This window comes from Pongo abelii, chromosome 2 (assembly GCF_028885655.2).
Source record: "Pongo abelii isolate AG06213 chromosome 2, NHGRI_mPonAbe1-v2.0_pri, whole genome shotgun sequence".
NCBI lineage: Eukaryota > Metazoa > Chordata > Mammalia > Primates > Hominidae > Pongo > Pongo abelii.
This window is the reverse complement of record NC_085928.1, coordinates 107,843,968-107,915,674: the sequence shown is the minus strand read 5'-3', so window position 1 is coordinate 107,915,674 and position 71,707 is coordinate 107,843,968. Positions and strand designations below refer to the sequence as shown.

Sequence of the window (71,707 nt, the reverse complement as noted above, 5' to 3'; positions counted from 1 at the left end):
CCACTGCACTACAGCCTGGGCAATATAGCAAGACTCCATCTCAAAAAAATAAAATAGCCATTAAGAGCTGTATGTGATCAAATACAAAATCCACCATCCATGTAAGAAGCACTTGTTTTTTATGTTGTTGTTGTTTGCTTTTTTTTTTTTTTTTTTTGAGATGGAGTTTCACTCTTGTTGCCCAGGCTGGAGTGCAATGGCCTGATCTGAGCTCACCACAACCTCTGCCTCCTGGGTTCAAGCAATTCTTCTGCCTCAGCCTCCTGAGTAGCTCGGATTACAGGCACCCACCACCACGCCTGGCTAATTTTGTATTTTCAGCAGAGACAGGGTTTCTGAATGTTGGTTAGGCTGGTCTCAAACTCCTGACCTCAGGTGATCTGCCTGCCTTGGCCTCCCAAAGTGCTGGGATTACAGGCATGAGCCACCCCACCAGCTTAAGAAGCACTTTTAAATGAGATTGTCCAGGTCATGAAAACCAAGTGAGACCCCAGCTTGCCTCCCAAGTCTAACTCCTGGGAGTCTGCCTGTTCATCTATCTGTCTGCTGGGGCCAAATTGCCTTGACTTGGTTGGTAGGAAATTAGGAAGTGACTACCTCCTCACCATCAGCAGCTTACTGATCACACTAAAATGGCACTTCATTTAGATTACTGGGCTTGTCTTATCTCAGGGGAGGGGAGATGGGAGCAGGAGCCCTACCTTGGAAATCTCTGTCTACCCCATTGTGCTAAGCACAGATAGCTGATCAGTAAATATTTGTTGAATTTAATTGAAAAAAATTAAGATTTTGGTGTAAAAGAATTCTAAATTATAGCTACGTCTAAAAGTCTAAATCAGGGCTCGGCGCGGTGGCTCATGCCTGTAATCCCAGCACCTTGAGAGGCCAAGGCAGGCAGATTGCCTGAGGTCAGGAGTTCAAGACCAGCCTGGCCAACATGGTGAAACCCCTTCTCTACTAAAAATACAAAATTAGCCGGGCATGGTGGCACACACCTGTAATCCCAGCTATCTAGGAGGCTGAGGCAGGAGAATTGCTTGAACCTGGGAAGCAGAGGTTGTGGTGAGCCAAGATCGCACCATTGCACTCCAGCCTGAACATCAAGAGTGAAACTCCATCTCAAAAAAAAAAAAAGTTTAAATCAGATTTTCCATAGTCTAACATGGTTCCCAGTAAGTACATCAAAATTATCTTGTCTTATATGTGTTAAATATTCTTTTTTTTTTTTTTTTTTTTTGTGAGACAGAGTCTCACTCTGTCGCCCAGGCTGGAGTGCAGTGGCGGGATCTCGGCTCACTGCAAGCTCTGCCTCCCGGGTTCACGCCATTCTCCTGCCTCAGCCTCCCGAGTAGCTGGGACTACAGGCGTCTGCCACCACACCCGGCTAATTTTTTGTATTTTTAGTAGAGATGGGGTTTCACCGTGTTAGCCAGGATGGTCTCGATCTCCTGACCTCGTGATCCGCCCACCTCGGCCTCCTAAAGTGCTGGGATTACAGGCGTGAGCCACCGCGCCCAGCTATATATGGTAAATACTCTTAACAAGTCGCCTGGAATTCAGCCCAGAATATCAGTGGTGGTTTGGGTTACATGTTTCAAATTTGTCTTTTTTCCCTTCTTTGCTGGGGGAAGAGGGTATTCTTTGTTTTATTTCTAGGATCAGGTTTGAGGAAACAAGTTGTTTTCCTGTGGCACTTCTCAAGGACCTTGCCCTTGCCCCACCCCCATTTTAGAAAATAGGGCTGAGATTTAATACGTGTCTGTCACAGATGTGGCTGGTGGAGAAAGACTAAGCCAAAAGAAAACCAGCACAGGTAAACACTGCACTAGAGGCTGGAGAAGCTGAGGTTTCTGGAAGACCAGATTTCTGGACTTCTTAGTCCAAGGGAATAAAGGATAGGGGGAAGAGTTGGTGAAAGACAAACACACACACACGCCCACACACACACACACAAAGCAGTTTACAATACAGTGAGACCGGGCAAGGTGGCTCATGCCTGTAATCCCAGCACTTTGGGAGGCTGAGGCAGACAGATTGCCTGAGGTTGGGAGTTTGAAACCAGCCTGGCCAACATGGTAAAACCCCGTCTCTACTAAAAACACAAAATTAGCCGGGCATGGTGGCGCATGCCTGTAATCCCAGCTACTCAGGGAACTGAGGCAGGAGAATCGCTTGAACCTGGGAGGCGGAGGTTGCGGTGAGCCGAGATCGCGCCATTGCACTCTAGCCTGGGCAACAAGAGTGAAACTCCATCTAAAAAAATATATATATACGTATATAGATACATATGTATCTATATACGTATATACATACATATATAGATACATATGTATCTATATACGTATATACATACATATATATGTCTATATATGTATATAGATACACATATATATGTGTGTATATATGTGTATATATATACGTATATATGTATATATATGTGTATATATACACATATATATGTATATATACGTGTATATATATACGTATATATGTATATATGTGTATATATGTGTGTATATATATATACACGTATATATGTGTATATATATATACGTATATATATATATGCAGTGAAGACAAGATAAAATCTGGGGACAGTGGTTGCCAGGACAGGGCTCTCAGAACAGCTGGAAGCTGGAGTAGGGAGGATGGTCTCAGCAAGGACTTCCCAGAGCAAATGAAATTTGGGCTGAGTCTCAAAGAAGCCAGTCCAAGTGCTCTGTAAGAAGGACCAGCCAGGTCATAGAAAATGAAATACAAACACCCAATAACCACAGGACACAATGCAAATCCAGGCAACAATGAAATACTACTTTTCACATACTGTATTAGCAAAACTTAAGATGCTTGCTGCAGCCAGAGCTGGTAAGTACTTGGGAGATGAGCTCTCAATACCAATTCAAGGGGGAGGGAGGAGGGGCAGAGAGGAGATTGGTGCAGGCTTCTTCGAAAATAATTTGGAAGCATCCACCCTTTAACCAAGCAATTCCAGTACTAGAAATTTACAAGAGGAATATGCTCTCAAGCGTTCACCAAGACATATGTACAAGGAAGTTCACCACAAAATGTGGAAACATGTCATGTCTATTCATTGATAAAATAATGTATAGTATGTCTACATAGGAAGAAATATGATATGGCCCCCATGGTGCACAGAAAAAAACGAAGTCCTCTCTTAAGCCCTTCTCCATTCCTCTTACACCATTTATGTAACAATATGGCTCTAAAATGACTTGCTTGAGCACGTCTTCCCCACTGAAATTTCAGATTTTTGAATGTGGGAATCTGTCCTTTTATGTCCCACACAGAGACCTTTGGCAAATACAGAATAAGTTTCCAGTTGCAATTTGTAAGTTTGCCAGTGAAAACAGAAAGCCATTAACTTGTTAATGAAGTGTGGCCAGGACACACTGGGTAGATAATGCTTCCGCAGGAGTATAGCTCAGGTGTTAACAGAAGCTAAGCTTGATGAAATTAGAGGCCCCGACATTCCTCAGCTGGAGGGTACATACATATACAGAATTCCCCCACCCCCTCTGCTCTCTCTCATCTTCTGGCCTGCCTGGATGTTCAAGGGAACAATGACAGAGGTAAGACCTAAGTGCCCTATGATAAAAGGAGGCTTTTACCTTGAAATACTGTCATTGTAGTGCATACATGGCATTCTTTTGTTAACTCTTTGGTTGGAATTTAGTTCTACGTGTTCTCAACCATTAAAACAAGGTCGAATTGGCTTTTGATAGCTAAAATTGATCCCATTCTCCAAGTTTATTTTCTTCCTTGAATTTTAGGCAGACACAGGAAGTCTGTCCTTTGATTATGATGTATTTCATTCCACCATTCTTGTTTGGATGGTTTTAAGCCAAATGCTTACTTGTGTGACTTTTAAACACAATTCTGCCCCAGTTTTTAATACACAATGCCTCAAGGGCAGTACCAAGAAATGGCCAACACCAAGAGCATTGTTTTTCACTTTCTGCTCTCAGTGCCTTTCGTAAGGGATGAGATGGGCTGCCTGTGATTGGGGAACCCCCGTCGCACAGCACTTCCCAATCCTAGGCCTGACCTTTTGACACAAAGCACTCATTGGCCTGGAGGCTGGCCAGCAGCCCAGTTTCAACAGTGACCAAGCAGAGGTGACCAGTGGCCATCCTAGGGTAGTCATTTAATTTCCCCACCTGGAGGCAGCAACAACTTTTTGCAGTTAGTACAATTAGAATCAACAATTACTGTTCTTTCTCTCCAGCCTCACAGTGGGGTCACTTCTCACAACTGTTTCTCCAGAGCCAAACTCCAGTCTACAGGCAGCCCAGTAGTAGACATCAAATACCTGTTAAATAGCCCTTACATCTCCAGACCAACGTCAAATATCTAACCTCTCTTAAACACCACAGCCCTTCCCTTCTCCTTCTCCCCACCCCCCATCCCAAAACCTGGTCCAGGCTCTGACTACCCTGGATCCACTTGGCTTCCTCTGCAGTCAGTATTGCAGAATGGGGATCTCTTCAGGGGGTTCTGGTCCTTAGAGAAGGGATTTTGTGTGGCTGAAAAGCTGGCGTCCTGGGGTTCTGTCCCATCAATGCCAACATTGCCAGACTGGAGACCTCAGTTACTTCCTCTGAAAATGCAGTGATTTCCAGGGGTCCTATTTAAGCTCTAAAAATTCCACAAGAGCTTTAGATAAGGAAATAGCAACGCAGGGGTGTGTTCTGTTGCCAGTTCTGCCACAGGCCTGCCCAGTCTCTGAAGACAAGACATTCAAATCCCCAAATAGAACTAGTTGTCTTGTCCATAAAGTGAGACTAATATTGTGGGCGCTACTTATCTACTTAGCACCTTGGACTGGTGAGGACTGTGATGCACAAGATACCTTACAAATGTACCGCACTGAGTAACATCTTTAAACCTCCTTGCAGCTCCAGGGCTAGCCTTCTCCTTTGCGGAGCCCTCCCCCACCTCCGGCCTCCTAGAGCTTCAGGCCATGTTCCCCTGTCCCCTGTGGATCTCAGCATGCTACCTGAACCGTTTCACCTGAAAAGGCCACACAGGGAGGAGGCGAAACGCAGCAGGAATGAAATAGTCAACTGCTGTGGATTTGGAAATGTTGCTGCATCCCACCATTGACTGGATGGGGCCTCACTCCCCCAATACAAATTATTTTACCTTTGCTTCTCCCAAGATCATGTGTAAGGCCGGGCGCGGTAGCTCATGCCTGTAATCCCAGCGCTTTGGGAGGCCGAGGCGGGTGGATCACGAGGTCAGGAGTTTGAGACCAGCCTGACCAACATGGTGAAACCCCGTCTCTACTAAAAATACAAAAATTAGCCGGGCGTTGTGGGGGGCGCCTGTAATCCCAGCTACTCAGGAGGTTGAGGCAGGAGAATCACTTGAACCCAGGAGGTGGAGGTTGCAGTGAGCCAAGATCGTGCCATTGCACTCCAGCCTGGGTAACAGAGCAAGACTCTGTCTCAAAAAAAAAAAAAAAGATCAGTGTAGAAGTAAATAACACCTCTTCCCAGCACCTATGGATCCATGGCATTCACACAGGTAGGCACTGACGCTGAAATGGCCTCGGATGCTACCAATTCTTTCTGCCGAGGCCTAAATCCAATAAACAGAGATGGATGGAAACAACTATCTAATAAAAGTTTCGCATTTGTGTGCCTGGCAATATTAAGTAACCGTCAGGCTTTCCTTTAGAAATTGGAATTAAATGCGATTTAGAAACTATTAACGACTTTGGGCGTATTTAATAACACATGAAATACCCCTGAGGATTGAAATGTTAGGTGAGGCGACTCCGGCCCATAGACGCGCCTCTCCATCTGGGGCGTCTGGTGCTTAGTGGAACCATTCAATAAACACGTTTACCCCTGTAAGGGGCACATCAGAGTCCGGGGGTAATTCTCGGTGTCGTGGGGCCAGGACGGCGAGGGGCTGGAAGAGGCCGCCCTGTGGACGCTGGGAGGCTGAGATAAATTCCCGTGATTAGGGGCTGAAATGGCCTCCCATGCCGGACTGCCGTGGTTCTAGAACTTTTTTCTGGAACAGGCCGGCACTCCCACTGGAGAGCCCCAGCGGCTGCACCCCTGGCCGCCCCTCCCGTCTCCCGGGCACCTGGGCCGGCTCCGGCGTCCTTTCAGGAATTCAGGTCCGCCTGGAATTTGCACTTCAAGTCTGGAGCCCCCAAAGAACCCCTCCTGACCCTGAACTTCTATCTCAGTTTCAAGCTTCCTAGTCTTCCACACACACATACACACACACACACACACACACACACACACACACACACCCCTAGCTCCTCAGGCGGAGAGCACCCCTTTCTTGGCCACCCGGGTATCCCCCGGGGGATTACGGGGCTCAAAACACCCTTTTGGAAAAACAAAGGTGGAAGCAAATTTCAGGAAGTAAAACTTCCTGAAATAAAATAAAATATCGAATGCCTTGAGACCCATACATTTTCAGGTTTTCCTAATTAAAGCAATTACCTTCCACCACCCCTCCAACCTGGAATCACCAACTTGATTAGAGAAACTGATTTTTCTTTTTTCTTTTTTTTTTTCCCAAAAGAGTACATCTGATCATTTTAGCCTGCAACTAATGATAGAGATATTAGGGCTAGTTAACCAGTTTTACAAGACTCCTCTCCCAGCATGTGGGCCATTGTCCTGTTGGTGGGCGTCCCGCCCACCTGAAAGGTCTCCCCGCCCCGACTGGGGTTTGTTGCTGAAGGAGAATCCCCGGAAAGGCTGAGTCTCCAGCTCAAGGTCAAAACGTTCAAGGCCGAAAGCCCTCCAGTTTCCCCTGGACACCTTGCTCCTGCTTCTGCTACGACCTTCTGGGGAACGCGAATTTCTCATTTTCTTCTTAAATTGCCATTTTCGCTTTAGGAGATGAATGTTTTCCTTTGGCTGTTTTGGCAATGACTCTGAATTAAAGCGATGCTAACGCCTGTTCCCCCTAATTGTTAAAAGCTGTGGACTGCAGAAAGATGGCCCGCTTCTCTTACAGGTATGAGCTAATCTTGAATGTGAACTTTTTTTGATTGCTAGAGATTGCCAGCATAGGAAATAATGTTCTACACCTGTCATTTGATTTTTCTCTTGCTCAAGCCGTAAAAGAGCTGCCAACGGCGCTGCTGTTTTTCCTGAAAGACCTGGAATTTCACATGGTTACTTCTAACTTTGCCATTGGCTTTTAACATTTTCGTGTTAATGTTAATTTTCATTTTATGTTAATGACTCTGCCTATGAAATAGTGTTTCTTTATTCTTGTATAAACAAAGGTCAATACTACAACCAAATTTAAAATCTTCCGAAAAGATTAAAGGTATAAGCAGATTTAATACTTGCAAAACCATTAAGATAATAGCAAAAAAAAAAAACCCCACATTTTTTACCTAAAAACCTTTTAAATGATTGGTTAAAATAGTTTGGCCGAGCGCAGTGGCTCACGCCTGTAATCTTAGCACTTTGGGAGGCTGAGGCGGGTGGATCACCTGAGGTCAGGAGTTTGAGACCAGCCTGGCCAACATGGCAAAACCCCGTCTTACTAAAAATACAAAAACTAGCCGGGCATGGTGGCGGGCACCTGTAATCCCAGCTACTCTGGAGGCTGAGGCAGGAGAATTGCTTGAACCGGGGAGGTGGAGGTTGCAGTGAGCCAAGATTGCACCATTGCACTCCAGCCAGGGTGAAAAAGCGAAACTCCGTCTCAAAAATAAATAAATAAATACAGTAGTTTGTAAAATGTGATTCATCAGTAACATGGGATGCAGCTATTTTTTAATCCTTATATGAAAACTGTATGCAGGGGAAAAAATATGTGAAATAGAAGATAAAAGACATATACCTACTTAAAATTAGGTACCTATGTGAGGACAGGGCCTAAGAAATAGTAATATATATTAAAAAGACTTGGATATTGGTGACTTTTTTTCAACATTTTTCTTTGTTACATGAATTAGCCATTAAAAAAAGAAAGATGGTGCTCTACAATTTCTTTTCAGTGGTCTGTGGTCTTGTCCTTGTGATGAGAGGACCCAGGTGTTAACTTGTAAGGTTTTATTTCCTTTGTTTTGCTAACTCATGTCTGACTTCCTCTTCCTAGTGTGATTTGGATCATGGCCATTTCTAAAGCCTTTGAACTGGGATTAGTTGCCGGTGAGAGACCTTTTGTTCTTTTGATCACTCACAATTTTTATGTGGCCTAAAATACAGACTCCATGAATTGATTTTGTCGTTAAGGGCTGGGCCATCAGGAATTTGCTCGTCCATCTCGGGGAGACCTGGCCTTCAGAGATGACAGCATTTGGCCCCAGGAGGAGCCTGCAATTCGGCCTCGGTCTTCCCAGCATGTGCCGCCCATGGGGATACAGCACAGTAAGAACTGCCTGGCTTCGATGCTTCTGCCCTGGCCCTTCATGTGTCTCCTGAGTATCTTTCCAACACTCTTTCACCTAAAAGGGCACCTGGTTCTGGAACTGGGCAGGTGCTGGACTGCTTTTGGTTTTGGAAGTGAGACAGGGATTGTGTATTTTACTTCCCTAGAGCGCAGTTTTCCTCACCTGAGTCCACTTCACGCTGGGGAACCCCAGAACCACCACTGGCCTATGCATGAAAATGACTTCTCTGCTCAAAGGCGCAGAGTCTTACTCTGATACAACACATTGGTGTTGTATTAACCTTCGCTTACAGGAATTGCCCTTGCACTTTTCCATCCCTACACCCTCAGTCATCTGTTCTTACCTTTCAGGTAAGGAGCTAAACAGAACCTGCTGCCTGAATGGGGGAACCTGCATGCTGGGGTCCTTTTGTGCCTGCCCGCCCTCCTTCTACGGACGGAACTGTGAGCACGATGTGCGCAAAGAGTAAGCCATTCAGAGGGGCGGGGAGCCGTGGAGAGGAGAGAGAAAGGGAAGTGGAAATTTCAGACCCAAGGCTATCGCCTTACCTGTTCATTCTCAGGAACTGTGGGTCCGTGCCCCATGACACCTGGCTGCCCAAGAAGTGTTCCCTGTGTAAATGCTGGCACGGTCAGCTCCGCTGCTTTCCTCAGGCATTTCTACCCGGCTGTGGTAAGCGGAGGTTCTCCTCTTTCTTTTGCCCTTTGAAGTTACGTAGTTGCCTTGGGGGGTGCTTAGTTAGCAGGCTCTCCTTGTACCTCTTGGCTTGCTAGAGGCTGGCAGCCAAAGTGCTGCTTATAAAAGCATCGCAGACTCTTGATGAGATAGTTGCCTTGGCCTCTTTGATATTTATTTCCTCGGGAACCTGGCTAGTCCTGCTGCCTTTCAGATGGAGATGTATTTCAAGTCTATTTGACATTTTATGGTCCGAACTTCTATTGAGGAAAATAAACAAGTCTTGGTCTCTTGTTTAACCAAGAGATGTTCTCTGGTGTTCCTTTCCTTTGGGTAGGGGGACCCAAACCAGGATGGGCAGCTCATTTAGAGCCCACCCCGATGACAAATTCTATCAGAGGCTTGGCCCCTTGCTAGTCCTTTAGAAACTTCCAGGGTCCTAAAAGTCCCTGGTAACCCCCTCCCCATACCTTACCATGACTGGTCACAGAACCCTTTCACCTTCTTGATTTTTACTGATTTGAGGAATACAATGAAAAGAAGGGTGGCACCTGGAGAGAAAAAGAGGTGACAGTCCTCTCTCCACCCTAGCCTGAGCCAGGTTTCTAGGGCCCCCCAAATTCAGAGACCTATTATAGTTCTGGGCCTTGGAGATGTTCGAAATTGAAAATATTCAAGTCCAGGAAGTAAATGAAAGCAAACATTTCACTGAGAGCAGGAAGGAATTCCCGAATCCAGACAGGGATTGTGTCTTTGCCATTTGCATCCTGGGTGTCAGGCTCAGGATAGGTGTTTGATAAGTGTGGGTTGGGTGATTGGATGTGTAGGGAACATGTTCTCTTCCCGGAACATGGGGCCCAATCAGAACCTAACCAGGTTCTGCTCATCCCTGCAAGTGAAGGCATCACCACTGGGCTAGGTTCCAGGTGTGAGTGTCCTGAGAAGAGCAGCTTCACAGTAGGCGTATAGATATGCCACATTTGTGGGCAGCAGGATGAACTGCCAGAGAGGTTTGCTTTAATGACCAAGCATCCCTACCTTCCAGATGGCCTTGTGATGGATGAGCACCTCGTGGCGTCCAGGACTCCAGAACTACCACCGTCTGCACGTACTACCACTTTTATGCTAGCTGGCATCTGCCTTTCTATACAAAGCTACTATTAATTGACATTGACCTATTTCCAGAAATACAATTTTAGACATCATGCAAATTTCATGACCAGTAAAAGCTGTTGCTACAATGTCCTAACTGAAAGATGATCATTTGTTAGTTGCCTTAAAATAATGAATACATTTCCAAAATGGTCTCTAACATTTCCTTACAGAACTAACTACTTCTTACCTCTTTGCCCTGCCCTCTCCCAAAAAACTACTTCTTTTTTCAAAAGAAAGTCAGCCGTATCTCCATTGTGCCCAAGTCCAGTGTCAGTGTTTCTGGTTTTTTTTTTTTTTTTTTTTTGAGATGGAGTCTCACTCTGTCACCCAGGCTGGACTGCAATGACACAATCTCGGTTCACTGCAACCTCCGCATCCGGGGTTCAAGACATTCTCCTGCCTCAGCCTCCCAAGTAGCCGGGATTACAGGCATGTGTCACCATGCCCGGCTAATTTTTTTGTATTTTTAGTAGAGACAGGGTTTCACCATATTGGCCAGCCTGGTCTCGAACTCCTGACCTTGTGATCCACTCGCCTCGGCCTCTCAAAGTGCTGAGATTACACACGTGAGCAACTGTGCAAGGCCTGGTGTTTCTTGATACATGTAATTCTACCAAGGTCTTCTTAATATGTTCTTTTAAATGATTGAATTATATCTTCAGATTATTAAAGACTAATTCTAATGTGGACCTTAGAATACAGTTTTGAGTAGAGTTGATCAAAATCAATTAAAATAGTCTCTTTAAAAGGAAAGAAAACATCTTTAAGGGGAGGAACCAGAGTGCTGAAGGAATGGAAGTCCATCTGTGTGTGTGCAGGGAGACTGGGTAGGAAAGAGGAAGCAAATAGAAGAGAGAGGTTGGAAAACAAAATGGGTTACTTGATTGGTGATTAGGTGGTGGTAGAGAAGCAAGTAAAAAGGCTAAATGGAAGGGCAAGTTTCCATCATCTATAGAAAGCTATATAAGACAAGGACTCCCCTTTTTTTCCAAAGGCATTGTAAAAAGAATGAAGTCTCCTTAGAAAAAAAATTATACCTCAATGTCCCCAACAAGATTGCTTAATAAATTGTTTCCTCCAAGCTATGCAATTGTTTTAACTGTTGTAGAAGAGAAAATGTTCACAATATATTTAGTTGTAAACCAAGTGATCAAACTACATATTGTAAAGCCCATTTTTAAAAGACATTGTATATATGTGTATGCACAGTAAAAATGGAAACTATATTGACCTAAATGTGAACTGGTTATTTCTAGGTGGTGAGGTGCTTTATGGTGGTAGGTTTTTGCTCTCAATGCCCTTTTTGCATTTTCCAAAGTACCATGGTGAGGATGTGTTATATCTGTTTTCCAGGGTCCTAAAAGTCCCTGGCAACTCCCTCCCCATACCCTATCATGACTGGTCACAGAACCCTTTCACCTTATTGATTTTTACTGATTTCATATGGAATATGGCAACTACATCTCGCTCAAAACTGAGGAAACCAGAAAAGCCGAGTCCCAGGTGAGTGCTCAGTTCTGTTTCTAGCTTTGACGTGTGTGTTCTTCTGTAAAGAACAAGATTTCCTTCTATTATTTAAGTACCATAATTTGTGTTTTTCCAAATTAATTCCCTGCGGATGCAAACTGCCAAATAGGTGACATTTTTTACAATGCCCGATGGAAAGAAAGTAAAATAGAATAAGCAGGAAGCAGTGAGGTGTACCAGAAAGCACAAAATCAGGAGGTAGACAGGCTGAGTTTGGAAGGTGGTCTGGCCACTTACTGACAGTGGGACCCAGCTTCCTAATCTGAATCTGGATTAGTGCCTACATCACAGTATTAGAACTAAGTGACATAAAATAGTTAAATAGTTAAAACATTTATACAAAATAGGTTCTCAATAAATGTCACATTTTCTTCTCTTTTTACCTGCGTATTTACCACAGAGAGTTTAAAAACATTTTTGGGGCCAGAAATAGAATTTATTTTTTTCTGAGACAGGGTTTCATGCTGTCCCCCAGGCTGGACTGCAGTGGTGCATTCATAGCAGTCTTGACTGCCTGTGCAGTCTTGACTGCAGCCTTGACTGCCTGAGCTCAAGCGCTCCTGCCACCTCAGTCTCCCACACCACCACGCCCAGCTAATTTTGCTTATTTTTTATAGAGATGGGTCCTTGATTTAAGCCACATCATCTGTGCTTATGCTTTTCTTTATATCAACTTATTTTTATTGTGGTAAAATATACATAACATATTTACCATTTTAATCATTTGTAAGTTCAGTAGCATTTAAGTACATTTGCATTGTTGTGCAACAGTCACCACCATCTATTTCCAAAACTTTTTCATCATCCCAAGCTGCAGCTCTACCTATTAAACATTAACTACCCCTTTGCCCTTCCCCAGGCCCCCAGTAACCACACTTACTTTGTCTCTGAATTTGGCTGTTCTGGATACCTCCAGTAGGGGGAGTTATACGCTATTTGTCTTTTTGTGTCTGGCTTATTTCACTTCCAAGGTTCATCCATGTTGTAGCATGTGTCAAACTTTTTTTTTTTTTTTTTGAGACAGGGTCTCGCTCTGTCACCCAGGCTGGAGTGCAGTGGCGCAATCTTGGCTCACTGCAAGCTCCGCCTCCCGGGTTCAGGCCATTCTCCTGCCTCAGCCTCCCGAGTAGCTGGGACTACAGGCGCCCGCCACCATGCCCGGCTAACTTTTTGGGTTTTTGTTGTTGTTTTAGTAGAGACGGGGTTTCACCGTGTTGGCCAGGATGGTCTCGATCTCCTGACCTTGTGATCCGCCCACCTCGGCCTCCCAAAGTGCTGGGATTACAGGCGTGAGCCACCATGCCCAGCCAATGGGTGCTGTTTTAAAGCCCTGACATCAGAGAATGGTTTACTTATCAGAGCTCAGCCTCCACTATGGAATATTACATCACCTTTAAAAAATCATCTTTAGAAAGGATTTTTAATGCTCTGGAGAAATACTTAAGATACTATGTCAGGTGTTAAAGGGAGAAGACAGTATGGTCTCAGCTAGAATTCTTAAAAGGTAAGAAACATAAAAATATTAAAGCAGTCAGTTCTGAATAGGATAATTATGGGTAATTTAAAACTTTTTTTAAAACTACAATAGCATGTTAAATAAAAGAAAATTAGAGGCCAGGCATGGTGGCTCACGCCTGTAATCCCAGCACTTTGGGAAAAGGCCGAGGTGGATGGATCACTTGAGGTCAGGAGTTTTGAGACCAGCCTGGCCAACATGATGAAACCCCATCTCCACTAAAAAAAACACAAAAATTAGCTGAGTGTGGTGGTGTGCACCTATAATCCCAGCTACTGGGGAGGCTGAGGCAGGAGAATCGCTTGAACCTGGGAGGCAGTGGTTGCAGTGAGCCAAGATCCCACCCCTGTACTCCAGCCTGGGTGACAGTGAGACTTCATCTCAAAAAAAAAAAAGAAAATTAGAGGAAACACAACACTGGCAGAAGCAGTTGCTTTAGAACGTGTCTGAGATGAGGTTCCCGAAGAGACTCATATCCCAGAGGGGTTTCTTGAGGAGTGCCCTGGGTGCAGCCCTTGCCACCAGGGAGAGGCAACACTGATGCTGCAGTCAGCAGACACCTCACCTGCATTGCTGCATGTGATGGGGAGCTCTGGAGCCATGGGGAGTTCTGGAACTGGGGTGGCCCTTCAGAGTTGTCCCCAGTTGAAGCAAGAAGCCAGGTCTTTCTACCCGCCCCTCCCCGCATCAATGGTCATGGAGCACAACCTGCCCCCGGGAGGGCGCGTGGCCTTGGGTAAGTGGACTCCTTTGAGTTAAGGACAGTTCACACTTAACACCCCCAGCCTCTGGGGGAAGGTGGGTCTCATCACAGTCCACCGCTCGTGCTGCTGGTTCCATTTCCTCCAGGATTCTGAATGATCAGTTTTCCTGGGTGAACTTTAACAGAGGAGGATTGGTGGGGCAGACTATAGTCCCCTCTCCTGCAGCTGATCTCAGAGCACAACAGAGAACTGAGGTTCATCTCCCTCCTGTACCCATTCTGCCTCCCATTGCCCTGAGCTAGCACCTCTGCTGTTGTATGCGGCTTACCTGGTGGGGGTGACCAAACCTTCATCCCTAGGGGGTCTAAATCCCTGATTCCCATGCCCTTCTCAAGCTCAAATTGGACAGGGAGTACCAAAATATACCCCTGTGGATCACCTGAGCTGAACCTTTGTACACCCACAGCATTAGAGTCTTCCCTGGGAGGAAGCACCTCCTTGGCCTCAGCAGTTCCTGTCAGTCAAGGGTGAGTCCCAGAGAGAGACACTAAGCCAGGAGCAGCCAACATGCTCTAATCCACCCCCAATGAGTGCCCCCATGACCTTCTCACGTGTGTACTGCCTGGCCTGTGCTGCTTCAATAACTGAATATTTGGCTTCTCTGATCACAACTTCTATGCTCCACAATTATCCTTCTACCTCACAGCTAACTCCTGAGCAACACAGGGGTTAGGGGAACTGACCCCTCGCTTAGTTGAAAATCCATGTATAACTATGGATTCCCCCAAAACTTAACTACTAATAGCCTACTGTTGACCAGAAGCCTTACCGATAACAGTCAATTAACACGTATTTTGTATGTCATGTGTATTATATGTTGTATTCTTGAAATAAAGCGTTGTATTCTTGAAACTAAAGAAAAGAAAAGATTATTAAGAAAATCATAAGGAAGAGAAAATATATTTACTATTCATACAGTGGAAGTGGGTCATCATAAAGGTCTTCATCCTCATCGTCTCCATGTTAAGTAGGCCAAGGAGGAGAAGGAAGAGGAGGGGTTGGCCTTGCTGTCTCAGGGGTGGTGGAGATGAAAGAAAATTCATGTATAAGTGGATTCATGCCATTCAAACCTATGTTGCTCAAGGGTCAACTGTGTATTATTTTATGAAACTATGTGCCATTTCACAGGTCACCTTAGGACTTAGCTGTTGCAATAATCATGCAACAGTTAATGTTTAACTGCTTCTTTCTTCGCTTAGACATTAATCAGGAGCCATGCACTACTCCCATTTGTCAACATTCTCTGATAGGGCTCCTCTCTGGCCTCAGCAAAGTCTTAAAACAACCAAAAAAAACAACAAGAAAAAAAGGTTGCGTGGGGAGAACCCAGGGAGTCTGACTATTCACACTTTTCTGCAAGAACATCTCCCATCTGTAGTGACCCCAGAGCATGGGTGACAGTCCATGTCTGTCCCCTCTATAAATGGAGGACCAGGGACACGGTCACTCCAAATTCTACCAGCCAGTGGGGAGTTTCCAGGTGCCTTGTATGAGCAAACAGGAAGAATGCAGTTACCTGTGAGCTCACTGTTTTGTCTTGGAGCTATCATTTTGTAAAAGCTTCACTTTTAAACATTTCTACAGCTGACAAAACCAGTTGGCTATACATTGATTCTACCAACATTGGAGAGTAGTCAACTGTACAGATTTTGTCAGCTATGCACATGCACTCCTTAATTAAAAAGAATAAAAAGAGACTACCAAATTTCATTAAAGGAGCCAACAGGAGGAATAGAGGGGAGGCCCTGGGGAAGGCAGCACTAGAGCCAAGGGCAGGGCTTGGCAGCTCAGGGATGAGCCCTCTATGACTCTTTGCTAAGGAAAGGAAAGAGCTGAGGGTCAGCCCTGATGAGCACCTGAGGACCAGATAGAGGAAGGAGGAACAACCCGTGAGAAGACTTGAAGGTGAAGGAAGCTTTACTGACCTGGTGAGTGTGGCTGAGAAGTCAGGAGCTAAAGGATTTGAACCCCCATTTAATCAGAGGCAGCCCACAACACACAATGGGAAAGCATCCTGGGTTGCCCCTGGCACCCCAGGGCTGACCACCTCACAGGCTGTTCAAGGAGCACGGCAAAGACAGCCCACATTTTAAAAGCTGGCATGGATGTCAATAGGCCTTACGAAGTGGTTATGAGCCTTAAAATGTAGTGCTGAGATTGCAGCTCCAACTCGGATGGACAGAGCAGCAAGCGGAGGCTCACATTGTGAGTTTTAGCTCCAGAATGAGTGCAAAAACAAACCGGCAATCCCGAGAGGACCCACAGACCCTCTCAAGGAAGTGGACTGCTCCTGCAGGACCTGGGAGACACCCCAAATACTGTGCTGGTATCCATGGCTGAGAGACCCATAGATGGTTCACATTACAAGACTCTGCAGACAACCCCCAGTATCAGCCGGAGCCTGGTAGTCTTGCTGGGTGGCTAGATCCAGAAGAGAGATAACAATCACTGCAGCTTGGCTCTCAGAAAGCCACATCCATAGGAAAAGGGGGAGAGTACTACATCAAGGGAACACCCCGTGGGACAAAAGGATCTGAACAACAGCCTTCAGCCCTAGACCTTCCCTCTGACAGAGGCTATCCAAATGAGAAGGAACCAGTAAACCAACTCTGGTAATATGACAAAACAGGCTCTTTAACAACCCTAAAAAATCACACTGGCTTACCAGCAATGGATCCAAACAAAAAGAAATCCCTTATTTACCTGAAAAAGAATTCAGGATATTTGTTATCAAACTAATCAGGGAGGCATCAGAAAAAGGTGAAGCCCAATGCAAGAAAATCCAAAAAGGATACAAGAAGTAAAGGGAGAAATATTCAAGAAAAGAGATAGCATAAAGAAAAAACAATCAAAACTTCAGGAAACATTAGATATAGAAATGCAAAATGCTCTAGGAAGTCTCAGCAATAGAATTGAACAAGTAGAAGAAAGAAATTCAGAGTTCAAAGACAAGGTCTTCAAATTAACCCAATCCAACACAGACAAAAAAAAAATAAGAAAATATGAACAAAGCCTCCAAGAAGTCTGAGATTATGTTAAATGACCAAACCTAAGAATAATCGGTGTTCCTGAGGAAGAAGAGAAATCTAAAAGTTTGGAAAACATATTTGGGGGGAATAATCGAGGAAACTTCCCGGCCTCGCTAGAGACTTGGACATCCAAATACAAGAAGCACAAGGAACACCTGGGAAATTCATCACAAAAAGCTCCTCGCCTAGACACATTATCATTAGGTTATCCAAAGTTAAGACTAAGGAAAGAATCTGAAGAGCTGTCAGACAGAAGCACCAGGTAACCTATAAAGGAAAACCTATCAGATTAACAGCAGATTTCTCAGAAGAAACCCTGCAAGCTAGAAAAGATTGGGGCCCTTTCTTCAGCCTTTTCAAACAAAACAATTATCAGCCAAGCATTTTGATCCAGCAAAACTAAGCATCATATATGAAGGAAGGATATAGTCTTTTTCAGACAAACAAACACTGTGAGAATTTGCCACTACCAAGTCACCACTACAAGAACTGCCGAAAAAGAGCTCTAAATCTTGAAACAAATCCTAGAAACACATCAAAACAAAACCTCTATAAAGCATAAATCACACAAGACCTATAAAACAAATATACAATTTATAAAGCAAAAACAAAAACAAAAAAAACCAAGGCACACAGGCAACAAATAGCACAATGAACGAAATGGTACCTCACATCTCAATACTAACATTGAATGTAATTGGCCTAAATGCTCCTCTTAAAAGATACAGAACTGGAGAATGGATTAAAAAAATCACCCACCAACTATCTGCTGCCTTCAGGAGACTCACCTAGCACATAAGGACTCACATAAAGGGATGGAAAAAGGCATTTCGTGCAAATGGACACCAAAAGCGAGCAGGGGTAGCTATTCTTCTATCAGACAAAACAAACTTTAAAGCAACAGCAGTTAAAACAAAGAGAGTCTACATAATGGTAAAAGGCCTTGTCCAACAGGAAAATATCACAATCCTAAACATATATGCACCTAACACTGGAGGTCCCCAATTTATAAAACAATTACTAAAAGACCTAGGAAATGAGATAGACAGCAACACACTAATAGCAGGGGACTTCAGTACTCCACTGACAGCACTAGACAGGTCATCAAGACAGAAACTCAACAAAGAAACAATGGATTTAAACTATACTTTGGAACAAATGGACTTAGCAGGTATACACAGAACGTTTCATCCAACAACTGCAGAATACACATTCAACAGCGCATGGAACTTTCTCCAAGACAGACCATATGATAGGCCACAAAATGAGTCTCAATACATTTAAGAAAATTGAAATTAAATCAAGTACTCCCTCAGACCACAGTGGAATAAAATGGGAAATAACTCCAAAAGGAAACTTCAAAACCATGGAAATACATGGAAATTAAATAACCTGCTCCTGAATGATCATTGGGTCAAAAACGAAAGCAAGATGGAAATTTAAAAATTCTTTGAACTGGGCTGGGCACGGTGGCTCACGCCTGTAATCCCAACACTTTGGGAAGCCGAGGCAGGCAGATCACAAGGTCAGGAGATCGAGACCATCCTGGCTAACACAGTGAAACCCCATCTCTACTAAAAATACAAAAACTTAGCCGGGCTTGGTGGCGGGTGCCTGTAGTCCCAGCTAGTCGGGAGGCTGAGGCAGGAGAATGGGGTGCACCCTGGAGGTGGGGCTTGCAGTGAGCCGAGATTGCACCACTGCACTCCAGCCTGGGCAACAGAGCGAAACTCCGTCTCAAAAAAAAGAAAAAAAAAATTCTTTGAACTGAACAACAATAATGATACAACCTATCAAAACCTCTGGGATATAGCAAAGGCCATGCTAAGAGGAAAGTTCACAGCCCTAAATGCCAGTATCAAAAAGACTGAAAGACCACAAACTGACATCTAAAGTCACACCTCAAGGAACTAGAGAAATAAGAACAAACCAAACCCAAACCCAGCAGAAGAAACGAAATAACCAAGATCAGAGCAGAACTAAATGAAATTGAAACAACAACAACAACAAAATACAAAAGATAAATGAAACAAAAAGCTGTTTTTTGAAAAGATAAATAAAATTGATAAATTGTTAGCAAAATTAACCAAAAAAAGAAGAGAGAAAATTCAAATAACCTCATTAAGAAATGAAAAGGGAGATATTACAACTGACACCACTGAAATGCAAAAGATCATTCAAGGCTACTATGAACACCTTTACACACATAAATTAGAAAACCTCGGAGAGATGGATAAATTCCTGGAAAAATACAACCCTCCTGGCTTAAATCATGAAGAATTTGATACCCTGAACAGCCCAATAACATGCAGCAAGATTGAAATGGTAATTTTAAAATTACCAACAATAAAAAGTCCAGGACCAGATGGATTCACAGCAGAATTCTACCAGACATTTAAAGAAGAATTGGTACTAATCCTTTTGATACTATTCCACAAGATAGAGAAAGAAGGAGCCCTCCCTAATTTATTCTATGAAGCCATCATCACCCTAATCCCAAAACCAGGAAAGGACATAATCAAAAAAGAAAACTACAGACCGATATCCCTGATGAACATAGATGCTAACATCCTTAACAAAATACTAGCTAACCGAATCCAACAACATGTCAAAAAGATAATCTACCATGATCAAGTGGGTTTCATACCAGGGATGCAGGGGTGGTTTAACATATGCAAGTCAATAAATGTGATACACGACATAAACAGAATTTTTAAAAATCAATGATCACCTCAATATATGCAGAAAAAGCATTAGACAAAACCCAGCATCTCTTTATGATTAAAACTCTCGGCCAGGCGCGGTGGCTCACGCCAATAATCCAGCACTTTGGGAGGCTGAGGCGGGCGGATCACCTGACATCAGGAGTTCGAGACCAGCCTCAACGTGGAAAAACCCCGTCTCTATTAAAAATACAAAATTAGCCAGGCATGGTGGTGGCATGCCTGTAATCCCAGCTACTCGGGAGGCTGAGGCAGGAGAATTGCTTGAACCTGGGAGGCGGAGGTTGCGGTGAGCCAAGATCACACCACTGCACTCCAGCCTGGGCAATAAGAGCGAAACTCTGTCTCAAAAAATAAAAAAAACTCTCAGCAAAATTGGCCTACAAGGGACATACCTCAATGTAATAGAAGACATCTATGACAAACCCACAGCCAACATAATACTGAATGGGGAAAAGTTGAAAGCATTCCTTCTGAGAACTGGAACAAGACAAGGATGCCCACTCTCACTACTCCTTTTCAACATAGTACTGGAAGCCTAGCCAGAGCAATATGACAAGGGAAAGAAATAAACGGCATCCAAATCAGCAAAGAAGAAATCAAACTGTCACTGTTTGCTGACAATATGATCATTTACCTCAAAAACCCTAAAGAGTCCTCCGGAAAGCTCCTAGAACTGATAAAAGAATTCAGCAAAGTTTCTGGATACAAGATTAATGTATATAAATCAGTAGCTCTTCTATACAACAACAGCGACCAAGCAGAGAAACAAATCAAGAACTCAACCCCTTTTACAATAGCTGCAAAAAATATATAAAATACCTAGGAATGTACCTAACAAAGGAGTCAAAAGATCTCTACAAGGGAAACTACAAAACACTGCTGAAAGAAATCATAGACAACACAAACAAATGGAAACACATCCCATGCTCATGGATGGGTAGAATCAATATTGTAAAAATGACCACACTGCCAAAAGCAATCTACAAATTCAATGCAATCCCCATCAAAATACTACCATCATTCTTCACAGAATTAGAAAAAGCAATTCTAAAATTCATATGGAACCAAAAAAGAGCCCTCATAGCCAAAGCAAGACTAAGCAAAAAGAACAAATCTGGAGGCATCACACTACCTGATTTCAAACTATACTACAAGGCCATACTCACCAAAACAGCGTGATACTGGTATAAAAATAGGCATACAGACCAATGGACTAGAATAGAGAACCCAGAAATAAACCCAAATACTGACAGCCAACTGATCTTCGACAAAGCAAACAAAAACATGAAATGAGGAAAGGACACCCTATTCAACACATGGCACTGGGATAATTGGCAAGCCACATGTAGGAGAATGAAACTGGATCCTCGTCTCTCACCTTATACAAAAATCAACTAAAGATGGATCAAAGATTTAAATCTAAGACCTGAAACTGTAAAAATTCTAGAAGATAACATTGTAAAAACCCTTCTAGACACTGGCTTAGGCAAGAATTTCATGACCAAGAACCCAAAAGCAAATGCAATAAAAACAAAGATAAATAGCTGGGACTTAATTAAACTAAAGAGCTTTTGCATGACAAAAGGAACAGTCAGCAGAGTAAACAGACAACCCACAGAGTGGGAGAAAATCTTCACAATCTGTACATCTGACAAAGGACTAATATCCAGAATCTACAAAGAATTAAAACAAATCAGTAAGAAAAAAACAAACAATCCCATCAAAAAGTGGGCTAAGGACATGAATAGACAATTCTCAAAAGAAGATATACAAATGGCCAACAAACGTGAAAAAAATGTTCAACATCACTAATGATCAGGAAAATGCAAATCAAAACCACAATGTGACACCACCTTACTCCTGCAAGAATGGCCATAATCAAAAAATCAAAAAACAGTAGATGTTGGCATGGATGCAGTGATCAGGGAACACTTCCACAGTGCTGGTGGGAATGTAAACTAGCACAGCCATTATGGAAAACAGTGTGGAGATTCCCTAAAGAACTAAAAGTAGAACTACCATTTGATCCAGCAATCCCACTACTGGGTATCTATCCAGAGGAAAAGAAGTCATTATATGAAAAAGATACTTGCACATGCATGTTTATAGCAGCACAATTTGCAATTGCAAAATTGTGGAACCAATCCAAATACCCATCAATTGACGACTGGATAAAGAAACTGTGGTATATATATATATAATTATATATGTATATATATACACACACATATATATACTTATATGTGCATATGCATATATAATTATATACATATATGCATATATAATTATATATGCATATATGTATATGTAATTACATATATACATATGTATACATATATACACATATATATACACCATATATACATATACACATATATATGTATATATATATAATGGAATACTACTCAGACATAAAAAGGAACGAATTAACAGCATTTGCAGCGACCTGGATGAGACTGGAGACTATTATTTTAAGCGAAGTAACTCAGGAATGGAAAAACAAATATCGTATGTTCTCACTGATAAGTGGGAGCTAAGCTGTGAGGACACAAAGGCGTAAGAATGATACAGTGGACTTTGGGGACTTGGAGAGAAGGGTGGGAAGGGGGTGAGGGATAAAAGACTACGAGTAGGGTGCAAGATATACTGCTCAGGTGATGGGTGCACCATAATCTCACAAATCACCACTAAAGAACTTACTCCTGTAACCAAATACCACCTGTACCCCAATAACCTATGGAAATTTTTTTGAAAAATGTAATGCCCACCTTGGCACAGGTATAATACAAGCATCCTCATCTGGGAGGGAGAAACACAGTATGGGGCTCCCACATGTCCCTCCTACTTTTCCTACCTCCCGGACCCCTGCCCCTGCCATAGGAGAAGGTCCACTCTGTGAGCCCCCACTGAATCCCCTCATGTACCTTTAGTCTCTTGTAGGTTCCATTGTGCTCCATCACACTGATATGTTTTCAAGTCTGTCAGCCCGACTGGTCTGTATGCATCCTCGGTACCTGTGTGTTGGCTGCGAGAATCCTAGGGCCATTTCATAGAAGCTCGATATGTGGAGGAAGGAAAGATAAAAGGAAGAGAGGGAGAGAGGGAAGGCAGAAGAGGGGAGATGGGCAAGAAGAGGGTCTTTCTCATTAACATTGACAAGAACCTCTTACATAATAATTAGCACTTCTTAGACTGTCTCCTACATCCCCCAACACGGGGAAGATGGTAAAGAAAGAACAAGGCAGTGCAGAGGCTGAGCTCCTTCAGAGGAGAAGCAGGCCCTGTCAGGTCTGGTCACCCCCTAGGAGTCTCTGCGCTTCCCTGCAGACCTGGCCAGCCGCATCCCCAGGGTCAACACTGGTCTAAAAGGAAAAAGAAGGGAGAGAGAGAAATGAAAACAGAAGAGGGAGCTCACATTCTTCTCCTTGGTGATACAGCACTTCTGACCTGCACAGGTATTTCTGATGCTGATTGTGTGGTGTAGACCAGTAATTCTCAGATTTGCCCCAGTTCCATATAGTAAGCCCTCCATGGCAGATGCCAATACTAGGAATCAAAGGCAAATGGGAAATTATAAAGTCCCCATTCAGATTTATTTTCAATTGGAAAAAAAAAAAAGGAAGAACTAAGGGTTAGATAAATCATTACATCATATTAATCAGAACAATTGATATTGCTATTGTAGCATTTCATCTTCAAAAAAGTCAAAATTGGCTTTTGGTTGAAAGTATTCCTTCCCCCTGAGAGCTAGAACAAGACAAGGATGTCCACTCTCACCATTTCTATTCAACATAGTACTGGAGGTCCTAGCCAGAGCAATCAGACAAAAGAAAGAAAGAAAGGGCATCCAAATTAGTAAAGAGGAAGTCAAACTGCCTCCAGAATAAACACATAAAAACATAAAGCTAAGTGAGGCTGTCAGGCTTGACTATAATGAAATAATTGTCCCATGTTGGGTGTTTACAGAAAAACATTTTATGAGTAATGAGTAATCTTTTATGTCTCCTTTTATTTGCTTATTTTTGTTACAGATACATTCTTGGGTAACAGCAGACCACAGGCTAATATATTTTTACTGCAGAAAAACTAATCTGCCAATGCAAGACCTGGGAATATCTTTAACCATCTTTGTGAAGAATACAATAGACTGGTTTCCATAGGACGTTAATTGAAAATTACAGGAAACTGTAAAAATAGTGATTATCTGAGATCAGTCATCTACTGTGAAAAAAGAATTGTGTGAAAGTCATGCATATATACTGCTTTTCACGTACCAATTTTCCCATAGCTCTTAATAAAGTATCATTATTAATGATTTAAATCATTATTGATTTATTGCAATTGATGCATTACAATTAACTTATTACCAATGATTTTAATCAGTATTGATGGTTTAATTATTAGTGATTAAGTCAGCACTGGTGATTTAAATCAGAAGAGGAATTTAACCTTAAAACACCTTGTTAGTCTTTATACATCTCCTCAGGTGAAAAGAGAAGGTTTTTATCAGACATAAGAAAAAAAAATGGAAAGACCATTGCTTACCCACAGGTAGTAAAGTGGACAAAAGCTTGGGCTACAGAGCCCAAATGCCCACTGTGTGACCTCGGGCAAATCACTTACCCTCTCTGTGCCCCTGAAGGCTGAGGTGAGGACTGGATGTGAGTTCATTCATTTGAAGAATGAGAATGGTATCTCCCTAGAATGCTCTGCCAGTATCATTGTCACTGAGCCCTGTGCAGATATGAGCATACAGAGATGAGCACGTGTAGGCTCAGAGGGTTCATGGGTCCCTTGAAACCCATCCATGGTCCATGGACCTCGGCTTAGGAACCCTCTCAGAAATCACTGTGTGTTAAATGTGTGGAGATGACCTGAAATCCCCTCATTTCACAGATGAATCTAGAATGATAGGAGGGTTGAGAATGATAAGCGTTTCCAAGGCCACAACTCCACCAAATCATGTCTTAACTTGGCCCCTGGACTCTCCCAGTCCCCTAGGCTGTCCCCTGATGACACTTTGTTCATCAGGAGATAACATAAAGGCCTTAACTGACAGAAGAGTAATCAGACCCTAGTAGAGCAGCTGGGAGGAGCCTGGAAAGAACCGATCCTGCATTAATGGTGGAGGTCCTCAAAGCCCTCAAGTCCAACTGCTGGCATCCCCCGTTGTCCAGCAGCTGCCCTGGCTGGTGCCGTGGTCACTCACAAATCACAGGCTGCACCCCAGATCCAGGATATCAGCCCGCGCCGTGACCTGAACACGTTTGTTCACCCACCCCTGGGCTGCAGAGTGGAGGGGGTTCCATTCCATGGTCACTGCAGCCTGATCCCTTCACCATGAAGCCTGCCTCGGTGCTGACAAGAGAGCTGCTCTGTGATCCACCTCCGCCCTCTCCAGGCTGTATACCTTGAAACCTAAGGATGTGCCCAGGCAGACGTGACTGGACTCAGTAGCCTCATTCTGAGAGTCTGGAAAGACCCCAACGAGTCTCTTGCTCAAAATAATCTACCCAACAGTACTGCTAGAGAATCTTCCCCTGATCTCATGTTTTCTTCAGAGAATGACGTGGAACACTCCAGTGAAAATGCTAGTGTAATCCAGGGCAGCTTACTAACTAGTATCCACCTTGACAGCCAAGCAGGAACTGCTTATCTGAAAGTAATGGAACACGGATCCGATTTATAAAGGGGTTGGAAAATGTCAGGCCAAGTGAGACACAAGCCCAGGCCATGTCAATTTCGCAATTCGTATCCATTGCCATGCACAATTTTAAATGAGGTCCTTGAAGATAAATCACCAGTGGCAGAGACTTCCAATTACAGATTTCTGCATCACAAAGTGGTACAGTCTTCCCAGAACACTCAAAGACACTTAAAGCCTCAGAGGGAGGCTTCTGTCAGAGTTGCAGAGGATGCTTCTCAGAGGAGCTCCAGTTCCTGGCACTGTATCAGTTGGGGTCTGTGGCGGGCAGGGGGAGTGGAGTATGCGGGTCGGCGACTCTGCGCAATCCCTCTGTCAAGTCCAGTGCCCTGCCCAGGTGGCCCAGCACGCATGGGCCTGCTCCCCTGCAGGCCTCCTCCTCTTCTCTCATCACCCCCTCTGAAACAGGAGCAGCATCATGTGGGGGCCTTCCCCTCCCTGTCTATGTCTTTTATTATATTTGTTGCATTTCTTAACACTTTTTCAAAATCCTCATTGATAAATGATTAAATTAGATAATGTAATTGAAAGAACTTTGTAAACTAAAAAGTGTTCTACAAAGTCTGTATTAAATTTTTATCGTTGCAGACTCACAATTATGACGCAGGACTCTTGACCTGTCCATTAGGAGCCCAGCCTGGTAAGGGGCTTGCTGAGGGATGGAGGGAGACAACAGATGCTCAGCTGCTTCCTATTTAACAGTCTCCCATGGTCTTGGTGAAGGGGGCCCAGGTTGGCCCAAGGTGAAAGCCACCCAGATATGGCAGACTAAGGGACACAGCCCCTTGGTCAGTCACTGATGTTATTTCCTGACTTCCCTTGGATCTGGCCTAGCCATCCAGAGATTTTTTTTTTTTTTTAAATGGAGTCTCACTGTGTCTCCCAGGCTGGAGTGCAGTGGCACTATCTCAGCTCACTGCAGCCTCCGCCTCCTGGGTTCAAATGATTCTCCTGCCTCAGACTCCCAGGTAGCTGGGATTACAGACGCCTGCCACCCCACCCAGCTAATTTTTTTTTTTTTTTTTTTTTTTTTTTGAGACTGTGTCTCACTCTGTCACCCAGACTGGAGTACAGTGGCATGATCTCGGTTCACTGCAACCTCTGCCTCCCAGGTTCAAGCGATTCTTCTGCCTCAGCCTTCCAAGTAGCTAAGACTACAGGTGTGCACCACCACGTCTGGCTAATTTTTGTATTTTTAGTAGAGACAGGGTTTCACCATATTGGCCAGGCTGGTCTCGAACTCCTGACCTCATGATCCGCCCCCTCAACCTCCCAAAGTGCTGGGATTACAGGCATGAGCCACTGCACCAGGCTAATTTTTATATTTTTAGTAGAGTGGGTTTCACCATGTTGGCCAGGCTGGTCTTGAATATCCAGCCTCAGGTGATCCACCCACCTTGGCCTCCCAAAGTGCTGGGATTACAGGTGTGAGCCACCTTGCCCAGCCCAGAGATTTCTTTACTTATGGTGACCATCTTTTAGAAACCAAGAAAAAAAGATACCATGATCTTCAAGTAGTAGCATCCTTCAGGGATAAGAAGTTGGAATATCTTCAGTTAAGTCTGTCCTCAAAATGCCGGGTGGAATGGTGACCATACCTTTGTCATCTTGGTTATGTGCATCTTCTAATTGTCTATATTTGGTGATGTGGTCTTTTGGGATGTACATTCATGAGGGTTTCTTGCTTTCCAGTCAATCCCAGGCCACATCATAACAGAGATGAAGCCCTTGCTCTGCATTTCACAGCTAGTGATGTTGAGCTGTCAAGAGTTGCATGGAGTAAATTGGATTCCAGAACCTACACTTGCAGACTCCAAGTTGTAGACTCCTTCACTTTCTGTTGAGCAAAGCTCAGCCATCCCATTTTAGCTGGCTATTTGTTTGGTCATCTGTTTTTAATTGACCACATTGGCTAATAGTTATTTTCTATTTAAGTAGCAAAGATTTAACTTTGAATTTCCTACCTCCTCTCTGTTAAATGATGACTAGAAATGACAACATGTTTTTGTCAAGTCTGGTTCAAATTACACCATGTTAATAAGGTTTTATATGGATATTTACCACTGATATTTAGTGTGTTTAGCATACGGATCAATTTCAACAAGATAAAGTATAACAGCTTCAAGAGCACTTGCATGCTTTGAGATCAGACAGATTTGAGTACCAGCTCTGCCATTTAAGCCGTGGCATGTGATTCAGTTACAGGCATGTGATTCAGTCTTTCTCAGCCTCAGTTTTCATGCCTTTAAAACAGGGAAGATAGGCCAGGCACAGTGGCTCACACCTGTAATCCCAGCACTTTGGGAGGCTGAGGCAGGTGGATCACAAGGTTAGGAGTTCAAGACCAGCCTGGCCAAGATGGTGAAAACCCATCTCTACTAAAAATACAAAAATTAGCCGGCGTAGTGGCAGGTGCCTGTAATCCCAGCTACTTGGGAGGCTGAGGCAGAGAATTGCTTGAACCTGGGAGGTGGAAGTTGCAATGAGCTGAGATTGCACCACTGCACTTCAGCCTCTGGGTGACAGAGCAAGACTCTGTCTCAAAAAAAAAAAAAAAAAAAAAAAGAAGATAAACTTGTGTAAAGACTTTCAGAGAAGACTACAATATAACATACAATGTTTCACAATAAAATGTACATAAACATTAGTTTCATCTTCCTCTTTCTCCCTTTCATAGAAAATTTATCTCCTATGCTTAAATTTAAACATTCTTTTTACCATTTTTACACTCCTTCCGACTATGATGTGATGGGGTAACTAATATGTCATGTGTAAATGTCACATCATCATAGGGTCCTGCAGGGAACAGAGCTCACACTATGGAGCCTTACGAAGAAAGACCATCATTAGGTTAATAGGAAGGTCCATGCTACCAACCCTTGGGAGGCCTTTCCTGGTCTGGTCAGCCTATGCCAGAAAAGCAGCCAAGTGAAGGCTGGAAACACCGTGTGGCTCATATAGATACTTCCAGTGTCACAAAACCAACACTACTAAGAGGTAGGAATCAGCTGAAGAAGTAAGTTGGCTCCTTGCACCCCCTAGCTTCTGGCATATTGACCTTGAACTTGCCTATGAAAGGTCTAAGCAACGCTGAGGAGCTGTCCTGGCATCTCAGCAGTGAACAAAGGCCTCTTTCTCTGACGAGGGATTTCTCAGAGCCCCCATCACAAAGGATAGAGATGGCCCTTCCTGGTGCTGTTTCAATGTCCACAGACTAGACGGCAAGCATGTTTCCTGCCAGCCCTTTCTGACCAACAACTTCTAACTTCTTCTGCTCCCACTCAGTCCCCATACTCAGTCCAGCAGCCCCCTGCCATATGAATGGGATGACTTGCAAAGTCTCATTTGTGAATCTGCTAGGTGGACCAGCTTCCTACTTTCTTGCAGCTGAATCAACTCTCGATGGTTAGGATTCCTGGTTTGCAGGCTGGGTTTTAGTTAGCTGATTTGGTGGAGGGTTTTTACAACCTGGGTTCTTATCTTCCACAGGACAGGCCTCTTTTCATTCCATTTATTCCATTCTCCCCCTGCCCGCTCCCACTACCACATCTAATCAGTCAGCTCTGAGAGCCAAGAGTATATGCCGTGCTGAACGCAATGCTTCAAAATCCACCTGGGCCTTGGCAAACGCTGGAATTTTCTTCCATTGTTTGGGGACAGCCATGGTCAAACATTTAAGCAGCATAAATCTCTTATTTCCAAGAGAAGAGAAAGAAGAAAGGCTCTGTGCAATGACAATAGTAATGGTAATAGAAGCAAAATCTCCATCTATCAGGGACTCCCGGGGACAGGAGCTTTATTTTCCAAATGTTCTGCCTGTGGGCATTTTACAAGACACCCTCGGCTATGGCCCCTGCTTCTCTCCTGTCCTCCAAGGACTGCTTCAGCCACACAGCTCTTGCAGCTGCCACTGGCCTAACAGAGCCCACAATAGAAGTCAATGAAACCCTCAACCCAGAAAATGTCCCATGCCCACTGTATTGGGCTGCCCCAGTAGTAAATGTGATTAGAAAGCAACCACAGCACCAGGATCTGCAGCGTGCCCATGACTCACTTCAGAAAGCCGGAGACCCAGGCACTGAAGGGACTTGGAAGCTAGGACCCCTCCAAGGCACAGGCACACCCAGTGTCGGGTCTTGTTTATAAATTCCTCTCTCCTCTAAAAGGTGCCAGAGCTCCTTGGAGAAATGGCTGATTCCAGGGCTGGGACAGGGAAAATACAAGATGACACTAAAGCATCTTGTGCCAAAAAGTAAAGATGTGCACGAAAAATGATGGGGACACCTGAAAGGGACAGAGAAACCAGCTTGAAGTGACTCCCACTGGCCAAATGTGAGACAACTTGAGCATCAAAATTAAAAGTGATATGGCTGGGAGCAGAGGCTCACTCCTGTAATCCCAGCACTTTGGGAGGCCGACATGGGAGGATCACTCAAGTCCAGGAGTTCAAGACCAGCCTAGACAACATGGCAAAAACCCATCTCCACAAAAAATACAAAAATTAGCCGCACATAGTGGCATGCACCTATAGTCCCAGCTACTCGGGAGGCTGAGATGGGAGGATGGCTTGAGCCCAGAAGACGGAGGTTTCAGTGAGCCGAGATCACACCACCGCACTCCAGCCTGGGTGACAGAGTGAGCTTTGTCTCAAAAAAAAAAAAAAGTGATAATGACTTACAAGCTATTAAATAAAATAATAATTTATAAGTTCATACTGATAGTAAATTGATATCTAGGTAAATAGATCAATAGGCTGATGGTGGAGAAGAGGAAACTTCTCTACTGTAGGATGTCAACTAATAAATGAAGAGGGAAAGATGGAGTTAGAAAATTACATGTGTGGACAGGTACAGTGGCTCATGCCTGTAATCCCAACACTTTGGCAGGCTGAGGCAGGAGGATCACTTGAGGCAAGGAGTCTGAGCCCATCCTGGGCAACATAGAAGGATCTTATCTCTACAAGAAAAAAAAAATACAAAAATTAGCAGGGTGTGGTGGTGCACACGTGTAGTCCCAACTACTCCGAAGACTGAGGCGGGAGGATCCCTTGAGCCCAGGAGTTCAAGGCTGCAGTGAGCTATGATAGCACCACTGCACTCGAGCCTAGGTGACAGAGTGAGATCTCATCTCTAAAAAATAATAAGTTAAAAATAAAGGAAAGTTGCCGGGTGCGGTGGCTCACGCCTGTAATCCCAGCACTTTGGGAGGCTGAGGCAGGCGGATCACGAGGTCAGGAGATCGAGACCATCCTGGCTAACACGGTGAAACCCCGTCTCTACTAAAAAATACAAAAAATTAGCTGGGTGTGGTGGCGGGTGCCTGTAGTCCCAGCTACTCGGGAGGCTGAGGCAGGAGAATGGCGTGAACCCGGGAGGCGGAGCTTGCAGTGAGCTGAGATTGAGCCACTGCACTCCAGCCTGGGCGACAGAGCGAGACTCTCTCAAAAAAAATAAATAAATAAATAAAATAAAATAAAGGAAAGTTACATTTGTAACCATCATAATAAAAATTGTTGGTGGCAAGAATCATCAGTGGATGCTAAAACTAGAGTCTGAAAGTTTGACAGGCAACAAGATGTTTGCTTAGTCTCACAGCATCTCCCCACAAGATGCTTATTCATTGTGAAGGGAGAAATAGTCACTTTACAGTGAGAAAACTGGTAGATTCCACCTTGATCAAGTGATCAATGTTGACACCAATATAGGAACAAATGGCTATCTTACGCCTCCTGTGAGGATGCCCCAATGGGAAATATCATCACTTCAGTGGCACTCACACCCAAAATCCACAGGCTGAGTCTAGTAATGATGAAACATCAACCAAAACCAAATTGAGAGGCATCCTACAAAGTGCTGGCCTGTGATCTTTAAAAATGTCAGTGTCACAAAAGAAAAAAAAGGCCAGGCATGGTGGCTCATGCCTGTAATCCCAGCACTCTGGGAGGCCGAGGCGGGAGGATCACGAGGTCGGGAGTTCGAGACCAGCCTAACCAACATGGTGAAACCCCGTCTCTACTAAAAATACAAAAATTAGCCGGGCGTGGTGGTGTGCGCCTGTATTCTCAGCTACTTGGGAGGCTGAGGCGGGAGCATTGCTTGAACCCGGGAGGCGGAGGTTGTGGTGAGCTGAGATCGTGCCATTGCACTCCAGCCTGGGCAATAAGAGCGAAACTCTGTCTGGAAAAAAAAAGAAAAAAAAAAAAAGGTGCTGAGGAAGTGTGCTAAGCTAAAAGTGTCTAAAGAGACATGATGAGTGAATGTTGTATGTGATCTGGGATTGAATCCTAGGAAAAAGAATTGCTATAAGTTGCATCAAATCTGAAAAGTATTTGTATATTAGATAACATTTGTTAAAATTCCTAATTTTGATCACCATATGGTAGTTATATAAGTTATGACAGTGAAAGAGATCTGGCCTAAATTTCTGGGAGAAATTTAGTTTACAGTTTAAATGATAATACCCCTTCCCAAAACTAAACCTCTTTTGTAAAACTCATGAAAGGCTACCAGATTATAAGAGGAGCCTGAATTCTTCTAAGATAGTTAAATAATTACAAGCCATTATTCTGGAGGTTCTTAAGAAATACACAATGAAGAATTTCGTGGTAAAAAGGCATGTTGTTTGCAACTTACCCTCAAACGACTCAAAAACAGAACTAGATGGATAGATAGGTGATGGGTATAGCAAGAGACAGAGAGAGTCAGGAAATGCTACAGCAACCGTGGCAAAATGACATTTGGTTAATCTTGGTGAAGGATATTCTATGTACTATTCTTGAAACTTTGCTATTAAATGTGAAATTATTTTAAAGTAGCAAGTTTATTAAAAAGCAAAGCGAAACATGACAAGTGAAAAGGAAGATATTAAGTAGGATATATGCGGGGTGGGAATATAAAATGGTACAGACACTCTGGAAAATAGTTTGGCAGTTTCCTAAAACACTAAACATGTGCTTATCATATGACCCAGCAATTGAGCTCTTGGGTGTTTATCCCAAAGAAAGGAAAACTCATGTCCACTAAAAACCTGTACATGAATGTTCCTAGCAGCTTTTTTGGTAATATTCAAAAACTTGAAACAACCAAAACATCCTTCAACAGGTGACTGGTTAAACAAACTGGTATATTTGCACCGTGGAATACTACTTAGCAAAAAAAAGGAATAAGTTATTCGTATATGCAACGGTTTGGATGAATCTCAAGGAAATTATGCTGAGTACAAAAAGCCAAGCTCAAAAAAGGTCACACACAGTAGGATTCTATTTATATAACGTTCTCAAAATGTTACAGAGCACAGATTTGTAGTTTTTATGCTCTGAAACTACTATTAGAGGATGTGGAGAAAGGAAGGGAGGGAAGAGGATATGACTCTAAAAGGACAATCAGAGGGACCTTTGTGATGGAATGGGCCTGTAGCTTGACTGCAATAGATGCACAAATCTACACATGCTGCAACTGCATTTGCAAAATTCATAACAGTGAGAAAATTATGACAGTGAAAGAGATCTGGCCTAATCAATTCCATCTTGCCTTTATCCTTCAAACTGCCCTTGTTCATTCCTGGACATGGGCCAAGCTAACTCTGGGAGAAATTTAGTTTACAGTTTAAATGATAATACCCCTTCTCAAAACTAAACCTCTTTTGTAAAACTCATGAAAGGCTACCACATTACAAGAGGAGCCTGAATTCTTCTAAGATAGTTAAATAATTACCAGCCATTATTCTGGAGGTCACAAGATTTGCAACTTCTCCAAATACTCCTGTAATTAACATCACTATTGTCGAACCTGACGTTGGCCTTTGAGATATCTTTTCAGGCTTTTGCATTCCAGTGACTGGATGGCTCCTCCTGGACTGGAAACTCCTCTGTGGTCCCACCCAAAAGCAAACTCAGCACACCAGGACCATTTTCCACACCCCTTTAATTGCATCCCCTACAAATCAGTATTCCTCCTTTCTTAGCCCCCTGCCCACAAAACTATCCTTGAAAATCCTTGAAAATCCCTAGCCTCCAAATTTTGGGGGAGGCTGATTTGAGTAGTAATAAAATTCCAGTCTCCCATTTAGCCAGCTCTATGTGTATAAAAGTCTTGCAATTAAACTCTATTGCAATTCCCCTGTCTTGATAAATCAGCTCTATCTAGGCAGCAGGCGAAATGAACCCACTGGTTGGTTACAATATGACCAAGTTGAATAGAGCTATACATGCACACACACACACACAAACAAGTGCATGTGAGAAATCCAAAGAAGCCCTGTGGATAGTACAAATGTCCATTTCCTGCTCTTGATACTGTGCTATGGTTATGCAAGAAGCTAACACTAGAGGAAGGGTGCACAGGACCTCCCTGTACATTTCTTTGCAACTTCCTGTAAATCTATAACTATTCCAAAACACAAAGTTGAAAACAAACAAACAAAAAAAGAAGTCTAAGACAAAGCCTGTGTGTACTCCCCTGCTATACTACTGGTGACTCTGCTCCCAAGAGATGTCCTGTGGGGAGTCTATCCTTCAGACTGTCATCTTGTCTTATCTTGTCTCATAACCCCTGTCTTAGTCCATTGTGTGTTGCTATAAAGGAATATCTGAGATTGGTTCACTTATAAAGAAGAGAGGTTTATTTGGCTCATGGTTTTGTAAGTTGTACAAGAAGCATGGTACCAGCATCCGCATTGGATGAGGGCCTCTGGCTGCTTCTCATGGTGGAAGGGAGCTGGTGTGTGTAGAGATCACATAGCAAGAGAGAAAGCAAGAGGTGGGGCAAGAGGTAATCAGGCTCTTTTTAACAACCAGCTCTTGTGGTAACATAGAGTGAGAACTCACTCACCTTGGAGAGAGGGCGTTAATCTGTTCATGAGGGATCTGTCTCTAATATACAAACACCTCCCATTAGGCCCCACCTCCAACACTGAGGATCAAATTTCAACATGAGGTTTTCGGGGGACAATCATCCAAACTATAGCAACTCACAAAATTTTGTATGGGATCTCATCCCCCTTCTTCATGTATCTTAGCAGTAGGAACAGATAGATGGTGGAAGCACAAGGGCAGAGACACACAAGAGTCTGGGTGTAGCCTTTAAGCACAGGATCAACTCTAAATGCTGGAGCTCACATTGGATTAGGACTTTGAAGTCAGGCTACTGGATTCAAAGGCCAATCTGTCACTATTCACAAAATCTTAGACACAGTGCTTACCTATTTGTGTTTCAGTTTTCTTATCTATGAAATGAGGATGATAATAGTACCCATATCATAGGACTATGCTGTGTGTGTGAGGTGTGCATGTATATGTAGCTTAGAACAGTACCAGACACCTAGAAAGAGTTAGTAAATATTAGTTGTTATTTATAGTACTCATAAAAACAACTGCTTAATATTATTATATCTCTCTACAAGTTTTAACATTCCTATTTTACAATGAAGAAGCTGGGTCTTGGCAAAACTAATTAACTAGCATGGGCCCACTAGTCACAGGACAAAGTTTATGCCCTTTTCAATATGCCTATTTGATTAAGTCTCTATGGATACCTTACTAGCAAAAGAAGAAAAAAAAATCCAGAAAGCAGAGAAAAGGACAAAGAATAAATTCTAGGCTGGGTGCGGTGGCTGACGCCTGTAATCCCAGCACTTTGGGAGGCCGAGGTGGGTGGATCACGAGGTCAGAAGTTCAGGACCAGCCTGGCCAAGATGGTGAAACCCTGTCTCTACTAAAAATACAAAAATTAGCTGGGCATCATGGTGGGCGCTTGTAATCCCAATTACTCAGGAGGCTGAGGCAGAGAATTGCTTGAACCTGGGAGGCGGAGCTTGCAGTGAGCCAAGATTGTGCCACCACACTCCAGCCTGGGCAACAGAGTGAGACTGCATCTCAAAAAAAAAAAAAAAAAAGAATAAATTCTATCCCAGGAAGAAAGATTGTACAGTTGACATTCAACAACGCAGGAGTTAGGGGTGCTGATGGCCCATTCAGTCAAAATCTGCCTATAACCTTTGACTCCCTCAAAACTCAACTACTACAAGTATACCGTTGGCCCAAAGCCTTACTAGTAACATAAACAGTATATTAGCACATATTTTGTGTGTTATGTGTATTATGTGTATTATATACTACATTCTTACAATAAAATAGAGAAAAAATGTTATTAAGAAAATCATAAATAAGATAAAATTTATTGGCAAGGCACAATGGCTCATGCCTGTAATCCCAACACTATAGAAGGCCAAGATAGGAAGATCACATGAGGCCAGGAGTTCAAAACCAGCCTGACCAACATAGCAAGACCCCATCTCTACAAAGAATACAAAAATTAGCTGGGCGTAATGGTACATGCCTGTTGTCCCAGCTAGTCAAGAAGCTGAGACAGAAGGATTGTTTGAACCCAGGAGTTCAAGGCTACAGTCAGCCATGTTCATGCCACTGCACTCCAGCCTGGGCAATAGAATAAGAATTTTTTAAAAAATCTTTATAAAATAAAATGTCTTCATAAAAAACAATAAATTTTTAAAAATTAAATTAATGAAATACAATAAAATATATATATTTGCTATTCATTAAGTGGAAGCGGATCATCGTGAAAGTCTTCATCCTCACTGTCTTCATAATGAGTAGGCTAAGGAGGAGGAGAAAGAGGAAGAAATGGTTGGCTTTGCTGTCTAAGGGTGGCAGAGACGGAAGACAATCTATGTGTAAGTGAACCTGCACAGTTCAAACCCAAGTTGTTCAAGGGCCCACTGTAAAAAAACATCTCAAGTGACTTAAACTATAAAGGAAGTTAATTTTCATGCTTGCCATGAATGTCCAAGTTTGGGAGCCTCGGGGGCTGGTGAATTTAGTGGCTCAGCAATGTCATCACTAACATGGGTTTTTCTGTCTCTCTGCTCCACCAGTTTTAGCAATGGTTTAGCTCCCACTGTGGTCCCAACATGACTGCACTATTTCCACACAACAAAATCCAAAGGAGAAGGAAGACTACTCCCAACATGTGTTTTTTAAGAAAGAGAAATCTTAGCCAGCGCCTTAGTTTGAGTTGTGTCACCAGCCCATGGACTGTCGTGACTGGCTCAGTGAAGCATCTGGCTGTGTGGAGAAGGGTGGGTTACCCAAGCAAAACTGAGGTTGAGTCACAGGAAAGAAGTGGACAGTGGCTCTTGGGTAGTAACCAGTATCCTCCTCTCACCATGAAAAGCACCCTTCTCCTTTGACACTCCCTTATCAACAGGCAAAATAGTAGTCAATTTTAAAACTAAGCAACAATACAAATCTATTTTATTTATTTTATTTATTTATTTATTTATTTATTGAGACAGAGTCTCACTCTGTCGCCCAGGCTGGAGTGCAGCGGCGCAATCTCAGCTCACTGCAACCTCCGCCTCCCAGGTTCAAGCGATTCTCCTGCCTCAGCCTCCTGAGTAGCTGAGATTATAGGCACCCACCACCATGCCCAGCTAATTTTTGTATTTTAGTAGAGACGGAGTTTTGCCATGGCAACAACACAAATCTTACAAAGGTTCAGCCAGAGCATACTTAGTTTTTGACAATTATATTTGATATATGTTTGTATCAATCAGAAAGGCTGGTTTATGATGCCATAATAGGCAACACCAAGTTTTTTGAAACATGTAACTGTGGCAGTTTATTTTTTGTTCCCGAAACTTGCAGCCAACGTTTCAGGGCCATCCAAGGTCTTACTCAGTCCCGGGCTTATGCAATCTTCCAGCAACATGAGGCTTTGGGGTTCACAGCAGTAGGAGAAGCAAGCATGGAAAATCTCACACCAGGGGACAAGTTGCCTCCTTTCCAGGCCTTTGCTAGAACCAGTCCCATGGCTCTGCACAGAAGTCGGGTAAAGCAATCCTCTTTGTGTCCAGAAGAGGAAGGGGAGCCAGAAATATCTGTGAGTACTAGTAAAGGCAACCACACCCCCTGTCCAGGAAGCGTGCCAGGAAGGGGCTCCTGTTCCACATGGGTCTGGGCATCAGGGAAGGAACCTTGACACTGCTAGGACTAGTTGGGGAAGCAAAGGGCCTGTCCACTTTGTTTATTACAGCTGCCTCCTCTAGTGGGATCCCTCTCATTAGGTAGGAGCTTGGTTTCCAGTGGGGTAAATAGCTTAAGCTAACCAGAACTATTTGAAATCAAGCCATGAAGTGGCAAATACAAAACTTTGCAAAAATTAAACACACACACACACACACACAAACCTAGATGGGAGCTTGCTAAATTGGGAAATGGTCATGCCCTATTATCACCCAGGCCCCTCCCAAGCTGCGAGATCTGTAAGTACAATTTTAAATGCTTCCTAGCCTATAATGTGAACAACACTGGTGTCAGAGCAGGAAGGACCTTGCACTAAACATCTCTCCCTCCATCCTTATATGACTGTAAACCCTGAAATGTGAGAGAGCACCTCAGGAACAGGTCCAAGGGAACAACTTTGGCTACAGAGACACAGAATCAGCCACAGCCCACTCCCACACCAACAGAGAAATTTTCTTCTGTCTCTGCAGTCTTCTTAAACTTCTCAGAGAAAGTCTGTGGGTAACATGGATTAAAGACATACTCTAACTCTAAATAAGATACTTGGCTTCAGTCTGAATGAGAAGACCCTTGTAGGAGTCTCTGTCCATTAAATAAATTATAAACAGAATGGAAATTTGGAAATTCAGAAAGTTGTTGATTCAAAATTCAGCTGAACTGGGAAAATTGTAAATGTTTGTGCTTTGAAGTAAACAAATTATGGAGGCTATGAAATTCCTGCTAGTGGATTAGGGTTTTTTTGTTGTTGTTGTTGTTTTTTGATCATTTGTGAGCCCAAGAGGAGTAGCAACACTTAAGCTTAATTTTATAAGCTTTTTCTTGGAGGACTTGCTAATGGCTTCAATAAAGTTTAAGGAATCTAATGTAATGAAAAAGACTTTCCCAGCATTTAGCATGTCATTGAATAAACAAAAACAAAACAACCCAATCCTTCAAGATGATCTTCTACCTATTAAATATTCAGTTTCACTGTTAATTTTTTAAAGAAGAAATGGGTATTTAAACTTACAGTAGAAATATTTAAACATGTTCATCCTATTCTGTCTGCTTGTGTATAACATTTATCAGCAGAAAAAACCAAAAAGCAAAGTGGGTATTTGTGTTGCCTTTAATTATATTCCAGTGATATCAGTGTTGCCCTTAGTATCAACACTGTGACTCCTGTAACCTAAGTCAGAAGCAGGCTTATTAGTGGCAAAGCAGGGTGTGATCATGACCCGAACTGGGTCTGTTTCCAGACAAGGGACCACCCCAGAAGTTTCACGCAAGAACATACCATGCTCCTTGAAATGCCTGAAGGGCATTTTCAACTGAGAAGTGAAAGTTTGGTTCACTTTTTGGTTTGATGCCTTTTACTGGAAAATGGTCACTGTTCCTGCCCCCATTGGGGGAGGACTGAGCATATTGTGAAATGTCCTCACCCAGCTCTGTCCTTGGATTAGCGGCTCCAAAGAAAAACATGCCTCTCTAAGTCATCCTGTAAGGTGACCCCGAAGTGTGACTTATCACACCATCCCGCCTTCTTTACCCCCTGAGTCGTGGAGGGCAGCCTGGCCTGATGCACCAAGGATTCATGCTCACAGATGATCCAGGGCATGTTCTAAACATTAACTTTACTTTCAGCCAAGTCATGGCCTCTGTGGAACCTGCCAGAGCAGAAGCTTACCTGCCCCCGGGGTGGGCAGAGGGAGCAGGGGATGGGGACTGTTTAACACTTTGTCCCTGGAATAAGATCTCTATGAACCTAGTGCTAATTTCGTGCGTGTAACCTTGTCAGGCGAAGGCATTTTTGTAACTCCTCTGCTCTGCATATAAAAGATTAGGACCCTGAGGTTTCAGGACCAGGTCGTGGCCTCTGAGAGCCCCAGAGCTGAGGAAACAGGAGTTACAATACTTGCCTTCTGTTACAACACATCAAGGCAGGAGCAGATTCATCTCAAAGGTAAAGGATGTTGAACTTGATGTGGATGGGAACCTGGCGGAGGTTCATCTCACTCTTCGGCGGGGAGGGAAGTGGATGTGCCCCTTGTAAGCCTGTAAACCTGTCTTTCTCAGCGGCTGCGATTCAGCTTTCTCCTGAACCCCCTTGCTTGCGTCTGCTTGGGAATGACTCACAATTCCTGATGGGGCTTTTCCATGTCTAATTTATATAATTAGATGATGCAATCAAAACAAGTTAAACTGTGAGAAAGCCAGAAATCAGTGCCAGTGTCCACTTAACCAGGCTCTGAGAAAAATAGTACATATGGATTGTGAGATGCCAATACCCCAAAGAAACGAACACCCTCAAGGAATGTTCAAATAGAGATGCTTGACCACAGTGGGCTTCTCGGAAGACTAGCACTGAGGAGGCTGTACCTTAGCTTCAGCCTTTGTAATTCTAAAGCAGAGCTGCTTAAACTGCAGTATGCACAGGAGTCATCTGGGGATGAGATGAAAATGCAGGGTTTGATTCCGATCTGGGCCTTGATAAATTCTGCACTTGTATCAACTCCGTGGTGATGCCAGTGCTGCTGGTTCACGGGACAATCGGGTGGCAGGGCTCACTGGGGTCTCAGTGACAGTACATAATCTTTGAGACTTTTCCATGCCTGAATCTTATCAAATCAGCAGAGTCAAAATGCATTTTACCAAAAGCATTTCCTGTTCTGTTTTTAAAGTTTTTATTTTTAAATTAACACACAGTAAAAAATGATTCTTTTGTGTGTACTCAGGTCTGTGAATTTTAACATACATACAGCTTCACGTAACCACCGCTATGAAGAATGCAGAACAATTCCATCAGGTTCCCCACAGTTCCTTCATGCTTTGCCTCGGCAGTCATACCCTCCCCAACCTCTAATCCCAGGCAGTCATGATAGTTTTGTCTTTTCAAGAATACCATATAAATGGGATCACAGAAAACATATACCAACCAGCCTGGGCAACATGGCAAGACCCCGTCTCTATAAAAAATACCAAAATTACCCAGGTGTGGTAGTGCACACCTGTAGTCCCAGCCACTCTAGAGGCTGAGATGGGAGGCTCACCTGGAGCTGAAGGAGGTCAAAGCTGCAGTTAGCCGTGATTGTGCCCCTGCACTCCAGACTGTGCAGCAGAGTGAGACCCTGTCTCAGTTTAAAAAAAAAAGAAGAAAAGTAAGAAAGAAAATATATACCCTTTTGAGATTGCCTTGTTCTACCGAGCATAATGCCTTTGAGATTCATCCAAGTTATTGCATGTGTTGAATAGTTTGTTCCCTCTTATTGCTGCACAATATTTCATTGTATGAATGTTTGACAGATTTTTATCCATTCATCCATTGAAGAACTATTAGGTTGTTTCTTTTTGGCAATCACGAATAGACCTGTATACAGGTGTGCAAGTTTTTGCTTGAACACAAGTTTACATTTCTCTAGTCTAAATACCTAGAAGTGGAATTGCTGGGTCATATGGTGAGTATAGTTAAACTTTATAGGAAACTACAGCCGGCCGGGCGTAGTGGCTCATGCCTGTAATCCCAGCACTTTGGGAGGCCTAGGTGGGTGGATCACCTGAAGGTCAGGAGTTCGAGACCAACCTGGCCAATATGGTGAAACCCCGTCTATACTGAAAATATAAAAAATTAGCCAGGTGTGGTGGTGGGTGCCTATAATCCCAGCTACTTGGGAGGCTGAGGCAGGAGAATCACTTGAACCTGGGAGGCGGATGTTGCAGTGAGCCAAGATTGTACCATTGCACTCCAGCCTGGGCAACAAGAGGGAAACTTCTTCTCAAAATAAATAAATAAATAAATAAAATAAAAAGGAAAAGAAACTGCTGCCAAACTGTTTTTCACAATAATACCTGTACCATTCTGCAGTCCTGCCAGCAATGTGTGAGAGTTCCAATTCCCTTTCTCCCTGGAACCAGAGGACTTCTCAGAGCTCTTTCTATCCTTGTTCCCTCTTCTGGGTTGCCTTGAGTCTAAACTGGGGATACCAGAGTAAAAATAGAAAATTTAGCACTGTTCAATGGTAATTGGAATTCTGGGGTTTTTCCTCTAATCTACCTGCTGCTGTTTACTTTTCAGAGTCCTCAAACAGCTGCGCCACATATTCTGTCCAGGCTGCATTCTTTGGAGGGACAGGTTAGGGTGTGCTTCCTCCATCTTAATTGGAACTGGAACCCTTCTGTTCTATTTCAAGCCCCAATCATAAAGAAAAATGTAAAAGGTGGTTAAACATACTTTTGGATATGTGAAAAATAATCATGAAATGCTTGCTCTCAGGAGGTGTTGAATAGGCAAGAAGTACATGAGCAGTGTGCACAGTCAGCTGGTGTGCATTGAACCTCCCTAGCCAAGAGCCACAAGCACGCTCAGTGTAAGCCAAAAGCCTGTTTTAAAAAAGCAACTCTCAGATTTCTCAATTTGAGTTTAATACTCTGGGTAACTGAGACTTGGGAAATCAAATTGCTGGCACAGCGTTAAGGCTCGCGAGGGACAAATGTTCCTTTGTTCTTGTTGATTTGCCGAACGTGAGTTGGCTCCTGGGGCAGCACAGATGCCTCACAGGCGGTCAAGTGCGACACATTTGGTTTGACTGAATCAATGTCTTCACATCCCTTCATGCGGTTGTTCTCTGTAAGTGTTAATTAATTTGTTGATTTTGTGAAGTCAAATTTCTAATGGTTATGGAGGTTATGGTTTGTCCAAGTTGGTGCTGATTCACTGGACGCAGCAGCATGAATTCTCTCAAGCACAAGATTAGATGGTGTTTTGGGCTGAGGGGATACAGAGGAATAGAGCTATTTACTTATCAAGAGCTTTCCAACTATGGACAGTCTCCTCATCACACTCCTACTAGGAGGAGCAGTTGTCCTCATTGTAGACACCAGGAAACCAAAACACAAATACTCACAGAAACACATGTTACCTGTGAAGGAATGGGCTAAACCCTAATGACAAGATGCTAACAGTCTCCCAGTAGGTTAGAGCTAGGGAACTTGAACTTCTAGTCCAAAGACAGAAGAAACTTTTCCCCTATGTTTACTGAGGAATAACTTATGTGTAGTGAAATTCACTCATATAAAATGTAGAGTTTGGTAAGTTTTAGCAATTGTATACTGCTATATAATCAACACTATAAACAAGACACAGGCCAGGCACAGTGGCTCACACCTGTAATCCCAGCACTTTTGGAGACCAAGGTGGGTGGATCACCTGAGGTCAGGAGTTTGAGACCAGCCTGGCCAACATGGCGAAACCCTGTCTCTACTAAAAATACAAAAATTAGCCCGGCGTGGTGGCAGGCACCTGTAATCCCAGCTACTGGGGAGGCTGAAGCAGGAGAATTGCTTGAACCCAGGAGGTGGAGATTGCAGTGAGCTGAGATCGTGCCACTGCAATCCAGCCTGGGTGACAGAGTGAAACTCCTTCTTAATAAATAAATAAATAAATAAATAATAAACAAGACACAGAACATTTCCATTACCCTAAAACGTGCCCTCATGCTCCTTTGCCCTCAGTCCCCTCCCCCAACTTGACCTCAGCCAATCCCCAATCTGTTTCTGCAACTCTTTGTTCTGCAAGGTTTCCACTGCAGTTCTCTGCACAGGCCACTTCCTGCACCCTGGGTGCTCCTGCCCGCTCATCCTGCAAGTCCCTCCCCCTAGAAGGAGCCCCAAACCCCCGGCCAGGTCAGGGCACCCTCCTTGTGTGTCCCATTTCAGTGCCTGTCACATGAAGTGCCAGTGCCTCACTCCCTGTTATCTAAAGTCCCCTGAGGAGGGGCCGTGTCTTATCCCAGTGTCAGCCCTTTAGAGTGAAGAAGGATGGGATATCAGATATTTGTTTGTTTGTTTGTTTGTTTGTTTGTTTGTTTGAGACAGGGTCTCGCTTTGTCCCCCAGGCTGGAGTGCAGTGGTACAAACATGGCTCACTATAGCCTTGACCTCTTGGGCTCAAGCAATCTTCCTACCTCAGCCTCCTGAGTAGCTGGGACCACAGGCACGTACCACTATGCCCAGCTAATTTTTTATTTTTTATTTTTGTAGAGACAGGATCTCTATATGTTGCCCAACCTGGTCTCAAACTCCTGGGATCAAGTGATCCTCCAGCCTCAGCCTCCCAAAGTGCTGGGATTACAGGCGTGAGCCACTGCACCCAGCCTAAGTATCTTTAACCCCCTCTTTCTGCCTTATTTTTATCTTTTCCTAAAAGTGTATTTCTAAAGTTATCATTAATTGTGTTTCTTTGAAGCTACAAAACTGGTGATAGTAGCCACTACAGTTCTGCTCATAGTGAGGACAATGACTAAAACAAGTTAAGAAGACAAGGTAGTTTGTTTAAAAGTGAAATGCATTTTTTCTTAGAGATTTTACTTGTTTTCACCATTGTGTCAGCAGCATTTTCCAGCAAAACACACACACACAGCTAGTTAGTTTGTAAAATAACGTTATGCAGATGGAGGTAGAGATGGATGTCACTCTTCAGCCCAGAGGGAGCTCTGCTATTTCTTAGAAAAGCATGTATCTCCCATTTTACACATGTGTGACACCTCCCAGTGAGTGGGCATGGTGAGGCTTATCTCTGACATATCAGAAGTGAAAGAACATAGGACAAACGCTCTTACCCAGTGCTCCTCTGGGCATGGCCCTACATAGGACATGGTTCAACTTAAGAACTTCTACTGTCATCCAAGCTTTCCTAAACAGTGGCCAACAGACCAAGGATAGAGATAAATGAATCTGTCATATACCCAAGAAGCCACACACTCAATATTGTGTGTAAATAAAGATTCACACTTATTCAAGGTTGTCAATGACATTTAATTAGCTCGGACTAATGATGTCCCTATGCCGGACTAATGAATCCCTATGCCAGACAACAGTCAGAAAAATCAGAGGGCCAGGACCAAGCTCATCAGTTATATTTATTCAGAACTTTATAAATTGCAGAACACTTTGACATTTGGGGTCAAACTTGGCCTTCAGAGAAATTTTAAAGATGAGAAAACTGAGGCCAGGAGAACCCATGTGACAAACAGATGGCGCATCAAGGCAGTGGAAACACAGGTCTGGAGTAAACATCTGGCTTCAAACCCCTTTCTCCTTCTACCCTGCCCCACTGTCCCGGTCTGTCTTTCTGAGAGCTGTGGCCCAGACCTCTATGCTGAGTTCCAGACCCATGTGTCAGGCGCCCCTCCAGTGCTTCCCCCTGGGGCTCAGCACCCAGGAAACTCAAACTCCATCCAGCACAGCCTGAGCCCACTCCCCATAGCCTCCTCCTCCTCCATTTCCCATCTGTGCACAGGCAGAGCCAGGGCAGTACCCACTGACAGCCCTTCTCCTTCATTTTCCACGCAGAGTTTCCTGTGAATCTGTCCACTCTTCATCATCTTTGCCCCTCCTGCCCTGGTCACAGCATCTCTCTGGGCTCCTCCAGCAGCCCAGTTCCTCCTCCCCCTGCATCCGCTCTCACCAATCCAGTCTCTGCCCCCAGAACATCTGACAAAATGCCTGTCTGGACCCACCATTTCCCCACTGAAAGCCCTTCCTGGGATAAAGTCCAGATCCTCTCTGGGGCATGCCAGGCCAGCTTGTCCAGGCTCCCATCTCCCCACACTCTTCTGCAGGGGTTCCCACCAGCAAACAGGAACATCTGCAGCCCCTGCTTTTGAGCTTTCTACTATATCCACTCAGCTGGTCTGAAAGTTGAGCAGAGTTTCTGCATGTAATAAGTGAGCATTTTGAGTGTCTGATATGTATAATTCCACACACAAGAGCCCACATGTGTGCATGCACACACACACACACACACCTCAAAGCAGCTTGCTCTGGGGGTGTCAGGCACTGGAACCATTTTCTCTGATAAATCCCTTTAGTAAAGGGCCTGGAAACTTTCAGAAGTCTGAAGCCTGTCACTCCTCAGATATCTCACCTAAAAGATGAAGAAGGTCATGGCCATCTCATGTGGATATTGTGATAACAAAATGGACTTAGGGGCACAAAATTCCTGGTGCATGTTCCTGCTACCGGAAGTTGAGAAATGATTCCTCTGTGAGGAGGAAGGAACGGCAGAGGCATTTGCCAGGTGCCAGCTTGTGGAAGGCCTGCACTCACATCTCACTGTGTCCTGACAACCAGCCAGCAGCAAGCACTGAGGCCACCATTGTCCTCCCACTTGCAGAGGTCCTGTGGCTGGTCAGGTCTGTCTCATGTCAACGGCAGGGTCAGGATGCCTATACCCTGCAGAGTCTCAGGGATCAGGGTTTATGGGGGTTCAGCTTCTATTGTTTTTATTTCAATAGCTTTAGGAGTACAAGTGGGTTTTGGTTACATGGATAAATTGTACAGTGTTTAAGTTTTGGCTTTTAGTGCACTTGTCACCCAAATAGTGTACATGGCACCCAATAAGTGACATTTTATCCCTAACCTCTCTCCTTCTGAGTCTCCAATGCCCATTATACCACTCTGTTTGCCTTTATAAACCCGTGGCTTAGCTCCCACTTATAAGTGAGAATATGCAGTACTTGGTTTTCCATTCCAGAGTTACTTCATCAGGATAATGGCCTCCAGTTCCATCTGAGTTGCTGCAAAAGACATTATTTTTTTCTTTTTTATGGCTGAGTAGTATTCCATTACACACACACACACACACACACACACACACAAAGCATTTTCTTGATCCAGTCATCAGTTAATGAGCACTTAGTTTGACTCCATATCTTTGCAATTGTGAATTGTGCTGTGATAAACAAACACATTCAGGTGTCTTTTTTATATAATTACTTCTTTTCCTTTGGGTAGGTACCCAGTAGTCAGAATTGCTGGATCAAATGGTAGATCTACTCTCAGTTCTTTGAGAAATCTCCATACTGTTTTCCAGAGAGGTTGTACTAATTTACATTCTTACCAACAGCATATAAGTGTTCTCTTTTCTCTGCATCTGCACCAACACTTATTAGTTTTTTGACTTTTAAACAGTCAAATTGGAGTAAGGTGGATTGGAGTAAGATGGTAGGTATCTCATTGTGGTTTTAATTTACCTTTCCCTGATGATGAGTGATGTCGAGCATTTCTTCATGTTTTTTGGTTATTTGTATGGCTATTTTCTTTTTTAGGGGATGAACAATCAATACACCCGTCGGGAGGTCTTCTGCCGGAACACCTGCCATGATCTCAGGCGTTTCTGGGAAAGGGAAATTGGCAAACAGACTTACTACCGAGAATCGGAGGAACATCGTCTGGGAAGAAGCGCACTGAGAAAGTATGCAGCTTGTTTGTCTACTTTTTAGAATTAATTCATCTTTAAAATACATCTTATAATTTAGAACAGTTTTAAGTTCACAGCAAAATTGAGCAGAAGGTACTAAGAGTTCCCTGAGCCCCCACGCAGTTGCCCCACTATCAACATCTGCACCAGTGGTACCTTTGTGACCGTCGATGAGCTTTCACTGACTTTCAAGTCATTATTCTCTTGTCTGTTTTGTAAGAGCAAAATTAATTTCCCCAGAAGAATGCCAGATGGGCTCTTAGAGGAGGTAATTATTTCAGTTTTCCATGCTTACAGTCCTTTAATTCTTATCTTTATGAACTGGAAAACTCTCTCCTCTCTGTCGCCATGTCACCTTCTAGCACATGAAGGTTACACTAAATGGGGCAGGGGTGGGGGGACAAACACTATGTCTGTGAAAAGCAATCAAGCAAAGGAAGCAGTGCCCAGTTCTCAGCGCCCATTTGGGTGAAAACACAAGCTGGCCTGCGTGGTTCCTGGAGGGGAAGGCGGAGTCTCCCCTTGTGTGCATCCCTGTTCTGGCCCAGTGAGTCTGCCGAGCAGTGGAGTGCAGTGACTCCCGTGGGCAAACGAGGGTCACCTTGCTGTGGAAGCAGTGCAGGCTCGCTGCCCTCACACACACACTGCAGAAAGCCATCATGGGCTGCAGGGAGGGACCGCCCTTTTGAGCTCTGTCCCCTCAACGGGAACAGCTCAGCCAGCTGTCTGACGAGGCCATGGCTTATGTGTGGTAAGGGAGTATGAGACCTTGTGTGCTGTCCAGACAGCAGGGCCCATGACTCCTTGGCCACTGGACTGATGACATGCCTTAATTCACAGGTGGTAAACTTACTGCTGCCTTCCCAAAGCCTCTCCTGAACCCTAGAGGGGAACCCAGCCTTCCACTTACAGAGACCTGCTCAGCCTTATTCCTTACTACCATCCCACCTGCTGAAGTACAGAAGTAGGGCATAGAAAGCTGACTTGGGTGGCCAGTCATTTCTGCAGTTCCTGCCATCTTCGTCCCCCAGGCCAGGCCGCTCAGAGTCCTGTATCATGTGTGGGTTCCCTGGGGAGCAGGCAAAAGGCCTCAGGTGAAGTGAAATTGGCCCAAGGAAGATGCAGAAACCAAAGGCTCCAAGAGAGGCACAAGCCAAGGAGTGAACAAAACAGCCTCTGAGGCAAATTGTGCAGGCTGTTAAAATATTAAAAATATATACATGCAGCCGGGTGCGGTGGCTCAAGCCTGTAATCCCAGCACTTTGGGAGGCTGAGGTGGGCGGATCACCTGAGGTCGAGAGTTTGAGACCAGCCTGACCAACAAGGAGAAACCCCATCTCTACTAAAAATACAAAATTAGCTGGGCGTGGTGGCGCATGCCTGTAATCCCAGCTACTCGGGAGGCTGAGGCAGGAGAATCACTTGAACCCCGGAGGCAGAGGTTGTGGTGAGCCGAGATCTTGCCATTGCACTCCAGCCTGGGTGACAAGAGCAAAACTCTGTCTCAAAAAAAAAAAAAAAAAAAATATATATATATATATATACACACACACACACACACACGCAGGATCTGTCTATGCATATAACAAAAGAATGCAAGGAGATAAACTTTCTGGTTGATAGGATGGCAGAAGACTTTAGTTTATTTGTTCTCCTCGCCCTCTTCTGATTTGAATCTGGGTAGCCAGGCTCCAGAGGCTCTGCTCTAATTAATACTCTACGTTGTCCCTTCACGAAATGGAATGTTAGTTCCCCTCCCTCTTCTGCACTCCCATTTAACAATCCAGGATCTAATATGGCAGCAGCAATATGCCAAAGGAAGACATTCCTTAGAGGAGAAAAACAAGATGAAAACAAAATTGCAAGAGTGGGCAAGGGTGGGAACAAGCTCAGAATAGTGGTGAACAGCAGAGACGTTGCAGCTGGTTGCCTGGGCTCACCCTTTTGGGTCCCTGGGGTGAGCAACCAAATCTCCCTGGGTCTCAGTGTCCTCATCGTTATTTTCATCATAGAGAAACAGACACTAAAAGAAGTAAGAGGGATGCTGGAGAGTTACTGCCCTTTGAGTGTGGGCAGAGGGAGTGCCGACTTGATCTTCTTTCATTAGCAGATGGAGCACCTGGGCTACTGATGCACACAGGGGTGTGCACAAACCTCCCCCATTTTGGAACTGGTCAGGGAGGCAACACAGATGCTGCCATCTCCCGCCTGTCCACTACAGGATCTGAGAGTTTCTTTCTGCAGTCTTCTGGGGGTCCCAGCTTCAGAGCTGGTTCACTTGGCCCTTGGACACCAGCAGCTTGTTGAGCTGCTGTGCAGATGTGTTGGCATGCTGGTTGGCAGCCCACACTCTGAGGTCCAGCCCTCCAGGTAACTAGCATGGCACCCTCCAATCTCATCTCTCAGGGAAGAGAGAGTTGGGCAAATGTAGGAGAAAGGACAAGAGCATTCTAGGCAGAAGAAATGCCATGTGCAAACACCCCGAGGTAAGGGAACAGTTTGCCCTATTTGTGGAAAGGAGAAACCGCCATTTTTATATATTGCTCGTGTATTCTCCAAAGTCCCTACTGCAGTGCTGAACATATAATAGGTGCTCAAGAAAACCATGCTTGACTGTATCCAAGAAAATCATGGAATTGGATCTTGGATGGGTCTTTGCTGCCTACTGACTTTGGCCCAGCACTCACTCCCATTCCTGGCTTCCTTGCCAGGCTGATCTCCTTTGACCCCCATCCCCATCAATTCTACTCCCTCAGCTGACCCCTCTTCCCATGCTAGTCCTTGAATCACCTAGTCCTTCAGCTTCTGGCTAGGTTCTGTCAACAGGAGATGAGAGGACTGGAGGCTAAGTCTGCCTATTTCTTCCCTACACCCTTCCTGCCCTGGGTCCTGTTTTCTAGCAGTGACTTCATCTCCCCTGGACTACAGCTCCTGCTGCAGAGCCCCTCCTCCATGGCTCCAGGCTCCAAACACAAGTGAAAAGGGACTGGTAGAAAGAAGCTATTGACATTTGGCAACACCTAATGAAAGTAAATTGGATCTAATGATCATTAATATCTGTTAACATCAAAAAAAGAGAGATACAACCAGACAGATTTGATGGCCATCCATTATATCACCCGTAATGTAGTTTTGTCAAAAAAAAAAAAAAAAATCCAGATCTAATCAAACTTCTAGTGCTAGCCACTAGTTAACAGCATATACAGGAAACAGAGGAATGGGTTACAGTCACACAGAAATACAGTCAGCAAAATTCAAACTGTGCATACTCTGCAGAACAAACAATCTGGTTTCAAAAAAAGAAAACAAAAACTGCAGGGGAAGGGGAAAGATGAGGGAGAATTTCCAGATTAAAGAAAACCTAAAAGATATAGCAACAAATAGGAATGTATGCGCTTTATTCGGGTCCTGATTCAACCAACCTAACGTTCAACATTAAAAGACAATCAGAATTGTGAGCCAATGGAATATTTATTTGATGATATCAAGTACCTCTGGTTAATTTTTTAAGTGTGATAATGGCAAGGTAGTTTCTTTTTAAAGGAGTTATTATATTTAAGGACAAAATAGCTAAATGCAGTTATTTTGTTTAACATGCAGGAGAAGGGAGATATGGGAAACAAGATCAGCCTTAAGCTGGGGAAGCTGGGGAGTGGCTACAGGGGAGTTCTTAGATTACTAGTTTCTCTACTTTTTTGTATGCTTGAAATCTTCTACTATAAAGATTTTCTAAAAAGTGTTATCTTGAAAAACAAGAGTGCAATTTCCCTTTCCCTTCTTCCTCACCACCTCTTCACAATCCAAGTAGTTCCATCAATTTTTTCTGTATGTATTTTGAGGCTATTTTATTAGGTGCATGCATATTTAGAAGTGTAATATCTTCACGGTGAGGTGAACATTTTTATTATTAGGCAGTGACTTTATCCCTGATGATTTTTTGTTTGAAGATCTTTTTATCAACAGACTTTATAACTGTATTAACAGACTTTATATTAAGTCTATTAATATAGCCAAACCAACCTTGTTTTTATTAGCATTTGCCTTATATATCTTTTTTCCGTTTTCTTATTTTCAACTTATCTCTGTCCTTATAATTTAGATGTGTCTTTTTTAAACAGCACATAGTTGTCTGAGCACGGTGGCTCATGCCTGTAATCCCAGCACTCTGGGAAGCCAAGGCAGGTAGAACACTTGAGTTTGAGACCAGGCTGGGCAATATGGCAAAACTCTGTCCCTATAAAAAATACAAAGATTGGCCAGGCGCGCTACCATGAGCCTGTAGTCCCAGCTACTGGGGGGAAATGGGGAGTGGGGCTGAAATAGGAGGATCACTTGAGCCTCGGGAGGTCGAGGCTGCAGTGAGCCGTGATCGTGCCACTGCAATCCAGCCTGGGCAACAGAGACCCCACCTTCTCAAAAAAAAAAAAAAAAAAGTACATAGTTGGATTGGATGTTTTTCTAATCTGACATATTTTAGTATAAATTGGTGAGTTTAGTCCTTTTTCATTTATTGTAACTGGCTTGTTTCTACCATCTTAGTTACTTAGAGTGCTTTATGATTTCCCTTTTCTGTATTTCTTTCTATTTTTTTCTTACTCTTTGAATTGATATCCATATCTCCTTAATAGATAAGAACTATTTTACTAGTTTCTTCTGTCATCTTTATCATTGTCTTCTTTTCATTTTCTTTGGGTTTATTCTTTTCCAGAGATGTTCTCAATTTTGATCAAGTCTAATTTATGAGAAAAATTTCTTTTTTTTTTTTTTGAGACAGAGTCTCACTCTGTCGCCCAGTGCAGTGGCTCGATCTTGGCTCACTGCAAGCTCCGTCTCCCAGGTTCACGCCATTCTCTTGCGTCAGCCTCCTGAGTAACTGGGACTACAGGTGCCCGCCCCCGTGCCCAGCTAATTTTTTGTATTTTTTAATAGAGATGGGGTTTCACCGTGTTAGCCAGAATGGTCTCAATCTTCTGACCTCGTGATCCACCCACCACGGCCTCCCAAAGTGCTGGGATTACAGGTGTGAGCCACCGCACCCGGCCGAGAAAAATTTCTTTTATAGATTTTGCTTTTGTTGTATCTAAGAAGGCTTTGCCTATCCCAAGGTCACAAAGATTGTCTTCTGTTTTATTTCTAGAAGTCTTATGAATTTAAGTTTTACATTTAGATTAATAATATCTTTTGACTTAATTTTTAATATAATGTGAGGTACAGACTGCAGTTCACTTTTTTTGCACATCCAGTGGTTCCAGCACCATTTGCTGAAAAGACTATCCTTTCTCCACTACATTGTCTTTGCACGTTTGTTGAAAATTAATAACTCATCTATGTGTAGGAATGTTTTTGGACCTTTTCTGTCCCATTGATCTATTTGTCCATTGGCCCAAATGTCACACTGTTTTGATTACTTAGGTTTATAATAATTCTTGAAGTCAGGTGGTGTAAGTCTTACAACTTTTTCAAAATTGTTTTAGTTATTCTAGGTTCTCTGCATTTTCATATGAATTTTGGAATCAACTTGTCAATTTCTGTTATGTAAAACAGCCTGCTGGTTTGATTGGGATGGAATTGAATCTATAGGTCAATTTAGGGAGAAATGACATCCTAATAATATTTAGAGTATCTGATATATGAACACAATATATACGTCCCTTTATTTAGGTCTGTTTTAATATCTCTCAGCAATGGTTTGCAGTTTTCAGCACATAAGTCATATATATCTTTTGTCAGATTTACCTCTATTTTGTATTTTTGATACTATTATAATTGCTTTTTTTAAATTTCAATTTGTGGTTGTTTCTTTGATTTATGGGTTATTTAGAATTTGTTATTTAGTTTCAAAATGTTTAGGGGACTTTCCAGATATCTTTCTGTTATTAAGTCTAACTTAATTATTGCAGACAGGGAACATATTGAACCCTTTTAAATTTATTGAGACTTGTTTTATAGCCCAGAATATTTTCTATCTTCATAAATATTCCATGTATGTTTGAAAAAGAATGTGTGTTCTGCTGTTGTTAGGGAGAATATTCTATAAATATTGATTATATCAAGTTGGTTGATAGTGTTGTTCAAGTGTTTTATATCCTTATCATTTACTGATTATTGAAAGACAGGTATTGAAATCTCCGCTATAATTACAGATTTGTCTACTTCTCCTTGCAGTTCTATCACATTTTGCTTCACGTATTTTGAAGTTCTGTTATTAGGTACATAAATGTTTCAGATTGTTATATCATCTTGATAAACTGACCCCCTTATTACAAAATGACCCTCTTTCTCTTTGGTAATATTTTTTGCTATGAAATCTACTTTGATATTAATATAACCACACCAGCCTTCTTTGATTAGGTTTAGCATGGACTATGTCTTCGTCCTTTTACTTTTAACCTATTTTGTCTTCATATTTAAAGTGGATTTCTTATAAGCAGCATATATTTGGATATTGTCTTTTAAAAATCCAATTTGACAGTCTTTGCATTTTTATTGCATTGTTTACACCATTAACGTTAATTGGTATGATTTGTTTTAAATCTACCATCGTGCTATGTGTCCTCTATTTCTCTCATCTGTTGTTTATTCCCTTTTTCTCTTTTTATGCCTTGTTTTGGATCAAGTGAGTATTTTTTATGATTCCATGTTATCTCTTCTGTTGGCTTTTTAACTATTGTTCTTTGTGTTTAGTGGTTGCTTTAGGATATATAATACACATCCTTAACTTATCACAGCCTGCCTTCAGGTTATATTTTATCACTTTTTGTGTAGCATAAGAACCTTACAATGGTATATTCTCATTTCTCCCCTCTTGGCCTTTATGCTATTGTACAAAGTACAACTTTACTTCTACACATGCTATAACCCCACAGTACATCATTAACAGTTTTACTTTCAACGGTGGGCTATTTTTTTTTTTTTTTTTTTTGAGACAGAGTCTTATTCTGTCGCCCAAGCTGAAGTTCAGTGGCACAATCTCGGCTCACTGCAACCTCCGCCTCCCAGGTTCAAGCAATTCTCCTGCCTCAGCCTTCTGAGTAGCTGGAACTGCAGGCACCCGCCACCATGACCAGCTAATTTTTGTGCTTTTAGTAAAGACGGGGTTTCACCATATTGGCCAGGCTGGTCTCGAACTCCTGACCCTGTGATCTGTCCACCTTGGCCTCCCAAAGTGCTGGGATTACAGGAGTGAGCCACTGTGCCTGACCACAGTGGGCTATTTTTAAAGAGATTTAAGTAGTTTTAAAAAGTGTTAATATATAACCACATCGTTGCTTTTCAGATGCTTTTCATTCCTTGTGTACATCCAGATTTCCATCTTGTGTCACTTTCCTTCTGTTTGAAGGAATTCCTTTAACATGTCATGTAGTGACAGTCTGCTGGTGATTTCTTTCAGTTTGCATACGTCTAAAAATATCTTTATTTCCCCTCTGCTGTTGAAAGATAGGTTTGCTGTGTAAAGAAATCTAGACTGACAGGTTTACTCTCCCTGACTTTAAGTATATTTTCAAAGGAAAATCCAGAGAATTAAGATTAAGTACTTCTAACAAAAATGAGAGCCTGTTTACTCTCACTTATATAAATAAATAAATATGAATAAATTATAAAAAAAAAATATATATATATATATATATTTAAACTTGCATGTCCTCTGCATGCCTTTTAAAACCTGAACACATACACGCAATTTCAGGGGCTGGGAGGACAGGAAGAAAGCTCTCCTGAACCAACAGCCATGGAAATGAATGCTCCGTCTGTGTGTGTTTGGTTTCTATTTTCAGGCTCAGAGAAGAATGGAAGCAGAGGCTGGAAACAAAGCTGAGGCTGCGGAACAATCCAGAAGACACTGAAAAGAGGACAAATGTTGGCTGAGAGCTTCCTGCTTAATTGACAAAAGAAGATGCAAAACACTGAGGTCACTTTGCTAGAAGTCAATGCAAATTCCTGAGTCCCTTTGCTATACCAATCAGCTCTCACACTATTGTTTCCCCACCTGGGAGAGGACTTACCTGTAAATCCTTTCCCAGTGTTTGATGGCAGTTATTGGCCAAGTCAGTCCTCTGTGCGTGGGCGCCAGATTATTATCCCAAATGTCTCTAAAGATAGCTTATTTAATGTTGAAGCTTCATGCAGCATTCCTTGCTTCTATATAATTATCTTCTAATTTTGAAATCCAAATATTTTAAACTCTAAACACACCAAGAGGAATCCTCAACCTTCATGGTCAAACTTTAAACACTGCACAGTGATATTGCCCCATCATTTCACCTAGGAAACACAGCTTTATGGAATTCTTGTTTTCTTTTTATGAGAAGAGAAATGCACCTATCTGCAGAAATTTTAAAAATTTTATCAATAGTCAAAGTACAGTTTGAAAATAAATTGATCTAATATTCTTTTTTCTTCATATAAATTTAATTAGCTTTTTCAAAAATATGTTTACCAAGAATAATATCAGAATAATTTTAATAAAACTTGGTTGTCCTGTCATCACTATGCACATGCCTTCATTTTATTGCTTTATTTTAATCTCTGCATGTTTGCACTGGTTGGCTCTCTGTCAGCCCAGCCAAAGCATATCTGGCCACTCCACAGAGTGTTTACCACACAGATTCTGGATTTTGAAATGATACAGCCACTCCCTTGCCATCTCTCAAGTTCAGAAGCACCAGGGTTTGATGCTTCCAAGAGTGCAAACAGTAACTGGGCCTGAGGCAATTATTTTAACCAAGGGAAGGGAGAAGAGATGCAATGATATAAAGTCCTGGGTACTTGCTGGCTGTAAGCAGCACCTGCAAGGCCTTATATACTATACACAGAGGCAATGTTTATGGCAGATGCACCTGACAGCAATAACAAGATAACAAGTTAAGCAAATACACTGAGAATGACATTATGGTCTAAGAAGAATGTGTGTTCGGAGTCCCAAGCTAAGGAATCCAGGAGTGGCCAACCGGGAGTTTCATACCTTAACTGTGAAGGACACCTGAACCCCCAGCCATCCTTTGGAACATAGGTTGTACAGGGGATCAAAGCCTTCTGTTTTGGGTTAGATGGTGGTTGCTAGGTGGAGGGTGCTAAGTGAAAATGCTATATAAACTGCATGCTTTTTACAAACAGTAGTGGTTCTCTTGTCCAGCCCGCTGCTACTGGACCATCCCCATGTAAGTTCCCCCAATAAACCCTATGTCTCATTTGCTGTCTCTGAGTGTCTTCTTTGTCTTCTCAGACATGTTGCCATTCCATTGGAGTCAATAGGAGCCTGGCTTGACATAATATTACTAGGAGATGCAGAGAGTCAGGCTGGCCAATTCTGCCAGTGGTGAGTGTGGTGTTGCAGTCTTCTAAATATCCTAATACAGCATTAAGTATTTCCATCCACATCCCTAGGGAACCCATTAGGCTTCATCAGGCCAATGGGAACCTCCCAGAGGAAAGCAGGACTGGGGGAGTATTTCCCCAGCTTCCACACTTAATATGATCCAAGGAACAGGGCTTAGAGCCCTCTCTCCCTCTATGGTCTCTTATTCAATCTTGGATTCAATTCAACTAATAAATTACAAATTCGAGCTGGGGAAATTTGAGAATGTTTAGATGAAGAAGGAATTTTTGTTGGGTGTAGGAGGAAGGTAGGAATTAAATAGAGGTCGAAGAAAAGTCATAGCTTGCGGGGCTGAGAGGCTCTCAGAAGCAAAGACCTGCCTTCACAAACTGCAAATGCTATTGCTGGGATTGAAATGCAGTAGAGCGAGGCGGGAAATATAGGTGAAGATTCATTGTGCATTTACTCATTCACCATATGCCAGGCACTGTGCTAGACAACCAGAATCCAGCAGAAAAAAAACCAGAGGTGTTAGCTCTGGAAGCCACAGTCTAGGGAAGAAGCCACTGGGAGTCACAGCAGGCCATGGTGCCCACACCCTGTGGGAACACACTCTGGCCTAAGGAAGATCATATACACATGATCCAGGAGCAGTGAGTATTCAGAGCTGGCAGGTCCTGGGTACTTTGAGGAAATACATTCAGCAAAGTTAGAGTGGTAGTGTGGAGAAGGCACAGCACACAAGGCCTTGCTGGCTGATGGATTTGAGCTTTGCCTAAGGGCACAGGGAGCCCCTGAAGGGTATTAGCAAGGAGACGGCTGGAGCACTGCCCAGCGACAGGAGGTAAGGGGACAGAGGTGGGAGGCCAGTCACGAGCTCCTGCAAATGGGTCTGGAGAGGCCTTGGTGCCCTGGAGGGTGGGGTCAGGAAGGTAAGGGGTAGACAAGGAGGAGGACCATCTTGGAGGGAAGTGCACAGCTCCCTGAGTGATGGGGTGCAGAAGGAGGAGTGTGTCCAGGGAGTCAGAAGTGGCAGAGGTTCTTGGAGGCTGTGAAAAGGGAGGGAATATGAAGGAGAAATATGATGTGGGAATAGAGGTGGTGGAGACACATCAGAAGCATGATGAGTGGGAGGGCCCAGGAGACATGCAATTTGTGCCAAGGAGCATGGAGGAAAATTCTATTCCCAGGTCGCTGCCCAGGTACTCTAGAACACTACCTCCTCAGGGCGCTGCCTAGATAGTATAGAAATGGGTATCTCAGGGCCTGACTGATTTTCTCGATGGGGGATAGAGACCTGATAGAAATCTTGTCTGGTTCCACCCCAGTATCCAGGGCAAGCATATGAATCCATCAGAGTCAGCCTCAGGGAGAATGATGAACCCACGGCCAAGGAGATAGTGAGCAGAAGAAGTTTTGGATTTGGAAAGCCAGTTTTCTTGGGAAAGATTTTATTACAGGTGTGCTGACAGGTGAAACAGTTTATGGGTATTCTGTCTCTGAGTATTAAAAAGGGCATCCTGCTTTTTGAAATACCCAAGCATTGCTGACTTCTCAGAGCTCTATATCTGTCCCAATGCCTGAATGTGTATTGAATAGATTTTTATTGATTGGTATGTTTTGGTTACAAATGTTTTAGGTGCTTTTCTGCAAAGTACCTAAATACAAATAGAATGAAATTACTTGATTAGGACTGACATATAAAGTTAAATTTTCATATTCACTGATATGGATGAAACTCATCATTTTTAAGGCTCCAGTGGTTCTGTTCTAGGAACATATGTTTCTGTGGAATCTCGTAGATGCATAACATAGGATTGGTTTGTTCACAGTCTCAAAACAGCCTTGGAGGTTGACCCAGGCCTTGAAGCCCTGCTCTCAGGCCACTTTGCACCATTGGCTTGGTGACCTCCCAGAGATCTGAATAGTCCTAGTTGCTGCTCCTTGGAAACCTTGACTCCCCACAGATGAGCAGAAGCTGCTTCCTTTTCCCTAATCTATGGAAGGGTCACCAGGATAAAGCCCCTAGTGGGTGTGGAAGCCAGCTTTGGGAGAACCTAAGAAGTGCAATGGGAGCAGCTGTGAAAGGAAGGTTGCGACTATACAGTCAAGCTGTGAGGCCAGGAAGACCCGGGACCCCCTCAGGGCTCTCAGAGGCTGAATATGAGGGCAGAAATCTCAGCTGCCTTGGCGCAGAACAGCCATGGGGACAGGAACAACACTCATATATTATGAGACACAAATTATCTTTTGGGTGCATGAATGGAGGGTTTGCTTGTAGCACAAGCACATAGTCTTATAAGAAACAAATAACTCCATTCAAAGCAGGGCTAGACAGACTGAATAGATCAGCTCGGGGCTTATTTCCTCCCTCATTTAGCAGAGAGCTGGCTTAGCTTTCTGAATTGGTCAACATAAAACACACTAAGACTAGCTGCTAAGCTTCAGAGGCTTCTCTCCACACAAGGCCACTTCCTGACCGGGAAGCTTCCAGTGTTTTATAATTGTCCAGATGTTGCCATTTGGCCTATAGAGTGAAGGGCTTTACAGGGCGTGGTGCTTCTGAAGCTTTTCCATCCTGCGCCCAGCACAGCTGTGCCAGCCCAGGCCCAAGTCCAGGCTGTGCTCTGCTGCTTCTCTGCCTGCAGTTTCCCCACAACAAACATAATTTTGCCTTTCTATCGAGCGATGGCTTTAGTGATGGGTGTTCCATGACCATGTTCTCAACAGCGGCTTCATTCAGGCCCTCCCTAGACCCAGATGGCTGTCTTGGAGGACAGCTCCCAAGTATCCACGGAACTTCAGGCAAGAAGAAGGAAAGATACAAAAAAGGCAGAGAACAAAACTGAGGAAAGTAGCACCCGCAGAGGGAGAGAAAATACAGCTTTCTGGAAAGACTGTTGCACGGGGTTTAGAAAAATTCATTCTTGATCATGGCTGTTTCTGCCAGGGGCCAGTCAGGAAAAAAAAAAAAAAAAAAAAAAAGGCCAGGAGGAGGACGAGGAGAATGAGGATGACGAGGAGAGGGGGAAGAGGAGGGGGGGTAAGAGGAGCGGGGAGAGGAGGAGAATGGAGGAGGAGGAGGGGACGAGGAGGAAGAGGGGAAGAGGAAGAGGAGGGGGAGGAGGAGGAGAAAGAGGAGGAGGAGAGAAGGAAGAGAGGAGGAGGAGGGGAAGAGGCGGGGAGGCAGACCCTGCCCACTCGAGGTGGTTCGTCAAAGTTGCAGAGATCTGGTTAGTAACCAGAGATCTGGTTACTAAGGTGCTGGAACAGCTGAGACACCAAACAGGAAACAGCAGGCAACCCAGGGCTCCTCAGCACTAGGTTGCTGCTCAAATCCCTAGCATTGCAGGGACAAAGGAGAGTCGCCTGGTGGGAACTGGAACCACATGGAGAAGTATCCCCAGGAAGCTCTGGGCCTGCGGAGGGAGGCGGTGCGGGCGACGCTGAAATCCAGCAGCTGCGCCGCCTGAGGCGGAGGTAAGAAGCGCCCTGGCTGGGCCTCCCTCCGGCGCCTCCCAGTGGCCGCAAGCTGGTCGGCGGCATGTGCTGCGCAGTCAGCAGGACCCCGAGATGCGAACGAGAATGACAGGCATAAGGACTCCTCTCCATTTGCTGTGAAATGTCAGGACAGGCCTTTCTTTCCGAGTTTCCCTTCTGAGATGAAAGCGGTCTTTAGGCGTTTGTCCAGATCTGAATTTCTGTGAGACAAGCATGAACTCTTATCAGGAGACGTTGTGGTGGAACCACAACTGGTCATGGGCCTGGCGGGTGTGTCCTTCAAGAATGGGGTCTTCGGCCGGGCGCAGTGGCTCACGCCTGTAATCCCAACACTTTACGGGGCCGAGGTGGGCAGATCACCTGAGGTCAGGAGTTCGAGACCAGCCTTGCAAACGTGGTGAAACCCCATCTCTACTAAAAACACAAAAATTAACCGGGCGTGGTGGTGGGCGCCTGTAATCCCAGAGACCTACTCGACAGGCTGAGGCAGGAGAATCGCTTGAACCCTGGAAGCGGAGGTTGCCTTGAGCTGAGATTGCGCCACCGCACTCCAGCCTGGTGACAGAGCAAGACTCCGTCTCAAAAAAAAAAAAAAAAAAGAATGGGGTCCTCATGCTAATATTGATCCGGGAGGAGCTAAAGTCTCTCCCACCACAGAGGTGGCCCTAAATCTGGGCAGAGTCTGGGAATGACAGAGTGGAGGTGTGATATGTCACCTGACATACTGTTCCATGATGACAGGTACTGCATTCCACACTGACTCTTGTACCCCACGCAGGGTTGTGGCCTGGCTATTCTGGGTGTGTGGCTCCTGAGACAATGGTTGTGCTGCAGGTCATTCCAGTGTAGCTTTCTCGGGAAAAAGTATTTAGAGCATGAGGTGAACCAATGGAAAAGGCAGACATTTTACTTGTTTTCAAAATACATTTATCAAGCATTATCAAGTCTGAGATTTTACCCTGCTTACAAGTTAACACACTAGCCTGCCATCATTTCATAGATGTGGCAGGAGGCGTGAGGCTCCTGGATCAGGGACAGGATGGTTTAGCACTGACAGCAATAGCAGTAGTCAGGGTATCAGCACCTGCACCCATTCCTCAAACCTCAGTTCCCACTGAAAACATGAGGAGGACAGGTGAAGAGCCCTGAGGTGAGGAAACTCAAATCTTGAATAAGGGGTAGTAAGCTTGCCTGACCTTTGCCCTGGTGGAAAACACTATCCCTACCTTCAAATTCTGGAAGCAAATCTGCCCTCCCCCGTATTGAGATTCCATACCTGTCAAGGCTGCTTATCATACAAACATCCTTGGAAAGGTAGCCTGGAGCACAGGCAGCCAGTGCTTCTGATGTGCAGGAATTCTAGAGACCCAGGAAAAATGCCTCCCAACAACATCCACCCTTTATTTCTATACTGTCTTGGCTTCTGGTGAATTTCCTCAGAGGAGACTATTTATCTGACTGACAGAAGCTGGGACCAAATTCATTTAGTGTGTCTCATACAGCATTGAATTGAGTCAACTATGAAAGGACTTCAAACAGCAAGATGAAGCCAACCTGCAGTACTGACCACAGCCATGCCTCCAAGGGTCCTTGATCCAAATAGCAAAACAAATCACATAAACTCTCAGGGCCCACTTTAGAAAGCCACGTGACTTGAGTTTCTGTATCAACTGTTCCTCTTGTCCAGACGCCTTAATTAATCCAGGAATGGCAGCATGTACTAGTGATTGCACAGACTCCACGTTGGCCTGCACGGAGGAAGTCTAGGGAGATTCCATTATCCGTAATAACCCTGAACCAGTGAGCTGAGGCTGCCCTGAATGTCTTCCACCGCCAAGGTGGTGATCACTTCAGCTAAAACCAGGGACAAATTTCATACCATTAATTAGGTGGCTTCCATTATAAGAGAAAATGTCCTGACAGTATATATGCATAGTGAGTCCGAGTAACTGAATTACTCATTTTGGAGCAATTTTAGAAGTTGTCTGAGGGCCACATGATCCACTGGTGGTATTTCCTTAAGCACTCAGAGGTCCCTCGTGACCAATCCTAAGGTACAAGCCACCTAGGGGCCTGATAGGATGGAGAGTTGGGTGTCTGCATCAAACAAAGCCATGAAAGATGAAGTCCTTCCCTTCTCTGAATTTCCCCAGCATACTTGGATGGGTGTGTGCACCCATCTTGGGGAAAAGGAGACCTCCGCCCCACCCCTAACAAACTTTCTCCTTAAAGGAGCTGAGGTTAAAGTAGAGGGGAACAGAGGGATGGATTTTCTAAGCATGACGTGAAAGGGTGAAACTCTAAAGAAAAATATTGAGAGATCTGACATTATAATGATTTTTGAATATCCCAACTTGTGAATACCAAAAATGAAATAGATTTAAATTTAAAAGCAAGTAGAAAGTCATATGAAAAATTTGAAATATTTTAATATATCCCTTTTTATACCATATAATAAACTTAATAGACTATGCTTGTACCAATCAATAAAACAATAATCAACAATCTAATATGTAAAGAAGCAATAGCTATAAATCTGCAAATTCACAGCAATGGAGATATCATGGGTAATAAAATAGTAAATTTTAATATTTATGAATTATAAAAAGGCACAATAAGAGAATTTGAATTTTTAAAAACAAAACTGGCAAAGATTTTTTTGAGATCATTGAACCTATATATTTTTTACTCTATTAGATAGTTGTTCAATGAGTATCAACTTTCTCACTCTCTATCTCCGTGGGAGGCCGGGCTTGGCCCCATGACCTGTTTTAGCAAACAGAGCATGAGCAACAGTAACTGGCAAGTTCTGAGCAGAGGCCTCTCTGCTCAGAGACATTGTGAGATTCTTCTTGCCCTTCTGGAAGCTTCTGACCTCTGTGACAGAAACACATGCTCCAGGGAGCTGCCCCTCTCCAGCCTTGGCTGCAGACAGTGGCATTGCAGTGCAGATCTGAACTCAGCCTGCAGCCTAAAGCAAGCCACTCTAGCAGACCCAGGGCCCCACAGCCTGAGGCAGAGCTACCCAACCAACCCTTGAACACTGGAGTAAGGAAAAAAGTTTATTGTATATGCCATTGAGATTTGCGGGTCAGGGATTATTATGCAACAAAAGGCTGACTTAAGACACAAATTGGCACCTAGAAGTGAGTATTCTGTAACAGAAGCCTAAGACAGGTAGCAGCAGTTTAGGTATCAAACAGTACAAGAGAACATAATAGGCTGATAAACGGTGATAAAACGGTTACAGAAAGCTAGAAAAAAGTGGCCAGTGTTATTGTCATGAACAGACAAAACTCCGTTCAGTTGTTGTCTGTGATAACCTGGAAGACTAAACATGTCTGTGTTCACGGCTCTATGCCTGGCATCAGACTTTGCTCAAAGCAGATATTCAAATACCAAGGGAATGGCTCAAATATTTTGGGCTAAGATAAGCATAGGAAAGAGGTTGAAGGTCTATTAGAGGAAAATAACTCAATTTCCCTATCCACCTTAGTGATGGTGTATGGACTTTTAAATATCCATCTCCGGCTGGGCATGGTGGCTCATGCCTATAATCCCAGCACTTTGGGAGGCCAAGGCAGGTGGATCACCTGAAGTCAGGAGATCAAGACTCTTTACTAAAAATACAAAAATTAGCCATCTCCTGAATGGTTAATGCCAGCCACTTGATCAGGCTTGACTCATGGCTGATGCTGAAACGTGTGCCAGGAAGCCCTGCAGGGCTCCCAAGGGCATGGTGCGGACTGCCTGGGATATGGGGAGCATGAGGGCAGCTTGACCAGAACGTAGGGCTTGCCTCAAGGGGGTGGTGATGGGAGCTCTCCGCTGACCCTGGAACTAGGACTAGAAGTTTCTGGCCCTGGCCCCTCACACAGGCTTCGCAGGTGCTCGGTTGCCAACTTATTTCCTGTGGTTCCTCATTTCACATACCATTGGAGGAAGGGTGCCATCTCAGGCTATTTCTGAATATGGCTGCTCATAGAACTTGCTGAAAATCAAGGTCCTTGGGGGTACAATGAGTTGGTTTTCAAACTTATGTTAAGTTGGTGTTTGTACCCAACTTTTGCACAGGTTCTCAGCTGCAAAGCCCAGGGCAAAAACAGCCCCCTTGGTTCCCCAGGAGTTTCAGCAGAAAAGAGGGAAGAAAGGGAGGCCAGAAGCCTCCCAGGTCCATAACAAAAGCTTCACAGGACATCTTAAGAGCTATAATATCTATAAACTCTGTGCTCCAGCATTGCCCTGTCCTGGAATGGGCCTGATTCAAATCCCATATTGTTTCCACAGGCATTTGCAGAGAGAGTGGACCACTGATGGAACACTGCATTTGCTGGTCGCTACCCTGCTGTGCCTCAGTTACCACATATTTAGGGCGTCGACTGTGTTTCTGGGAGATGATGTTCTGATGGCTTCTTTCTGTTTCTTCTCATGCAGCTTCCACCATCTGTGGAAAACAAGATCTGCTTGTTTTCCCTGAAGCCCCATGTCTGCAGGGATGGTGATCCTGTTAGCGGTGGGTTTTCCCATTTATACAATAGATGAACTATATGGAATTGCACTGGAAGCATTTCCAAATCAGCCCAATTTAAAATATTGCGTTTGACAAGTTTTTGCCCCTTTTAAAAATGTTTATTTTCTCCCCAGTGTTGAAGGAAGTGATTAAGGGAGATGTGAGAATTCTAATCTATGAAATTTGAATTTCTGGGCTTCCACATCAGCCACACTCACTCTGCATCTTCTGTAACTGATTTATCTTCAAAGAAGAAACTCCTAAGTATCATTTCCTCTTCCTGTTGTTACTTGTTACTGCTACAGTCCCACCATCAAGAACACCTCTGCTTAGAGGGAGGCAGAGAAGCTCCAATGACCTCCCACTGGCCCTGCCCAACCCCATGGCCCTTGCCCTCCGTCTGCAAAGAGGAAAAGGCCCAGCCCATGGCCCTCAGCCAAGGTCAGTGCTGAGAGGCAAGGCCAGCGCTTTACCAGCACCAGGTCCAGAACCAACTCGTGCTTCCCTTCCCAGGGTGAGAAACTATTGATATGTGAACCCCAACAGGGGCCAAATATGTCTCTTCCTCAACTGAAGGAAAAGACGCTTATTTATTTTGGGGGGACAGGGTCTCCCTCTGTTGCCCAGGCTGGAGTGTAGCGGTGTGATCATAGCTCACCATGACCTGGAACTCCTGGGTTTAAGCGATCCTCCCACGTCACCCTCCTGAGTATCTGGGACTACAGGCAAGAGCAACTGCACCTGGCAGACCTTTATTTTAAATATGTGAGTTTCCTGTGAAATAGCCACACTCAATGATACTGTGCCGGGGTGTGCCAGGCCTCCTAACTCTTGGGGTCAAGCCACAAATTAGCAATACTTTGAGGATCTGTTTCCAAAAAATTCACTTTGTTTACAACAGTAATTCGGGCTGCTTTTGCCCCACACTTCACCAAATTGTGTTGATCATAAATGAAGTTATATAGTTACTGTACGATTTGTAGGGGGATGCAGGAGGTAGGGCTCAACAGATTTGCTCTGTTCTCTGTGAGTGCTATATAGGATCAAAGAGTGAGATGGCATTTCTAGTTAATAACAGAGCCTGAACCAAGCATAAGTGAGACTCACTCTGCCCATTATGGTGTGTCCCCTTCAAGCAGACACACTGTCACAGCTAAAAAGTCATTGTAACCCCAGGTGGTTTTGCATTTGAGGAATTTACGTGTGATGCCTCAGCATCCTCTGTCTCTTCATTCCTGTATCAAATATTCCTGTTTCCTGTACTCCTGTTTCTTTACCCATCTGTCACTCACACCATCTGTATCTTATATTTTCATAACAATTTGCCATAGTTTGGAAAGAACAGGTTTTGCATGTCTGTGTACTTGTGGACATCAAGTGCTTGATTTAACACCCTTCCCTTATGAGTGCAGTAGGATCTGAGGGTAAAATAGTGATCCCTGTTCTTGGGCCTAGTGGAAGGTGAGGAAGGTTATTCTTGTCTGTCACATATATTCACATGCCAGGCAGTGTGGCAAGAGGCAAACTTATCACCAGCCCAAAGCATCTGAGAAGTCAAATGCTTGCTCTATGTCTCCAAGGACAGATGACTGTGCCCAGAAGGGTGTGATTCCTCCTACATGATAGTGCCAAACCCTTAAACATTCACTCCTTCATTCATTTATACAAAATAGAATCCATCTGTATCTGTTTTTGTAATCAAGCAATTTATCCTAAGCAAATGTCTAATGTACAAACATATTTGCATGTTAATGACCTCAAGGTAGTATAAACCAATGAATTGTGATTTATTTACTAGTACTCAAGCATAGAAATATAAGTAAATATTCATAGTATAAACAAGCATCCTTGTACATTTTCCTTTGCACATTTCTCTGATTTAAAACAATTCTTGGCCGGGCGCGGTGGCTCACACCTGTAACCCCAGCACTTTGGGAGGCCAAGGCAGGTGGATCATTTGAAGTCAGAAGTTGGAGACCAGCCTGACCAACGTGGTGAAACCCCATCTCTACTAAAAAAAAAAAATACAAAATTAGCAGGGCGTGGTGCTACATGCCTGTAATCCCAGCTACATGGGAGACTGAGGCAGGAGAATGGCTTGAACCTGGGAGGCAGAGGTTGCAGTGAGCTGAGATCGTGCCATTACACTCCAGCTAGGGCAACAGGAGTAAAACTCCATCTCAAAAAAAAAAAAAAAAAATATTCTTAAAATTCAAGTGCTAGGTAAAAGCATGTGGACATTGAGACTTTGATATGTATTAAAAACTGCACAGCAAAAGTGAACCAATTTGCCTTTCCGGCAGTCTTATGTGAGAGTATACAGTCCATGTACTTTACAGAGCTTTGTGTTAGCATTCTTTGTAACCTTAGTAAATTTGGTAAACGAAAAATTATATTGGATAATTTAAATGTTGGCTTCCTTATATAACAATGTAAGGAAGTAACAATGATCTCATTTTCTGTGTTATCCATTTTTATATACACTATTGTTATCACCTGTGGTGTCCATTTGCCCCCTTTTCTACCGTTAAAATTTTTGCTTTTGATACACGATAGCTTTCTAAAATATTAATATAATTGATGATTAATATAATTAATGATTATTTTAATATTTTATCTATAATATTGTCAAAAATATTTCCCAATAATACTTTTATATTTAATTCACGGGAATTTTACTGTAAAATTAGTGCTTTTTATTTGTCAAATCTTTAATTTTGTCATTCTTTTACTTATGTTTTCTGAATTTGATATCATGACCTCCACAATGTTTGTTTACAAAAATATTTACTGATATATTTTAATATCTGTTGTTATAGTTTGTTATGTTGAACTCATTAATATTTTGAGATTAACTTGGGAATGCACAAAGTACAAATGATAACATGAATTTTAATTTCAAAACAATTAACATGCACCAACTCCTGAATAAACCATTCTTTTCTTATCGCATTCAAATCCCACACATGGCCGGGCATGGTGGCAAATGACTGTAATCCCAGCACTTTGGGAAACTGAGGCGGGTGGATCACCTGAGGCCAGGAGTTCAAGACCAGCTTGGTCAACATGGTAAAACCCTGTCTCTACTAAAATTACAAAAACTAGCCGAGCGTGGTGACATGCATCTGTAATCCTAATTACTTGGAAGGCTAAGGAAGGAGAATCACTTGAACCCGGGAGGTGGAGGTTGCAGTGAGCAAAGATCGCACCACTGTACTCCAGCCTGGGTGACAGAGTGAGACTCTGTCTCAAAAAAAACAAAACAAAACAAAAACAAAAACAAAATCCCACACATTACCATGCGCGTTCTTGGATCTTTTTCTAGATTTTATATTTCATTTCAACAATGTACCTCTCTCTTTAATGCTGGTAAATATTAGTCCCTAGTGTTTTAATGCTGGTAAATCTTGTTAGTTATTGTAATTCATGTACTTGCTCAGATAAGTCCTTCCATGGTCATGTTTACAGTAATCACCCAGCTATTTAAGCATGTTTGTTCTGTTTACTTTTGATTTATTTTATTTTGATGTAAAAATGTTCCCAGTGCAAATCTGATTAGATCCCTTGTATATTATGGTTGGTTTTAGACATCTTTATCATGTGGAATCTTCATATCCAATAAAGTGGATTGTATGTCCAAGTTTTTGAGACTTCTTTTACATCCATCAGTAAAAATTGGACATTTCCATCACACGTATCCTGCACACTTTGTTAATTTTAATACCAAGACATTTCAGATATTTACAAGTGTATCTGCATAATTAACTATTTAATAGTAAACAGTTAACTGAATTCTGTCCTTAGTTCTTATCATTTTTCTCATATTTTGCTTTTGTATCTACAATAATAATATTTGCTTTCTCCATCACGTTCTTCCTTTTCTGTCATGCTATCCCAGGTTAAAATGGTGTTCAATAACTGGAATGAAAATAGATTTGCGTTTCATTTCTTGTTCTGATGAGTTTCCACTTGCACGGTGGTTCTTAAACTTTTCGGCTCCAAATCTCCTTCTGATAGTGTCAAGCTGGACTGGCTTTTTATAGCATCTGAATATAAACCGAGAAATTTTTTTTTTTTTTTTTGAGGTGGAGTTTTTGCTCTGTTGCCCAGGCTGGAATGCAGTGGTGTGATCTTGGCTCACTGCAACCTCTGCCTCCCAGGTTCCAGCGGTTCTCCTGCCTCAGCCCCCCAAGTAGCTGGGATTACAGGCACCCACCACCATGCCCAGCTAATTTTTGTATTTTTAGTAGAGACGGGGTTTCACCATGTTGGCCAGGCTGGTCTTGAACTCCTGACCTCATGTGATCCACCTGCCTTGGCCTCCCAAAGTGCTGGGATTACAGGTGTGAGTCACCATGGCCAGCCTTAAACAGAGGAATTTTTAATCACATGTTAAACTGAATAAAAATCTGTGTCACTTGCCCAATGAGTTATCCAAGGGTAGGGAAAGGACTGCTACACAGAGGGAATTTAAAGGGGATGGGGGAAAGTACTTGTTTCAGTTTTACATAAATGAGGACATTCTATTCATTAGAATGAAAACTAATTCATAAATTAGTTTTCTAGTTTCATAATAAAATGGTCAGTGTTGCCAAGTGGCCAGGATTATAATCCCTGGAGAAAGGCAATTTGATCTTAGCTTCATGACTATGAGTTAATAAATTTGGTCCCTCCTAAGCCAATCCATGTTACCTATGGTGATAATATTAGTCCCTAGTGTTAGGATAGTGTGAAGATTAAATTAAATGAGACAGTTTCCATAAAGTGCTAAATTCAATTCCTGGCACTTAGGAAACTCTGAATAAAGCCTTGTTATTGTTGCTATTGCTGTTGTTACTCTCATAATTACCATCATCATCACAATAAGAGAATTAGAATATTGTGCATCTCTCAGTACAGCCTGGGACATTTTACATTGTACAAGAATTAGCTGAAACTTGTCTGTAAAATCATGTGGAACGAATATTTAAAATTTAGTTTCTCAAAAGCCCCCTTGATTTCTTCAGTGGCCACTATTTATTTACTTATTTGTTTATTTAATTTATTTATTTATTTTGATACAGAGTCTCACTCTGTCACCCAGGCTGGAGTGCAGCAGCAATCACAGCTCACTACAGCCTCTGTCTTCCAGGTTTAAGCAATCCTCCCTGCTCAGTCTCCCAAGTAGCTGGAACTACAGGCGAGTGCCACCACGCCTGGCTACTTTTTTGTAGAGACAGAGTTCCGCTTTGCTGCCCAGGCTGGTCTTGATCTCCTGGGCTCAAGTGACCCTCCTTGCCTCTGCCTCTCAAAGTGCTGGGATTACCAGAGTGAGCCACCACATCCAGCTCAGGCTACAGTTTTTTTTTTCTTGTATCACTTTCATTCTCAAAGGAGGTGCACAGGCTACTATATTTTTTAAATGTCTTCTCTGTCCATGGTTTGCTAGCCTTTCTAACTGAACAGTGAAATTATCACTGTATTTAATTCGTGACTTTGCCACTTAATCTGTTAACATTAGCTTATTCTCTGACATACTCACCACCAACCTCATGTCAATATTTCAGCTATTCCGTAAACAAAGGATCAATTTCAACAATTTTAAAAAGCAATTTAGGAAGGTTTCACATACTGAGATTGAAAGACCCATCATTAATTCAAACCCACCAGTGATAAACATTACCTTTATTTTACTTTTTTTTTTTTTTTTTTTGAGACGCAGTGCAGTCTCACTCTGTTGCCCAGGCTGGAGTGCAGTGGCACAATCTTGGCTCACTGCAACCTCCACCTCACGGGTTCAAGTGATTCTCCTGCCTCAGCCTCCTAAGTAGCTGGAATTACAGGCATGGACTACCACATATGGCTAATTTTTGTATTTTTAGTAGAGACTGGGTTTCACCATGTTGGCCAGGCTGGTCTCAAACTCCTGACCTCAGGTGATCCACCTGCCTCAGCCTCCCAAAGTGCTGGGATCACAGGCGTAAGCCGCCATGCTCAGCCTTACCTTTATTTTAAATCACATCACAGAGAGCAAACTTGGGAACTTCCTGAGCCTGGGTATCCCGTTCACATTAGGACCTATCCAATACCCTCAAAGGTTATTACCACTCACCAGTCATTATGATTCACTAATTGAGTTGTCTGTGCTGTAATCTCTGAAACTGTGCCCTTGGAGACAGTCCCTTCAGTTGTGCCCTAAGAGATAACCCTGAAGCCCTAGATAGACACTCACCTCCAATGCCATACCCTCCAAGCAGGAGGACAGACAAACACTACGTGCAGGTTTTGGCCTTTATATTTGCCATCGCGGAGAACAACAGAAACTTCTGCTACCCAACATGCCTTGCGTGTCTACAGTGCACTCCACAGAGATAAAAATTCTTGATGAGTGCCCTGATGTGGTTGTCAGGATGAGATGAGACCGCCCCAAATTTCACTTGTGAGAAGCAGAACAAGGCCATGGCTGTCATTACAGGAGTCACTCCAGCATTTTCTTCCCAGACAGGAACACCGTTGGAACTCTACAATTCCCACAGGTGAAGAAGAAGGTGGAGTGTTGAGGGGCAGAGATTTTGTGTTAGCGCAGTCTCATAGAGAAGCAGATACCAAGACAAGCAAGAAATGTATTGGGAGGGGAGCAGGAAAAGGCATGGAAGACCACAGTGCAGGTCTGACACCTGTGGAGGGGTGAGGGAAGCAGGAGGACTAGGGAGGAAGTCTCCGCATTTGCAGTGCAATTCCAAGAAACATTCAGCCAGGCTGAAAAGCCAAAGCCACTGACCGGGGGAAACCCATGTCTTGCCAGAATGGGCCTGCCTTGCTCAATCATTGGCTGGTTCAGTCCATGCGAAGCCTGGCCCTGGCGTGAACATGGTGGTGGATTCTGAAGAGAAGCAGCTGGAGGTTTCAACTGTGCCCCACACAGCAGGAGATCTGAGCAGTGCATTTTCAGGGCCAGCACAGTCTACTCCTTGGGACACATGGATCTGATTCTCCATGCAGGTTTGGAAGCAGCTCCCCGACAGCTGCCATAAGCCTTTCTTACTGAGTGGCACCTCAGAAGAGGGAGGTTAGCAGGATAAACTAGAGGCCCTACTGCCTCTAGGTACTGGCACTCATCTGCTCCCTCCTCCACTATTCATCCCAAATTCCCTTCACTCTCAGCTACCACCTCAGCTGGTCGTGGTGGCTTCCTGGTGGAATGAACCAGTCCTTCATTCCTGAGGGGTCTGAGCCCTTCGTGATGCTACGTTCCTCAGCTGGTGCTATTGCATGATTCCATCCAGTGACAATGGGCAAGGAAGTACCAGGAGCTGTCCAACGGAATCACTTGGTTTCCAGATATTCCTCCCTGTCCCCATCATGTAAAAGCAACCCAACCTCCTCCTGATCAGGGTCATATATACCTAATAAGATGTCAGGTCCTGGCCAGACGCGGTGGCTCATGCCTGTAATCCCAACACTTTGGGAGGCCAAGGCGGGTGGATCACCTGAGGTCAGGAGTTCAAGACCAGCCTGACCAACATGGAGAAACCTCATCTCTACTAAAAATACAAAAAATTTGCCAGGTGTGGTGGCTCATGCCTGTAATCCTAGCTACTTGTGAGGCTGAGGCAGGAGAATCAC

At 43.5% G+C, this 71,707-nt stretch overlaps 2 protein-coding genes and 2 long non-coding RNA genes across 4 annotated transcripts; 3 read left to right on the top strand and 1 right to left on the bottom strand.

The window, feature by feature from the left end:
- The first annotated feature begins 6,712 nt into the window (after positions 1–6,712).
- Positions 6,713–10,324, top strand: CRIPTO (cripto, EGF-CFC family member). Its single transcript, XM_024245398.3, has 6 exons — positions 6,713–7,011; positions 8,110–8,162; positions 8,247–8,381; positions 8,755–8,869; positions 8,967–9,076; positions 10,125–10,324. The coding sequence occupies exons 1-6, from the start codon at positions 6,992–6,994 to the stop codon at positions 10,241–10,243; spliced, it is 552 nt and encodes a 183-aa protein (XP_024101166.2). The 5' UTR covers positions 6,713–6,991; the 3' UTR covers positions 10,244–10,324.
- Positions 10,325–41,969: 31,645 nt separating this feature from the next.
- On the top strand, positions 41,970–55,965 carry FAM240A (family with sequence similarity 240 member A). Its single transcript, XM_009239104.4, has 3 exons — positions 41,970–42,143; positions 46,624–46,769; positions 54,551–55,965. Exons 1-3 carry the CDS (start codon positions 42,111–42,113, stop codon positions 54,639–54,641), a joined length of 270 nt encoding a protein of 89 aa, XP_009237379.1. The 5' UTR covers positions 41,970–42,110; the 3' UTR covers positions 54,642–55,965.
- A 2,807-nt stretch (positions 55,966–58,772) lies between these two features.
- On the bottom strand, positions 58,773–70,154 carry LOC129058578 (uncharacterized). Its single transcript, XR_008523759.2, has 3 exons — positions 70,086–70,154; positions 60,309–60,441; positions 58,773–59,792 (listed from the first exon to the last, which is right to left on the bottom strand). It is a non-coding gene; the product is annotated as an uncharacterized LOC129058578 (long non-coding RNA).
- On the top strand, positions 59,486–66,648 carry LOC112132614 (uncharacterized). Its single transcript, XR_002914351.3, has 3 exons — positions 59,486–59,571; positions 64,027–64,105; positions 64,237–66,648. It is a non-coding gene; the product is annotated as an uncharacterized LOC112132614 (long non-coding RNA).
- Positions 70,155–71,707: the final 1,553 nt, after the last annotated feature.

Excerpts from the sequence above, each read along its gene's own strand:
- CRIPTO (XM_024245398.3), top strand. The coding sequence starts at position 6,992 with ATGGCCCGCTTCTCTTACAG. Across the intron at positions 7,012-8,109 it reads ATGGCCCGCTTCTCTTACAG|TGTGATTTGGATCATGGCCA; the intron begins GTATGAGCTAAT and ends TCCTCTTCCTAG. Across the intron at positions 8,163-8,246 it reads TGAACTGGGATTAGTTGCCG|GGCTGGGCCATCAGGAATTT; the intron begins GTGAGAGACCTT and ends TTTGTCGTTAAG.
- FAM240A (XM_009239104.4), top strand. The coding sequence starts at position 42,111 with ATGTCTTCACATCCCTTCATGCGGTTGTTCTCT. Across the intron at positions 42,144-46,623 it reads CCTTCATGCGGTTGTTCTCT|GGGATGAACAATCAATACAC; the intron begins GTAAGTGTTAAT and ends TTTCTTTTTTAG. Across the intron at positions 46,770-54,550 it reads GGAAGAAGCGCACTGAGAAA|GCTCAGAGAAGAATGGAAGC; the intron begins GTATGCAGCTTG and ends TTCTATTTTCAG.